Below are 72,089 nucleotides of genomic sequence, written 5' to 3'. Positions count from 1 at the left end.
ACAGAACCGTTGAAGGTCAAAGTCTTAATGTTTTCTTGCAAAATGTGCATTGTACATCTTCTGACTAGTTTTTTAAAATAGTGAGCCTTGAAATATTGTGAGCCTTTTTCAGTGGTCTTCATTCCAGATTCTTTCCTCTGGGGTGGCATTGGATTGGGGACCCACACAACATCATCATTGTTGCTGCTATAACTGTCAGACATGTTTGAATGACTGACAGTGGAGGAAAACTGAAAACAACACAAATGGCAAGACTAAAAAAACAATGCTACAAAAATAAAAAACTTTTTTAAAGAAAAAAGTCAAACAAAAAATAGACAAATTGAACAAATCAAACGACAAGGGAAAATAGGATTAAGTTAAAAGTGGGTAAACGGGTTGACGCATTGAGGGTTAAGTCACCAAAGTACTTCCAGTTGCTTGGATATCCGTTTACCAACAACCACTGATAGCAATTATCAATATAAAATACTTTTTTGTGGGTGTGGTGATTATTTGTGGCTACGTACTGCTGTGCCTCCTGATTGGCCACTTTCACATGTGTGGATCCCATCATAAGGTGTGGGCATAGCCAAGTAAAGAAATCAGACCTTGTGATTAGTCTGTTTGTTGACCTGTTTAGTGGTCATGTGTATGCATGTAACCGCAGCACGTCATCCGGTTGACTGCCCCCAACAGGCTTGAAGATGCTTAGCCATATCAATGAAGCACACTGGGCCTCATTACGGCTTTGGAGGTAGGCATGCCCTTAATAAGGGCATGGCTGCCTCCAAAACCATGTCCGGGTCCAGGTTCCCTGAATGGGGAATTACCGGGCCATTCCGAGTTTGGAGGGCCCGGTAATTCCTCCTTCAGGGAACCCGGGCCAGGACCTTCCCCATTCCAATTTGAGCCTCCATAGGGATCAATGGGAATGGGTGCGGGAGCTAACAACGGGCCAATTACGACTGGCCCGTTGTTAGCTCCCTGGTCCCCTCGCGGGACCCACTCTGGATGTCTGGTAAAACCAGACATCCACATCGGGTCCCGCAAGGGAACCTTTTAATACTGTGGCATGGGTTTAACGGCACCGCCACCATTAGCGGCGCCCGTTAACCCACTCCGCAAAACTTGTAATGAGGCCCACTGTCTGATTGGGTCGTTTTTCATGTGTGGATTTTATCATACAGTTTTGGCTTAGCCATGTTGCTACATTGAGGCATGTCATTGGTCCGTTTGTTGATGCGGTTAGGAGACATGGGTTTACCCCCCCTACCCACAGTGTGTGATCGGATTGACTGGTCCAACAGGAGCCAAGACGGGTAGCTGTGTCTATGAAGCATGCTGTCTTATTGGGCCATTTGACACTTGTGGATGTCATCATATGGCATAGGCATGGCCATGCTGATACGTCACAGCGTGTGATTGGTCCGTTTGTTGACATGGTTAGGTGTCATGTGTAGGTGCATAACCGCAGTGCCTGAGCCGATTGGTTGGTGCAACAGGAGCAAAGATGCATAGCAGCATCAATGAAGCATTTTACCCAATTGGGCCATTTTGCACACGTGGACCTCATCATAGGGTGTGGGCATAGCCGCGCTGATACATCACAGTGTGTCATTCGTCCGCTTTGTTGTTGTGGTTAGGAGTCATGTGTAGGTGCTTAACCACAGCGCATGATCTTATTGGCTGACCCAACAGGCACCAACATGTATAGCCACATCAACAAAGCACAATGTCCAATTAGGCCATTTTGAACGCACAGATTTCATCATATGGTGTGGGCATAGCTGCATTGATACATCACATCGTGTGATTTGTCTGTTTGTTGATGTGGCTAGGAGTCATGTGTAGATGCATAACCACAGTGCATGATCCGATTGAATGGCCCAACAGCAGTGAAGACGAATAGCCACATCAATGATGCACACTGTTAGATTGGACCATTTTGCATGCATGGATGTTGTCATACGGTATGGGCATAGCCACATTGAAACATCACAGCATGTCATTGGTTCATTTCTTGACGTGGTTAGGAGTCATGTGTAGGTTTGTAACTGCAGCATGTCATCTGTTTGGATGGCGCAACAAGTGCAAAGATATGTAACTAGTCAATGAAACACGCTGTCCTATTAGTCCATTTGCACACATGAATTTCATCATACTGCATGGGCAGAGCCGTGTTGGTACATCGCAACATGTTGACGCGGTTAGAGGTCATGTGTTGGCATGTAACTGCAGCACTTGATCAAGAGGCATGAAAACTCATCAATAAAACTCACAGTGAAATTGGGCCTTTCCTTGATGCGGCTACGGCCATGTGCAGGTATGTCATCTTATTGAGACATGCAATTGGTCAATAGTTTAGGAGCCAACACGTCATTGCACTTGGGCATACCCACATGTATGGGAAATGCTACCTGATGGGGTTTACCATGTAACCATGGTTATACCCACACCCAAGTACCTTTTTTTTCTATTTTTCTGTCATTGCATTTTGTCTCTTGGAGGGTGAACTTGTTGTGAGCCTTTAGGCACTTCAAAGGGCTGTACCTTCATTTGTCCATTCCTTTTTTACCTTTCTGGTTCCCATACATGTGTCCTTTGTCTTGTGGTTTGTAGTTCATCCTTTTTGTCTTGTGTTTTTTTTTACCCCCTCTATGGTCTTACATTTCAATATGTCTGGGACCAGAAGCGATGATGAGCTGGTGTGGGTGGCTTCTGCTTTGCCTCATTGAAAAAAAAACAATGTGTGCAGAAAACAATTGCTGACAATTGTCAATTTTTTTGGGTGAAGGACCAACACAGCAAGAAGGAGATTCAGGAAGTTATGTGAATTTTTGTGGAAAGATTTTGCAGAAGGGACATTCAAACAAGCCGTCACAAAGTTTGTGGACCTCAATATTGATTCTACATCTTGTCCAAGCACGTTGAAATTAAGTGAACGAATCGTGTAGGAAGGCTCAAGTGAAACATAAAGTCAAAGCGCATGGTGCAAAATAAGCACCCCTTTATCTGTCATCTGCACCACAGTCTTCCAATACTATCAATACTTATTTTCCACCAACCAACACCCAACCTCATACCATACTGCCTGCACCAGATCTACAGGACTGTTTGGTAATGTGCAAAAGATGTCACAGCTGGGTCGAGGTGGGAGATGCCACCCTAGAAGGATTTGGCCAGGCTGTTTCAGAACAAGAGGCCAATTGTCAACACTAGGAATATTTATATTTTTTTAAGTGCCATTTTGTTTTTTATCCCATTCTTTAAAAAACACACAGCTACATACACAAAATAAAACATGCAAAAAAGAAATTTGCCATTTTTTTTACCTTTTGTTATATGTGTGAATCTTAATCTTTTTCGCTTTTCTGTTCATACCTCTTTTTTCCCTATCCCCCAAAATGGTCCTTTTCAGGGCCAGCTTTTCAGTTATACAAACAGATAAGAAAAACACACACTGTATAAATGTATCAAAGACCTTTAATTGATCATTTCAATACAGAGGGTGTTAAAAAAAACTCCATGTGCTTATGTATTTTATTATGGTCATGGTTATGCTCCATGTTAGCTGTTGGTTAACCCGCTCCAGCCATTGCTACACTTAGCCACCTATACATTTATGCTAGCCGCGGCTATATAACCATTACAAAAAAATGCATGTGCATATGTATGTGGGCAGTAGATTTGTAAAGATTTATGTTAATATCTATTGTGTGTGGTCTTTGTACACAGTTTCTGTAACACTAAAATAACTTTAAATTCATCAATAGTACATTACACGGCCTGCGGTAGCAGCCATGCAGTTATGGTTAAGTTGCTAAACTCATAGGAAGAGCACTTTTTCTGCAGCTTATAACTTCACTCCCCCTGGAGGAATCCTCACCAAACTTTACAAAAAAAGGTATATGGCTGGCTCTGAAATTTTTCACCAAGTTGGGGGAGGTTTTGTGCAGGGGAGGAAACTTTATAGGTGGTGTCTCAACATTTTTTTTCTCCATAGACTGAATGGGGAAAAACTTTGCGCACGTCTAGAGCATGAACGGCTGGACAGATTTTCACCAAATCTGCAGCAGGAGCGAGGGCTTGGGACAGAAAGCATGCTTTTGTGTGTTTAGTGGAAATTGGACTGGTCATTTTGTTGCAAAGTACTGAAATGTATTTCCCAACAAATGTGAGATAGTTGGGTTCGCTCTGCGGACCCATTTCCCTGTTCGCTCCGCGGACCAAAGTCTCATTGGCCTGCGGTACGCGGTGCTGTCGGCAAACAGTGGGCGCAGCCGGTGGTTGGCTGGAGGGAAGCGTGCTGTGCGTCAAAGTTTTTGGGACACACAGCCATGGTGTATCTGAGGATAGTGGTGCGCCGAAACGGTTTGGAAAATATAGGTTAGAGGATGGGCTGGGTGAAAGAAGGCCAAGCGAAGACATTGGCAATGGTTTGTGATGTATGCTGCAGCTGCAGTGGTTATGATTACTCAGTGTGTTTGCATTGGTTTGCGGCTATGAGTTTGTGGTGAAATCTTCCCATGCTTGTCTGACTTGGCTTAGAAATGGCCCAGGGCTTGGGCTCCACTCCTGTTATGTAATGCCCCATGCTTGGGAGAGCAGTGAGGCACGTAGTGGGTAGGTATGTGGCCGAGTCTGGTCACACCATTGCTGCAAGGGAGGTGAAATGACATGGAGAAATGGAAGGATTGTTTGGCAGCAAATTGTAGCAATATGGACCATTCTTGCAGCAACTGACATTCACTGTGTTGCTGTGTAGCTGCACAGCAGACTATCATATTTTGGTCAGTGTAGGCAGACGGTATAGGGGGTGGGGAGTGCATTGGAGATAAAGTGAGGATATTTGCAGTCAGTGTATGATGTTCTGACCTGCCTGCAAAGGCCCTACTGCACTGTGTGCATGGTTATGGACCTTGGTCGTAACACTTTGGCCACTGATTGGAAGAAGGTGTGAAAATGTTGCCTTGTTTGAGTCCGTTATTGTAGCTATACATACTTTTAGGCTGGAAAGCTCTGTGGGAAATGTTACTATGCCTGCCTCTATTACCTTCCAGTGGGTGTGTAGTACGTCTAGGTAATACGGTGAATGGGTGGAGGGCAGTCAGATATCGGCACATGCAAGGAATTTGTACAGAGGTAAGGACATATATTTTATTGGTGGGCAGTTGTGGAGGCGACTATCATTTTTTTGGTGAGTGCAAAGTGTACATTGGGGATGGGGAGTGCATTGGAGACAATGGGCCTCATTACGAATCAGGTGTTAAGGGGTTAACGGCGCCGTAAACAGCGCCGACCCTTAACGCCTGATTATAAGGTCTGTTAGCGCCATGGTGATATTAACGGCTGCTTTTTGCAGGTATTAAAATCCATGGCGCTAAGGGACCATGGTGCTAATTACGCCACCGTAATTTACGGTGGCGTAATTAGCGCCTTCCCGACTCCCATTATGCCCTATGGGGAAAAAATGGGAATGGGGAAGGGTAAAATGGGAAACGGGGATTTACCGCCCCACTCACCTTGGAATGGGGCGGTAAATCCGCCATCCAACATGGTGTAAACGTAGTTGGTAAGGGTACGGCCCAGGCGGTAACTTACCGCCTGGGTCGTAATGAGGCCCAATATGAGGATATTTGCAGTCGGAGTTCTATGTTGTATTATGCCTGCAAAACCCATACTGGCTTGTGTGCATGGCTGGGTCTGGACATAACAGGGTGGGCACTGGTTGGAAGTAGGTAACAGAAAGTTGCCTTGATTGGGTTCATTACTGTACCAATATGGTCTTGTGGGCAGAAGAGGTAAGTAGTGACATGTTTCCATGCATGGGTCTATTGCTTTGCAGTGCATGTGGCAAAGGAGTAGGCTGTTGCTAAAAAACCTGCAACGCAATGCTGCTACGTATGGGAGTACTCTGATATTGGCATGTGGATTGCAGACATATTGCAGACATATGTACAAACAGTACTTTCACTTTGCCTTGGGTCATTTGCATAAGTTATTATAAGTATTCCTTGTGCCATACAATGCACTTGTATATATGTAAGTGTCATAATGTCCGCGCCTTCGCAAAATCACTGTAGAGTACATGGTCCAGTACGTAAAGGAGCATTGGTGAAATAAGACACAATTTGCATTAGGAGTGGTGTGGACGTGAACAGAGCTTCGCTTCAGGGAGTGCAGTAAGAAAGCCGGACATGCAAGGATTGTTTTATTGCGTAAAGTTTGCAACATGGCCCATGTATGCAGATACTGTTATATAAAGCGTGGTGGGGTAGGTGCGCAGGCAACACCCTTCAGAGTCTATTGGGGATGGGGAGTGTATTACAGATGATATAGGGATTTTTGGAATTGGTATACTATGTTGTGTTGGGAGTGGCAAGCACCTACTGCCGCGTATGGATGGCTACGGGCGCTTGACGTAACGATGTGGACATTGTTCGGAAGTAGGTTTCAGAATGTTGTCTTCTTTGCGTCAGTTCTTATATTGATATGTAGCTCCAGCATAAACGGTTGGAAATATGTATGTCTCCTGTGGGTGCTCACTGTCACAGCGTGGTTGTGGAGGAAAGTTTGCAGTTGGCACAGCAGTAGAGGTGGCGTGAAGTTATTGGTGTAGTTGGCATTCACATACTGAGAAGCCACAATTAACGTAAAGTATAGTACACCTCTTATAATACCCTGTACTTTGAAAGCGAAGGAAGGTAATTTGACATGACATGAGTTAATAAGCATTACACATGAAAAGTATGGATAATGTACAGTCCAACACACATACATTTGCAGGCGACAACATCATGAATGCCGTTAACTCCAACTATGTACAGGATGGCAGGCCAGGTGGCTGTTACCTTTGCTTGATGTACTTGGTGAGATGGCCACCAGAAGCGGGTGGAGCTTTTAGTGTGCTTCTGTTAGCTATGCCTGAGTGTCGCATACACCATTGCAGCAGTCACATACCTTGGTGCCTTCACTTGTGGACAGTTGTGCAGCGTGCACTCCAGGTATTTATTTTATGTGCATGCCAAGCGTAGCGCACTCGATCATGTGAGTAGCCTAGCTCTGGAAATGAACAACATAAACAAAAGCAAAAGTGGACATGCGCACACAGAGTATATGGTTCCAGAACATTCCATACTTTGCTAACAATGCAGTGGGCCTGATCACGACTTCGGCGGTTACCCAATGGAGTAACTTTGCTGAAAATGTTGGGGGGGACAGGAGTGGTGTTGAGGGAGGGCAGATGGTGGCTTTTAGGGATAGTTTCAGCCAAATTGCTTGAAAGAATTTGGTCAAATGGTAGATTTGACTGAATTCCGTCACCACCCACCATTAGATCGAAGCCGAAGATACCGAACATGAAGAGCTGGGGTTGCGGGTGTGTTCCCCGCTCCCCATGTTTGGTATTTTTGGCTTTGGCGGTTGCAGGGGTGTCCCCTGCTTCCTCAGCATTGGTGGCAGGGGACCCAACAAAAAAAAGAAGAAAAAGGGACCTTGCAGCGTCAGATCCGACCCGCGTTAGATGGATGGATCTGACGCTGCAGGGTACAGAAGAGGCGGCGGATGGAGAAAAGGTAAGTGGGGGGGTTATTGGTGTACTGGCGGTTTAGGGGGACATGGGTTTGGTTTTTTGTACCGAGGTAAAACGTATTTGCAGCTAAAATGACTACGTCAATTCTGCCGTGATTTTGTACCTCGGTCAAACAACCTAAATCCTTGAGGGATAACACTAAACTACTACAACACAAGAGTCCATTGCTGACGCTCTTTTATAACTTTCATAAGACTGGTGGTATATTTTTGAAATTCAATTGGGCCCCCACACATCTTCAGCCAGCCTGCCATGCACACAGTGACACAACATAACATTCACAAACTTAATTCCAATAGAAAGAAGAAAATCCCTCACAATTCTCACTTGGTAAATGCAGCTCTACAACATGTTTTACAAAAGATTATTCGGTTTTAGTAACACTTGAGTAAAAAGTCATATAGTCTTAAGTGGGCTTGTTAAGTCCAGTTTATTTTCTTGTGCAAAAGAACAGCCAACACGTGTTTCGACATGATGTCTTTTTCAAGGCTATTAAATTCTTGATGCATTACCAGATTTGATACTTGAAGCGTCCTGTAAGGAATCACCTCCAAAACTACCATCTACGTATGTCAGGTCCCTCACCCTGTCTGGCTGCTGAACTGGGTGTTGCAGGGCCTAGCGCCTGTGCTGCCACACTAGCAGCAGAACTTCCAGGGGCAGCAGTGCAGAGAATCGCTTTCCGGCTTTGTTTCGTGCGACACACAGACAGGAACTAGGAAGCTCATTCAGCTGGCAGGTTTCTGTCTGGAGGTGCAGGGGGCCACAATCATCACATTCAGGGCAGTGGGATGCCCTGCGTCTGGAGGTGCATGAGTGTGAGGTTAGGTCAGTGTAACATGAGACGTGGCCCGGGTGGCATTTGAAAGCAGAGCAGGCGTACTTTTTTTTTGTTTTTTATAATTTTTTATTGTGTTTGTGTATGTTTGTTGGGGGGCTGGGCTGCTGGCTGACCCTAGTGAGGGCGCATCTCACACTTGGACAATGTGAGCAGAGTTCACAGTACACATTAAGGCCCTACGTATGAAGACACACAAACAATAACAAATGGTGCATTCTATGTGGCAAGCCACAGCTCTACAATGCCTCTAAAATTAATCTAGCCAATTTTCAGATGCTACTAAAGCACCACCATCCTAATTTCAAAATGAAGTTGGCGAAAGGTGCGCCCTCCCCAAGTATAGTGGAAAGAGTCAAACTGAGAAACCCTGTGACCCAAAACTGTCGTACTCTGCAAATTCTGTGAAATGAAGCTGAGTGCTATATGCCTTCCAAATATGGTGAACATTTTTTAAGCAGTTTTTGCTCTCGGTGCGCAGAAGGAACCATATGGAATTTTGTGTTAAAAGCACACGTTTAAGAGCCCTTCCCCTGCCGCCATAAATAATCTTCACCAAACTGGCGAAAAGTATTTAGAGTTTTGCAGACACTTTTTAAGGACTGTTTGGTGCAAATGAGTAAATGAGTGTCATGGTTCGGGTTGCAGGCCACCAAAAACTGCTTCACTCACCAAACTAAGCAGTTGAGTATCCAGCATTGTAAGAGTGTGGGGGTGGAGTGGGATGAGCACCGAAATGCAGTGTGTGGAATTCCACATGGTCTCATTGGCACTCCGAAACCGCCCAACCCTGGCCCAATCTACTTTTTTGGTAACCATAGTGGAAGATGGCATTTTAACACACAACAAAAAAAAAATAAAACTGCAGGATTTTCAAGATGCACACAACTCATCTATTAGAGCTCTGTCCAAGCCCTCTGAGGCAAAATACATGCAGACTTCCTAATTAGTATATGGATTGCACCAACAGAAATGACTTCAGAGAAAAGGACATTGAAAGGCGCATCATCAGACTTTGATACTTGGAGGCACCATGGAAGTGACTTTAGAATAAGTTGCCATAAATAAGCCAAGTGACAAAAAACTTTGTGGTGCAAAATACCTAAATTGCACTATAGTTATATGTGGAGCAACTCTATAGTCATTAAGCTTTTCCATTATAATACCATGATACATTAATATAAGCTTTGAAGTGAATCAGAATCACTTGCAGAGATGCAGAAAAGGCATAATGTGATTAAATGATTTGCTCAGGATCACACACTTGGTTAAATGGTCAAACTGGGATGTGGACAATTTAAGCGACCGCGCACATCTTTCCAGGTTTAGTTCATATATATATTTATTAAGGTTTTGCTTTACATGTCATGTGCTTAAATAATTATTTATAGCAATGCTTTGGAAGCAAACCACATTACATAATAAACTAGCCTTTCATAGTAAACTAACCATACACTATATTCATTGTCATAGAAATATGTTGAGCAATGGGAGTATGGCTTAAATCATAATAGCATCATGTAGATTAATGTGAGCCTAACAAATCCCCCTTGGGTTTGAAAGGCATAGTCATTATTTCATAAAGCATGCAACATCATGCACCCTTCTCACTTCTGATAACTCCCTCCCATTCACATGTCTAAAGGGACAAACGTCACTGCTAATAGTAACCCCCTCCCTCCCATCAGTGCCTTATGGCCCACATTTTAATGCTCTGTTGATACAGAGCAACGTAAGGTCCCCCATGCCCTCCCTCCAAAAGATGGGGGGGACAAAAAGGCATTGTACAGAAGTTGGGGGGGACAAAACCCCCCTGTCCCACCCCTATAATTACGCCCAGGGCGGTAACCCTTAAATCCAGCGGTAGCGCTAATACTGCCGGATTTAATGGTCTGCCGAATCAGGGCTTCGGCGGATATCGCCCCAGCTCTGAGCTGGGGGGAAATCTGCCGAAAATGTGCGCTATTACTGCCGGCAGGAAATCCGCCGGCGGTAAGAGCACGAAAATTCCCCATTGAGCCCAATGGGGAATGGGGCATTCCCGAATGGGCTCAATGGGGAATTACTTTACCGCCAAACTCGTGCTCCGGCGCTAATAGCGCCGGGGAGTTCGGCGGTAGGGCTATTACCGCCGCCGGCCAAGTCCTGATCAGGCCCAGAGAGTGGTTGGAAGTGCTTTATTTTGCCACAGAATGTAAACAACAATGTGTTAGTTGGTGCATGCACAGCTCTTTTATTTCACAAACAAAATCCAGTTACCAATGCCTTCTATGCAATTCTGTACTTCTGTTCTCGTCTAGCAAAGCGGGAAAACGAGTATGTAGTGGTGATTGGTGGCCCATGTGGAAGAATACATTTTCTTTGAAAGGTAGAGAAGGTAGCATCTGGTGCATCTGGTGCCTCTGGGATGGCTTACAGACTAAAGGTTTGCAGGTTTGTTCATATAGCAGGAACCGCAAGTGGACATACAGTCCCACATTGGTTGGCCCAGATAATAACGATGGCAAAGACATTGCTTATGGTAATCTTCCAATGGTTGGTCCACCAGCTGTCTATTGGAATGTGGAAGGAGTGGCATGCAAAGTAGGGTGCAAGATATCTGAGGAGAAATCGGAATACAAGTAGCTGTAAATAGCAGGTATTAGTTGCATCATACAGGACAAAACTTTGTGGGAAGGGTAAGTAGTTGGATACCTGATGGGCCATGAAGTGTGTGTTAGTGTGTCGCATTATATGTTAACCCATTGCCTTTTTCTCTGGTTTGTAGGTAATACTGTGATTGTACGGCTGCACACAAGAAAATGTCTTGGAACAGTTGGGACTACATGCTGTTTTTATGTGTTTCTTTTTTACAAAAGCTGATAGTGGAAGCGAGTGCAGTTGGACCCATGGCACAATTTGTCTGTGTCTGTGTGTGTGTGAAGAAAGTAATACAATAAGAAACATAATTGAGGGTTATCTCGGATTGCTGGAGAATGAATGAGCTGCTTTGGTAAGAAGTGCGTCAATGAAATGTGACTTGTACATGTTTGTGTGTCGGTTGACCGCTACGTGCACCTGTGGCCGTTATAATGTACAGTACACTGAGGGTGGGTAGACATAGTAATTGTGTGAAAGGGCATACAAAGGGCAGAACAGGGAATGTAGCAGTGTACGAGTGCACAGAAGCTGTGGGGCTTTAGTGTACGACTTGTGTTCCATGCTCGTCTTGCCTTGTATGTCTGCATTTGGAGGGGTTGGGGAAGAATGGCAGCAAACAAAAGTACAATGACAGTTGCAATTTACTGGGAATGGCGGAGATATGGCAGTGTACAGCATTTTTTTTACTGCCGTCATAAAGGTACGTGTAAGAGAAAGTGAGCGGTAGAGGAAATTTTGAAATATGCATACTGAGGTGCACGTTCAGAAATTTTAATCGTAATGCACATGTGATGTAAAGGTGAACTTACATAAATTCGGCAAACTCCATTCTTCGATTGGGTGGCCGTGAAAATGCAGTGTACGGCGTATAGGATCGTTGCAGTCTACCTTTGCAGCAAATGGACAGAGGAACTGCAGTGTAAGTTATGTATAATTTTTTGCTAGCCTTCTATACAACATGTGACCTTGGGGCTAAACAGGCTTTCCCCTCAAGGCTTTTTTACAATTAGCATGTGTCCTGTTTAAGGAGAGGTATGTTACTTTTCGATTTCCGGAGATGATGCAGGAAAAAAAGAATGGAATCAGCAGGCAACGTGTTTCGACTGTCGCATGTATTTACCAATGTTGGTAGTGGAATTACGGTGAAGGTAGTGCAACATACAAGTTGATGTGATGGTGCCGTGCAAATGGTCATGTGAATGCACACATAGCAAAATACATAAAATGTGCTTTTGCAGTGGGTAAAGACCAGTTATATGTGCAGTCTGTTACGAGGGAACGGTGGGTAATGTCAGACTTTGTTTGCTGTTTCAGAAGACGTGGGTGGGTGGCGTGCTGCATTACCTTATTTGGGGTACTGGTCAGGAAAGGAAAGCAGTTAGTGTGAACTTTTGTCTAACATTGTAAGGCAGTTATGGGTGTTAAATGGTGTTTCCTTTACACAGGAAAAAAGGGAAACAAGTTTGAAAAGTTAAGCAGTAAGGCAGTGGTTGCAGTATGGCTGGAGAGCTATGATCCATGTGCTGCAGTGAAATATGGGTTGGGTATGTTTCTTGGAAATGCTGTACATAACAATGAAAATGACCTAATGGCCTACACAGTTCTAGTAGAAAGCAAGGAGCCAAATGTTGCAGCAGTTAGGACATTTACGTAAGATGTATTGATGCATGCATGAAGTTGTATTGTGATTGTGAAGATTGTATGGTAGGTTACTGTAGTGTTGTTAATTCAGTGTGTGTAATTATGATAGGGTTAGGTGACCAGTGTACGTAGGAAACAGCTTATATATTTTGTGGAAGAAAGAGCAGTCAATGTGAACTGTAGTGGGTAGGGGGTAGATGGCTGTGTTATGTTTGGGGTTAGTGGTACCTGGATAGATGTTTGTATGTATTGTTCTGAAGTGCAGCGACAATGGTGGGCAGGGTGTACAATGTTTAGTGTATGGCTGGAGACCCTACAATGTACAGGGTGTAGTGAAGTTTATAGGGCGTAGGCAGAAGCTGCATAGTGTAATATATGTGTGCATTGTTAATGGTGGTATTGGTATGTGTATAGTTGAAATCAGTGGACTTATTGCACTGTGGATATTGTTGAGAAGTATAATAGCAATTGTTGCAGACTTACTGTTTGGATTGAGGAAGACCTACACTGTGGTTTGTGTATGGAGTGCAAAATGTTGTACTGGTTGCTGCATTATCTGTGGGAAAAGAGAAAAGAATATGTTAGCACAGGAATTTTGTTAGTTTGCAGTCCACTATATAGCATACATTTCTTTATTTTTGGACCCTCGGAACTAGTACTTCGTAAGTACTATGCTTTGAACCAGTGTACTGTGCAATCAGTGCAGTTCCTCTGGTTCTTTGCATAATCATTGGGTTGGTGGGGAAAAGAAATCCACGCAGCAATAAAAAAAAAAAGTTCGAAATTTCATTGCCACAATGGTGCACAATGAATTATAGTGATATTTGAAGTGGTTACAGCACATTTTAAGGTGTTTTCTTGAAGTAGGAGGAAATGTAATGGTGTACGGTATCTGCACTATACATGTTGGTAGCATGGGTGGCGTTGTTTACCAGGTGGTGATTTGTAAATCCTTTCCTTCTTTTTTGTACCACTATTTGATTATGGGTTTGGTTGCTGCTGGTGGTTTGCAAGTATTATGACATTGTTCTGTGCTAATGCTGAATTCTAACAGTAGTTACGTACCTGTTGGCGTACTGTAACTGTGCATACTTTGGAAGTTTTTGACGCTATGTTTGTAGGACAGTAGTTGTTGAAGGTTGAGTTGGGTAGTTGTGATGCTGCAAATAACACTGTTGTATTCAGGTTGCAGTTTGATACCAGGTGGCATATTCTAACTGTTTACAGTGTCCCATTCGTAAAGGGTACGTAGAGAAGATTGTGCATTCTTGTGGTTAGTTGGACATCTGTGTAGATTTTGAAGTGGTACTGTCCATTTGTGGATTTACGTGGTGATACTTTCATATGTGTTGGAGTTGTATGAATATTCTCAGAGAGTTGGTGACTGATTTACTTAAGTGGTGATTTTAGAGGTTACTGAGGATAGTTCTGAAACCTCATACTTAGCACTTTCCCTTCCACATATTCAGTGGAAAATACTGGTACTGTGCTTTGTGTACACGTACTGATTTTGTGACTGTACTCCTTAGGTTCATTGGGGATAAAATTGTCCAACAAATACTGTAGTGCATTTAGTCAATGATTCCAGTATGGTATGTTGCTTTAGGTCGATAGTGTGGAAGGGAAATCATTTTTTGTCCACTTATGAAGGTACTGGTTGGTGCTAGGGAGTAAGGTATAGTAGGTTTGTACATCAATGAGTACATTTTCACTTCAAGAATATTAAGTAGGCATTTTCAAGATTTGCAGGTAGTCTGTGCTTTGGACTCATGGAAGTATTGAATTGCCACCATGGCGATTTCTTTCTAATGTATACAGTATAGTGGCCTCCATTGGTGGAGTCCTTGCTAGTGCAGAATTCTGATGGTAGTTACATATCTGTTGGCGTACTGTAGCTACTCATGCTTTGGAAGTGTTTGACGCTATGTGTGTAGCACAGTAGTTGTTGAAGGTTGAGTTGACTAGTTGTGATGCTGCAAATAACATTGTTGTATTTGTGTTGCAGTTAGATACCAGGTGGTGTATTCTAACTGTTTACAGTGTCCCGTTTGTAAAGGGTACTTAGAGAAGCTTGTGCACTGCTGTGGTTACTTGGACATCTGCGTACATTTTGAAGTGGTACTGTCCATTTGTGGATTTATGTGGTGATACATCCATATGTGTTGGCGTTGTATGACTATTCTCGGAGAGCTGCTGACTGATTTGCGTAAGTGGTGATTTTCGAGGTTACTGAGGATAGTTTTGAACCCTAATACTGAGCATGTTCCCTTTCACGTATCCAGTGGAAAATACAGGTACTGTGCTTTGTGTAAACATACTGTATGTGTGACTGTACTCATTGGGTTCATTGGGGATAAAATTGTCTAACACACATTGTAGTGCATTTTGTCAATGCTTCCAGTATGGTACATTGCTTTACGTCAATAGTGTGGAAAGAAAAACATTTTTTGTCCACTTACAAAGGTACTGGTTGCTGCTGGGGAGTAAGGTATAGTATGTTTGTACATCAATGAGTACATTTTGGTATCAGTTAATAATATCGCCATATATATGGTCGCCGTAAATAATATCGCCGGGAAAATGTTGTGGCGATATTATTTGGGTGATCATATATATGGGGACAGGGGAAAAAAAAAAGTTAAAAAAAAAAGCTTGGGGGTTGCGGGGGTGTCCCCCGCTTGTTCCATGCAATAATGTTGCTACAAAAAACTGCCATTTTCGGCAATATTTTTGCATGGCGAGATTTTTGTGGCAACATTATTACATGGAACCTACATGTTGGCTTCAAGAATATTAAGTAGGCATTTGCAAGATTGGCAGGTGGTCTCTGCTTTGGACTGATGGACGCATCGTTGCATTTGAAACATGACGATTGCTTACCAACGTATGCCATATAGTGGCCTCCATTGGTGGAGTCCCCTGTGTGGTAGATTATGGCTAGAGTTTTGAAGGTTTTTTTGCCAAGTGATACCTGTCTGTGTGTGAAGGCAGTACGTTTGCAGTTGTTTTTGGTACTGTCAGATTTGTATCTTAAGAGCATTAATATTACATATTGACTATGTGAGTGTATTTGTAGCGTCGAACGAATATCAGAATTGCACGACCTATAGCACATGCTATGGTTTGCATTTTGCACACGTTGCTGAAATGGAATGGAGTCGCAGTTAGGTATTGATACATACACAAAGCATTTGATAGGGGCTTGTTCCTGAATGACATGGTTCCACATGTAGGAAATGAGAAAGATTTAATTTATGATTTTTTTTTTCCTTTCCAGTATGTGTAGTAAGTACATTAGAAATTCCTGTGGCTCTTCTTGTTGGTTTAAAGTGAATTTCAACATTCCAGAACTGTAGTCCGATTCTTGCCTTATTGCTGAGACACTGTGAATGGTGTCAGGATTACTTACTGCATTTCTGTGAAGGACGAGCATTTGCAAACACAACTGGTCTGTGCCATTTAGGTACATGTTTTCAACAACTTCTGGTATTTGTAAAAGGACATTGATTGTTACATTTGCAATGCAATTAACACCTGTTGTATTGGAAAATTTGAATGGTCCAGGTACTTCTGTTTCTGAGCCCTTTGATGGAAGGGTACGTGGTTTCTTTGCAGAGGCATTTTTGTTATTGTTGGTGGAGTTGGGTATGGTTTGTCCATTTTACGCCTTTTGTATTTGCTTTTGGTAGTTGCTGTAGTATGAGTTTCTATCAATTCGGGAGGATAGCTCAGCGGCAACATGTTCGCCTTGGAAGCAAGACGACATGAAGCAACACAGGTTCAATCCCTGGGTCTGTGCTTGGAAACCTCTGGGTATTTAAGCGCGTTATGAATACGCAACTAAGAATAAAACTGATTACGCAACTAAAAACTATTCCTGTAATAGCGCCTTGATGCCCGCGGGCTGTGTGATCACTTTAAAAATAAAAAAATATAAATTAAATATCTTTAATGGTAGTGTGTCAAAATCATTTAGTACTTCTTTTCAAACCTTTTGGTTTTTAAGGAATAGGGTCCATTTTTAGATGGGTTGTGTGCAGTGCACATAATCTATTATATTCTATGATGCAAGGAATGTCTGCACTCACTGCAGTTGCATCAAAATTAACTAGGTACAGTCCTTCCAGTGTGCATAGCTCTGACAGTGCTACGTAACTCATGCCTTCTTGAAGACTGTGTTGCCAATATTAATCAATGATTGATCTAAGGTTAGACCTTGCGATTTATGAATAGTTACTGCATAAGCTAGCGAAAGAGAAAACTGTTCTCTGCGTACATACATGTATTTGAAAAGAAGGAATCTCACAGTTGTGCATCCTATATTTTTGATTTCTGAAAGATTTTCAAACTTGATGTTTACAAACTAACAGGCCGATTCATGGAATAATTAGCGCGGTGCAAGTGGCCAAAAACGTGCGAATCGCAGTGGAATAGCGAAAATCGCAGTGCAAGTGCGAAAATCACACGAAAAGCAGCGCACATCGATTCATGGAAGGCCGTGCGCGAGAAAACCATCGGATGTGCGATAAAAAAGTGCGCGGCGCACGTTGGCGCACAGGCCATCTAACTGCGTGCGCCAGGTCACAGCGAAAATCGCACAGGCCACAGTAAAAATCGCACATAGCGCGGCGCACGCAACAAAAGTAGGCTGAACACGGGGCGTAACACTCGGAATGGGGAACAACTTGCCAAAATGTGGGCGTCACGGTGGAAGTACAGGGCACAAGTGCGCGGAACGCCCACAGGCTCGCCTACAACACGTATTCATGGAATAGAATAGGGCAAAAAAGCGCACGCTCAAACCAGCGCACAGGCACAAACACGACCGCCACAAGAAAGCAGGCGGTAGCGTCTCTGCGCCTGTAAGAAATGTGCGCCAAAAGGTGCGCCAACAAATAGCACCTATATACTGCCATGATGAGTGTCCTATACTGTGGACCTCCAGGACAAATGACGTGCAAAGGGGTACCCACAAACACGGACACCCGCTGACAAAAAATATGTGTGCGTGTATACCGGGGTGCGCGGGAAGTCTCACACGCGATTTGGCCGTGTACATGGATTTCAGTGGTGCGCGGGAATTTCCACACGCGATTTGGCCGGGTAAGTGGATTTCAGGGGTGCGCGGGAAGTTCCACACGCGATTTGGCTGGGTACGTGGATTTCAGGGGTGCGCGGGAAGTTCCACACACGATTTGGCCGGGTATGTGGATTTCAGGGTTGCGCGGGAAGTTCCACGCGCGATTTGGCCGTGTACGTGGATTACAGGGGTGCGCGGGAAGTTCCACACGCGATTTGGCCGGGTACGTGGATTTCAGGGGTGCGCGGGAAGTTCCACATGCAATTTGGCTGGGCACGTTTATGACAGGGGTACGAGGGAAAATCTACACGCGATTTGGCTGTGTGCTCCCAGGTATTCCCTGTACACCCTCCACGGCCCCTGCAGGCAGCACACACCACAGGGGACTACCCTGCACACCTGCTCATGTCACCCAGCACCCCCACCCCCCAGCCACCAGGGGCAGCCTCCACCAGGCCCCCACTCATGTCTCCCACCACCCCCACCCCCCAGCCACCAGGGGCAGCCTCCACCAGGCCCCCACTCTTGTCTCCCACCCCCCCCACCCCCCAGCAATGCAGGGGCACCCTCCACCAGGCCACCACCCATGTCTCCCACCACCCCCACCCCCCAGCAGTGCAGGGGCACCCTCCACCAGGCCCCCACCCATGTCTCCCACCACCCCCACCCCCCAGCAGTGCAGGGGCAGCCTCCACCAGGCCCCCACTCATGTATCCCACCAGCCCCACCCCCCAGCAGTGCAGGGGCACCCTCCACCAGGCCCCCACTCATGTCTCCCACCACCCCCACCCCCCAGCAGTGCAGGGGCAGCCTCCACCAGGCCCCCACCCATGTCCCCTATCACCACCACCCCCCAGCAGTGCAGGGGCACCCTCCACCAGGCCCCCACTCATGTCTCCCACCACCCCCACCCCCCAGCCAGCAGGGGCACCCTCCACCAGGCCCCCACTCATGTCTCCCACCACCCCCACCCCACAGCAGTGCAGGGGCAGCCTCCACGAGGCCCCCACCCATGTCCCCTATCACCACCACCCCCCAGCAGTGCAGGGGCACCCTCCACCAGGCCCCCACTCATGTCTCCCACCACCCTCACCCCCCAGCCAGCAGGGGCAGCCTCCACCAGGCCACCACTCATGTCTCCCACCACCCCCACCCCCGAGCCACCAGGGGCAGCCTCCACCAGGCCACCACCCATGTCCTCTATCACCACCACCCTCCAGCAGTACAGGGGCACTCTCCACCAGGCCCCCACTCATGTCTCCCACCACCTCCACCCCTCAGCCACCAGGGGCAGCCTCCACCAGGCCCCCACTCATGTCTCCCACCACCCCCACCCCCCAGCAGTGCAGGGGCACCCTCCACCAGGCCCCTACTCATGTCTCCCACCACCCCCACCCCCAGCAGTGCAGGGGCACCCTCCACCAGGCCCCCACTCATGTCTCCCACCACCCCCACCCCCCAGCCACCAGGGGCACCCTCCACCAGGCCCCCACTCATGTCTCCCACCACCCCCACCCCCCAGCAGTGCAGGGGCACCCTCCACCAGGCCCCCACTCATGTCTCCCACCACCCCCACCCCCATCAGTGCAGGGGCACCCTCCACAAGGCCCCCACTCATGTCTCCCACCACCCCCACCCCCCAGCCACCAGGGGCACCCTCCACCAGGCCCCCACTCATGTCTCCCACCACCCCCACCCCCCAGCCACCAGGGGCAGCCTCCGCCAGGCCCCCACCCATGTCCCCTATCACCACCACCACCCCCCAGCAGTGCAGGGGCACCCTCCAACAGGCCCCCACCCATGTCTCCCACCCCCCCACCCCCCAGCAATGCAGGGGCACCCTCCACCAGGCCACCACTCATGTCTCCCACCACCCCCATCCCCCAGCCACCAGGGGCACCCACCACCAGGCCCCCACCCATGTCTCCCACCCCCCCCACCCCCCAGCAGTGCAGGGGCACCCTCCACCAGGCCCCCACCCATGTCTCCCACCACCCCCACCCCCCAGCAGTTCAGGGGCAGCCTCCACCAGGCCCCCACTCATGTATCCCACCACCCCCACCCCCCAGCAGTGCAGGGGCACCCTCCACCAGGCCCCCACTCATGTCTCCCACCCCCCCCCACCCCCCAGCAGTGCAGGGGCAGCCTCCACCAGGCCACCACCCATGTCCCCTATCACCACCACCCCCCAGCAGTGCAGGGGCACCCTCCACCAGGCCCCCACTCATGTCTCCCACCACCCCCACCCCTCAGCCAGCAGGACCACCCTCCACCAGGCCCCCACTCATGTCTCCCACCACCCCCACCCCCCGGCAGTGCAGGGGCAGCCTCCACGAGGCACCCACCCATGTCCCCTATCACCACCACCCCCCAGCAGTGCAGGGGCACCCTCCACCAGGCCCCCACTCATGTCTCCCACCACCCTCACCCCCCAGCCAGCAGGGGCAGCCTCCACCAGGCCACGACTCATGTCTCCCACCACCCCCACCCCGAGCCACCAGGGGTAGCCTTCACCAGGCCACCACCCATGTCCCCTATCACCACCACCCTCCAGCAGTGCAGGGGCACTCTCCACCAGGCCCCCACTCATGTCTCCCACCACCTCCACCCCTCAGCCACCAGGGGCAGCCTCCACCAGGCCCCCACTTATGTCTCCCACCACCCCCACCCCCCAGGAGTGCAGGGGCACCCTCCACCAGGCCCCCACTCATGTCTCCCACCACCCCCACCCCCAGCAGTGCAGGGGCACCCTCCACCAGGCCCCCACTCATGTCTCCCACCACCCCCACCCCCCAGCCACCAGGGGCACCCTCCACCAGGCCCCCACTCATGTCTCCCACCACCCCCACCCCCAGCAGTGCAGGGGCACCCTCCACCAGGCCCCGACTCATGTCTCCCACCACCCCCACCCCCAGCAGTGCAGGGGCACCCTCCACCAGGCCCCCACTCATGTCTCCCACCACCCCCACCCCCCAGCCACCAGGGGCACCCTCCACCAGGCCCCCACTCATGTCTCACACCACCCCCACCCCCCAGCCACAAGGGGCACCCTCCACCAGGCCCCCACTCATGTCTCCCACCACCCCCACCCCCCAGCCACCAGGGGCAGCCTCCGCCAGGCCCCCACCCATGTCCCCTATCACCACCACCACCCCCCAGCAGTGCAGGGGCACCCTCCACCAGGCCCCCACCCATGTCTCCCACCCCCCCACCCCCCAGCAGTGCAGGGGCACCCTCCATCAGGCCACCACCCATATCTCCGACCACCCCCACCCCCCAGCAGTGCAGGGGCACCCTCCACCAGGCCCCCACCCATGTCCCCTATCACCACCCCCCCAGCAGTGCAGGGCCACCCTCCACCAGGCCCCCACTCATGTCTCCCACCACCCCCACCCCCCAGCCAGCAGGGGCACCCTCCACCAGGCTCCCACTCATGTCTCCCACCACCCCCACCCCCCAGCCAGCAGGGGCAGCCTCCACCAGGCCACCACTCATGTCTCCAACCACTCCCACCCCCCAGCCACCAGGGGCAGCCTCCATCAGGCCCCCACCCATGTCCCCTATCACCACCACCCCCCAGCAGTGCAGGGGCACCCTCCACCAGGCCCCCACCCATGTCACCTATCACCACCCCCCCCCAGCAGTGCAGGGGCACCCTCCACCAGGCCCCCACTCATGTCTCCCACCACACCCACCCCCCAGCCAGCAGGGGCACCCTCCACCAGGCCCCCACTCATGTCTCCCACCACCCCCACCCACCAGCCAGCAGGGGCAGCCTCCACCAGGCCACCACTCATGTCTCCCACCACCCCCACCCCCCAGCCACCAGGGGCAGCCTCCACCAGGCCCCCACCCATGTCCCCTATCACCACCACCCCCCAGCAGTGCAGGGGCACCCTCCACCAGGCCCCCACCCATGTCCCCTATCACCACCCCCCCCCAGCAGTGCAGGGGCAGCCTCCACCAGGCACCCACTCATGTCTCCCACCACCCCCACCCCCCAGCAGTGCAGGAGCACCCTCCACCAGGCCCCCACTCATGTCTCCCACCACCCCCACCCCCCAGCAGTGCAGGGGCACCCTCCACCAGGCCCCCACTCATGTCTCCCACCACCCCCACCCCCCAGCAGTGCAGGGGCACCCTCCACCAGGCCCCCACCCATGTCCCCTATCACCCCCCCAGCAGTGTAGGGGCACCCTCCACCAGGCCCCCACCCATGTCCCCTATCACCACTCCCCCCCAGCAATGCAGGGGCAGCCTCCACCAGGCCCCCACTCATGTCTCCCACCACCCCCACCCCCCAGCAGTGCAGGGGCACCCTCCACCAGGCCCCCACTCATGTCTCCCACCACCCCCACCCCCCAGCAGTGCAGGGGCACCCTCCACCGGGCCCCCACTCATGTCTCCCACCACCCCACCCCCCAGCAGTGCAGGGGCACCCTCCACCAGGCCACCACTCATGTCTCCCACCACCCCCACCCCCCAGCCACCAGGGGCACCCACCACCAGGCCCCCACCCATGTCTCCCATCCCTCCACCCCCCAGCAGTGCAGGGGCACCCTCCACCAGGCCACCACCCATGTCTCCAACCACCCCCACCCCCCAGCAGTGCAGGGGCACCCTCCACCAGGCCCCCACCCATGTCTCCCACCACCCCCACCGCCCAGCAGTGCAGGGGCAGCCTACACCAGGCCCCCACTCATGTCTCCCACCACCCCCACCCCCCAGCCACCAGGGGCAGCCTCCACCAGGCCCCCACCCATGTCCCCTATCACCACCACCACCCCCAGCAGTGCAGGGGCACCCTCCACCAGGCCCCCACCCATGTCTATCACCCCCCCCACCCCCCAGCAGTGCAGGGGCACCCTCCACCAGGCCACCACCCATGTCTCCCACCACCCCCACCCCCCAGCAGTGCAGGGGCACCCTCCACCAGGCCCCCACCCATGTCCCCTATCACCACCCCCCCCAGCAGTGCAGGGCCACCCTCCACCAGGCCCCCACTCATGTCTCCCACCACCCCCACCCCCCAGCCAGCAGGGGCACCCTCCACCAGGCTCCCACGCATGTCTCCCACCACCCCCACCCCCCAGCCACCATGGGCAGCCTCCACCAGGTCCTCACAATCCCCAATCATGTGCGTCATGGTCAGCCTCCACAGCCAAAAAGCCCAACCAAGTAACCCATTCACCCACATGGAAAAGGAAATTACATGTTACACCCCCAATGTTCATAAAGCTAATGAACCCATGTCTGTCACACACAATGGTTGCAATTGAATGGGAAAACACCCAACATGACATGCATGAAACCAATGAGATGATACCACACAGTGAAGTATGAAAACAAAATTGTATTTTAAAAAAAAGAATGCAAAAGAAATGAAACAAACTACAATGGGAATGAAAAAAAGATAAGCTGCATGTCCGTTTAAAAAAATAAAACCACCAAATCCTAATCCAAAAAAATGTTGTCCAAAGTCAAATGAAAAATAAAATCAATCCAATGAAGAACTATGTACAAAACATCCAAGGGTCCATGAGCCCAACTGAACAAAGGAAACCTACAAAAAACCCTAACTAAAATGCAACTATATACAAAAAGTGGAGCAGTGTCCGTCGACTCCAAATCATAAGAACAAACAAAGGAAACCTAAAACTAAAGAACTATATACAAAGGCGGCGGGCAAGTCCAGCGGCTCACTCCGTGGTGTTCCGGGCCAGGGCATCATCGAACTCCTGTTCGATGTCCCGGAGGCGGTCCTGTTCCATGGCCCGGAGGGTCCGCAGGGACGACGCCGTGTCCTCCCCCAACCCCCTGCGGATTGCCTCGAGGCACTCGGCCCACCTCAGGGCCCTCCGCATGGAGTTCTCCGCCCTTACCATTGTGAGCCGCGCCTCTTCCGCCCGCCGCCGCTCCGCACCTATGACGTGGCCCAACCGCTGCCACAGGGAAGACACTCTCTGTCCTGGGTCCTCCTGCCCTCCGGCCGATGCCTGCCCCTCCGATGTCGAAGGCCCCGAGCCTTCATGGCTCCAACCACATTGCTGCTGCTGCTGTGCCTCTGCCCGTGCACTGCCTCCTGCTGCCTGCACATCCTCCGCCGGCTGGGGTGCAGTTGTTGATGTGGCCACCCCTGCTGGACGTCCCACTCCCGACTGTGGCAGGGATGCCTCCTCCACCAGCCTGGCCGCACCGTCAGAGGCAGCTCCACAGGGCACCCAGGTGACTGATGGGTGGGAAGATAGCACAGAGGATGACTGGCGCGTAGGGGGCCCAGTTGAGGAGGGGGTCGGAGCAAGCCCCATCAGATGGAGGAATCCGGCCTGGGTGACCTGTCCCAGCAGGCTGACGTGGTCAACGAACCATTCGAGATGACGTGCAGTTTCTCCATGAAAAGACTGCAGGTCACCTCGCATGGCCCGTTGACGCAACACCACACCAGCCAGGACAGGCTCAACCCGGACCTGGATGGCCACGACCGCAGGCAGAGGAAGGCCAGTTGACGTCAGCTCATCCCCTGCCTGAAAACGGGTCTGGACGTAGGCATCCCTGCTGGTACAAGATGATGCAGGGACAGGATCGGGGACAGGATTGCACACAGGCACCTCCGCGGCGGCCTGTGCTGCCTCCTGTCCCTGGTCCTGCACTGCACCACTAGCACCAGTGGGATCCCCACCTCCAGACCCCGTCTCTGGTGCTTGCACGGCCTCCTCCTCCACCAAACCCCCCACCAACCTGGATGACTCCGTGCCATCTTCCCCTGTTGGGCCCTGTGCGGTCCCAGCTGCCCCTTCTGCTGCCGAGGAGTCCAACTCCAACCTCCGCCTCGTGGACCTCCCCCCGGCAGCTGCGGCCTGGGACGCGGCACCGGACTCCTCACTCCCCGACGAGATGACAACACGGGAGTTGAGCCGGGCCTTGCGTCTCCAGCTGGCGGTGGGATCCCCGCTGCTGTGCTCCACAGCACCTTCTCCGCCCTCTTCATCAGTTGACGCTGCAGACAGGGAGAAACAAAACACAGGCATCAGGGCACTGTACAATGGACACATACACACATGACAGTTGCACATGAGTGGCATTGGCAAACCTCAGACATGTCATCACAATCCCCAACACACATGTCATTACAACTCGCACACATGAGCCATACCACAGCCATATCGCAACTGCCACCACCATCCCTACACATACAACTGCATGAGTAGCCAAAGGGGAGCCAGACATCACATGCAACACAGGAAGTGCACCACACATGTACACACACCACCACACTTGCATGCATGTGTACACCTCTGCCAAGTGTCGCAATGTTCAGACGGGCATCCATGTCACATCTGCCAATCAGGCTTCCACATACCGCTGTCACATGCATCCATGTTGCATCACTGTTGCACCCTTGTCAAATACACACACATGCACATGTACACAGTGCTCATACATGCAGCCGAAAACAACATACATGCGTGACATCACGGACATGTCTACTTACATACACATTCATCCAAACATGTGTGCACACACAACTGCATTTGGCATGCAAGCCTACACACACAAGCACCATCCATGTCTCACACATTACAGCCCTCACATGTGTCAGCCCCACGGCCCTGTACACCCCAACCCATACTCGACCCCATACAAACAGATGTGCAACCTGCACACTACCGAATAATCACCACACGTACTGCTCACAATAAGGATGCATGTACACTCACCGCTCGACTCCAGACGGGTCTGCTTCTCTAGGACCTGGACGTGGAGCGCTGGGGATATGCGTTCCAGGACCCTCATCTGTTCTTCCGACAAGTGGCCCCGGCGCCCCTTGGCATCCGCTGCCTTCAAGAGGCGCCGGGCCTTGTTCAGGGTCCTGGACCTGAAGTCCTCCCAGCGCTTCCTGACATGTTGTAAGTCCCGGACTGCCACCCCCTCCGCGTTGATGGCAGTCACAATGTCAGTCCAGATCAGAGTCCGTCCTTCCTTGTCGGCGCGGGAACTTCCAAAGAGGGCATCATACTGCCCCAGGACTTGCTCCACCAGGACACCAACTTCGGTGGCACTGAAGCTGGTGCCCCTCTGCCTCTCTGGCCGGGGGTTGTCAGTGGTCACAGATGGTGTTTGCCCCGACATGACAACCCCAGAGGCAGGAGTGGGTGGGCAACTGGGTCCTGGGGCTGGGCTGTGGAGCGATGGAATCCCAGTCGGGAGTCTTCCGTTCCAGCAGGGGTGGTCACAGCAACAGCTCCCCTGGCTGATGTGCAGGCAGCAAATGGCAGTGCACGTGGGCAGCAGGCAGTCAGGCAGCAGCAGATGGCAGGTGGGAGCGTGCTCGGGGCTCTGGGGGGCAGTAGTTCGGCCTTCTGGGCAGGAGCGTGGTCTTCCGTGTGCTTACGCATGGCCAGCTTGATACGGAGTGATTTGGCACGTGAAAATCCTGCACGTCAGCGTGAAAATCGAGGAAAGGCCCTTAGCGCGTAAGCGCGTCAGCACGCATATTCTATTGGACCAAAGGCATCAGCGCGTAAACGCGTCGGCAGCGTATGCGCGTCTATGAAGTCACGTGCACGTTGAATTGGGCACACGTTTGAAAATGTTGCGTGTGAAAAAAATGAAAGACACGTCCGAGTGTCAAAGCGTGTTTACTTCACGGCGTTTCAAGTTCGTATTCCCTGTTACCTCTGACAGCTTTTTCTCTTTTTTCTCTTTTACTGGTTTACCTGGGCCTGTTCCCTCAAACAGTGTTCCCTTCTACTGTTGTCCTGTCTCCTCAGACAGCGTACAAATCTTCTTTTGGTGGGGGTGTTGCCAACCAAATGCGCTCCTTTTTCACGCTCTTTTACCTGGCAGACGGTGAGTCACGCACGTATCTAACATCTGTGCTTGCCCCGTGTGTAGCCTACCCCTTCAGAGGTCATTCTAGGCTGCGTGTGACACGCATACGTTCATTCTTGTGTTACTGGGTGCCACAGCATAGTGCAGGTTTTTCTTTCTGGACACGTGGTCTAGGAGGGGTTGTGTGCACGTCATCTCCCTTTTTTGGGGCTCCTGTGCGTAGCGTGACCCGTCATCTTTCCCCAGGGGTTACATTCAGCCTTGCTAGAGCACTAGGGTACAATTACCATCTGGTACCCAACCCCTTTGACCCCCAATTGCCCAGGACAATAGTTTACAGCCACTCCCATACGCACATTAACATCAGTGCCATGGCTGGGAGGCGAGGATTCCGTAAGGGTGGCAAAGGTGGAAGAGCCACAAGTGGTGGCCGTGGTGGATCCGGTAGGGGATGTGGTCGTTACTTGCAGGGTGAGCCTGTCCCCCCATGTGTGGAGGACCAGTCAAGGGCACCCATAATCCCCCCCCCTTCCGTTGAGGCTGATGTGGCTGACACCATCCATGCTCAGCCCTTGTTGGACCAGCCCATTGTGGCACCAGACCTGGCTGACTCCATGGCTGACTTCCAGGTCAGCAGGCCTATGACACGTGCGCTGGTGCACGTTGATGTCATCATGCCACTTGCATCTGGGGCAGCAAGGTCATCTGCTGCCCCAAGTAGGCAGGGCGGAGAGGCTGCAGGGGCAGCTGCGGCTCCATCCACCCCAGCTCTCACACACCCAGCCAGGACAGTGTCGGTCCTAGTCCATCCTGCTTACATTCCCCCTGACACCATTACACTAGAGCCAATGCCTGCACCAACTCCCATGCTGAGTGTGCAATCCCACACTCCTGATACAGAGTCCACCAGGGCTCCTGCCCCTAGTGTCCAGAGCGGCGCAGGACACTCAGGATCACCACCACCTTCCAAGCGGAAGAGGAAGAGTGCTCGTCCGGCACAGGCTGATGCCCCAGACACGGCTACACAGTCCGGCCCATCCAGGAAGCCCAGCTTCACGGATGACGAACTGAATGCACTTGTCGAGTATGTGTCCGCACATGATAACGAGATGGTCATTGTTGCAGGATCCAAGACCACACCTGCACAACGCCAGGCACACTGGCAGACCATTGCGGACATCGTAAGTGCCCTTGGAATCGTGAGGCGCACAGCCAATGATTGCTATAAGCGCTGGAATGACCTAAAGCGCAGGGCAAAGCGTAAGCTGGCCTCAAGTCATGCCGCAACTCTAGTGACTGGAGGTGGGTCTCCAGTAGTAGACATGGAACTCACTCCACATGAGTCAGTCGCTGGGACCTACGTCACGGAGGAACAGATCCAAGGCGTGGGAGATCTGCCTGATTACGAGGCATTGTCCGGTGAGTGCACATGCATGTGTGTGTCATCCATGTGCATGGTGTGTGTGTGAGGGCTTCTGTTTGTGTGCCAGGTGAGAGTGTGTGCGCCTGAGTCATATGGGCAGCCATGTGCTTCATGCAATACATCCTGCGCAGCTGCATTAGGCCATAGCAGTATCCCTTCTGCCAACAGTAGACATCTAGCCCAACTGCACGGCAGTTGCCCTTGAAGTGTCACCTTGCCACAACATTGTTGCTTATTTTTCACTGTTCATTCAGGCAGATTGTTTGCATCCACCACTTTTACTAGGCATTTCGCAGTCCTCTAGTCACATGTCTGACATGGCTATGGTAAAGTGGAGTGACTTTGTTACCTGGATATCATTTGTTCCCACATGTCCCTGTGCAATTGGACCATTTTGGAATGGCAGCTCCAGGTGAAACATCTGACCTGTTTGAATTAGAAAAGCTATTACATGCGGGAACTGGACTGAATGAATAGGTGCTGCCCTCCTCTCCATCTTCACTCAATGGCAATGGTACATGCCATCTGTGTGATGGCATGTGTGTTTCACCTGGCAATCACAGGCCAATGTGTGATGCCACTGCCAGGCAGCATGCAGAAAATGTGTTCATCTTCCATCTTGGTGTCATCAGTGTGTGCCATTTGCCTGCCCTTCATATGCAGTGAGGGTGCATGCATGGGAGGGTTTTAGTCATGTTGGACATGTGTCAATCAAGTACTGGTTCTCTTGCTTCTCAGCCCTCATTGTGTGCCATGGTGCTAATGCCTGTTTCCATTTCTTTGTTTTTATGTCTTTGCAGGGGAAGACGCACCTGATACTGCTGGGGTTGTGGAGATGGTGCAGACCCAGGAGGGGTCCGAGGGCCGACCAACCACCAGTGAGGGACGTGGTGTGGTGGTGGGTGATAACCCACAAGTGCTGCAGGTCGTGCTCTCAAGGGGTGTCTCTGGCTGCACCTCCCCCGAGCTGTACTCAGGTGTTGATTCGGATGATGAGACCTACGTGCCGTCGCAGGTGAGTGTTCCAGGGAGGGATTCTGTTCTGTCCCACCCACCTGCACCAGGGTCAGAACCCTCAATGGGGATGTCAGTGTTGGCAGCTACGCCTTTGGTGGTTACGGATGCAGGGTCACACTCCGCGACATCTGATCCTGTTCCTGGGCCAGCAGATCAGAGGGGGAAGGCAGTCCTGCAGCCTCAGGCAGTGCCGGCACAGCAAGGCGCACTTCGCCTTGCCCCAGACAGGTGTGGTGCCCGCCGACGTGGTGGCCGTACGCCACCTGGCAATACCGCATGGGAGCAATCCATTTACGGTATGGCAACCCAACAGGCAGCATCATCCGAGATGATGGCTCTGGCCTTGGATAGGGTGGCCACTTCCATTGTCCCCCCTGAAAGGCTGATGGAGCGACTACAGCAGGCAACCGACTCTATCTGCCAGTCACACAGGGAGGACATGTTGGCGTCCAACAGGGACAGGCGGGCGGCACTGGCGACTCTGCAGAAGGCCATCTCCATAGAGTCCCAGGGCCACAGGGAAGCCCTGAGGCAGGAGCTCCTTCACCTCAGGACGACTCTTTTTGAGCTTGAGGCTTCAACACACCAAAGGACAGAACAGCAGCTGGAGCGTCTCACCCGTACGCTCTCAGCTGAGATGCAGGCAACGAGGGCGGAGGTCCGGGCATCCCGTGAGTTGTTGCATGGGGACCTCCGCACACTCATCCTCCAGAACCAGACCTACCACACCCGCATGCTTGCAGCCATGGAGGAGCAGACTAGGGCCTTGCGTGGGCTCCCTCCCATAGTGCAACCACCTCCGGATGCAGCTGCACAGGGTGATAATAGCGACAGCAGTGATACTCCCACAATAGGGTAGCCGTGTGGGCCATGAGCCCATGGAGGTGTTTTTTTTCCCAGGATCCACACAGGTGGGTTTTGGTGTGCACCCTGTCCTCGGATCTCCTGGGTTGCCTCCCAAACCCCCCCGGGCCCATCAATGGCCATTTTTGATTTTTATTTTGATTTGTATTTTTGATTTTTATTTTTATTTTTATTTTTATTTTTATTTTTATTTTTAAATTTATTTTTCCCAATTTTTTTGGGACAATTTGTTGCCTTCCGTGGTTCCTGTGGGCATACGCTGCATTGTGGCTGGGCACATGCAGGCTTGTCATGTATTTGGTTCAGATGCTTGGGTTTGAGTCACACGCACCCCTCCTGCTTCCCGTTTCCATGGGCTTGCAAAGGGTGTGCCCAAGTGACATTGACGTACATGGTGACATTGGACTCCCACTACATGTGTGGGTAGTCTAGTTAATTTATTACATTTGTGATGTCATGTTAATGGTAGTACCTGCTCAAGTTTGTTGTTGGTCCTGCATTACTGTGAGCATTTCAGGTGTTGCAAGTTTAAATTAGGGACACTGTACATTGTGACACTAGTGTCATGTTGTGGGGATTACTTTGTTTACCTGCAAATGGCATGACATGGCACGGTGTGTCGTGTGGCGGTACTGGGGATGGGTTGGCTGACATGGCACTGTCCTCTTGTTGCATTTTGCAAGTGGGTATTCATTTTAGCTGCTTGGATGTGTTTCTTCACAAAACTGCATTGGTGGTGTCTGTGTGGGTAGGGATGCACACATTGTAACACTTCCAGGTGAATAATCTCAGGCTGATATGGTTTTCACGGTTGATTCTCCAGACATTCAGGATCAGTGTCAGGTTGAGTCATCATTGATTGTCAGATGGAATGTGCCAGGGCAGTGTGCACTCCACAGGGGTGTGATTACTATGTGAAGTATTAGCCACTAGCTGTGTACGGGCTGTCTCCCCCCGTGCCCTTTCCCCTCCCATGCGCAGCGGCTGTGCATGTGGTTGGGGATGTGGGGTCACCACCATGTCCACGGCCAGGCCCCGGCGTGTTGCAACGTTGTGCAGGACACATGCTGCCACTATGATCCTGCACACTACTGGGGGAGCGTACAACAGCTGCCCGCCAGAACGGTCAAGGGAGCGAAAGCGTGACTTTAGCACTCCGAATGTGTGCTCCACTATGCCCCGGGTTGTAATGTGGGCTGTGTTATATCTTACCTGGGGTGGCGTGGTGGGGTTCCGAATTGGCGTCATCATGTGGGGGCTGAGAGGGTAGGCACTGTCCCCTGTGGAGGTGGTGATTGGTATCATTGGTGGGGTTGTGACCTTGCTCAGTATCTGACATGCATGCATGTGCAGTGGCATTCATACTCACCAAGCAGCCATGTATCGCCATGCCGCCCAGCTTCTCGGTCCCGGCTTAGGGTGGACATTCGGTAAATGAAGCTGTCGTGGGTGGACCCGGGATAGTTGGCATATACTGAGGTGATGATTCCCTTGGCATTACATACTACCTGCACGTTGATGGAATGCCAGTGCTTGCGGTTCCTATAGATGTGCTCTGATGCCTTGGGGGGACATAGAGCCACATGGGTGCAGTCGATGGCACCTAGCACTTTGGGGAATCGTGCCACACCATAAAAATCCAGGGTGGCAGCATGCCTTTCTGCAGGTGTTCTGGGCAGGTATATGTGCCTGCGGACTGATGGGCGTGCAGTGATGATGTTCAAGACCTGGTGTAGGCAGCGTGACTGGGTGGCCTGTGATACCCCACCCACTATGGCACTTGTCCGCTGAAATGATCCAGTGGCTAAGAAGTGCAGTACATTGAGGACCTTCTCCAGGGGGCTGAGTGCTTGGGAGCACATGGTGGGTGATGTGAGGTCATCCTCCCACTCACTCACCAGGTCCAGTATTATGTGTGGTGGAAACCTGTACCTCCCATACACCTGGTCATCAGGCATCCCGAAAAGGCTGGTTCTGGGTGTGAATATTCTGGCCCTGACTATCCTCCTCCTCCTCCTTTGGTAGCCCACGCCCACTGCTGCTAGGAACGGTATGTTCATCCTGGGTCTGAGCTTTTTATTTTGTTAGTGCGCAAATTTGTGCGTTGCGCGTGTTGTAGGCGAGCGTGTGACCCGCGCACCCCTGAAATCCAGTACCCAGTCCAATAGCGTGTGGAAATTCCCGCGCACCCCGGGATACAGGTGCGCTGACGTACTTGCGTGTGTAAGTGCCCGCGCACCCCTGATATACACGTACATAGGCCAATCGCGTGTACGCGCACTTTTGTCCAATTACACGCGATGACACTCTGACGTGCTGTCCAATTACACGCGATGACACTCTGACGTGCAGTCTTTCCACGTGTGCTCTGTCATCACGTGCTGTGTGGGAAACACCCGTGCGGGTTACGTCACAGATGCGCTTACGTGCTGAGGGTCTTTGGTCCAATAGAATCGCGTATGTGTGCTGACGCGCTTACGCGCTGAGGGCCTTTGGTCCAATAGAATCGCGTATGCGTGCTGACGCGCTTACGCGCCTAGGGCCTTTCCTTGATTTTCACGCTGACGTGCAGGATTTTCACGTGCCAAATCACTCTGTATCAAGCTGGCCACGCGTAAGCACACGGAAGACCACACTCCTGCCCAGAAGGCCGAACTACTGCCCCCCAGAGCCCCAAGCACGCTCCCACTTGCCATCTGCTGCTGCCTGACTGCCTGCTGCCCACGTGCACTGCCATTTGCTGCCTGCACATCAGCCAGGGGTGCTGTTGCTGTGACCACCCCTGCTGGAACTGAAGACTCCCGACTGGGATTCCATCGCTCCACAGCCCAGCCCCAGGACCCAGTTGCCCACCCACTCCTGCCTCTGGGGTTGTCATGTCGGGGCAAACACCATCTGTGACCACTGACAACCCCCGGCCAGAGAGGCAGAGGGGCACCAGCTTCAGTGCCACCGAAGTTTGTGTCCTGGTGGAGCAAGTCCTGGGGCAGTATGATGCCCTCTTTGGAAGTTCCCGCGCCGACAAGGAAGGACTGACTCGGATCTGGACTGACATCGTGACTGCCATCAACGCGGAGGGGGTGGCAGTCCGGGACTTACAACATGTCAGGAAGCGCTGGGAGGACTTCAGGTCCAGGACCCTGAACAAGGCCCGGCGCCTCTTGAAGGCAGCGGATGCCAAGGGGCGCCGGGGCCACTTGTCGGAAGAACAGATGAGGGTCCTGGAACGCATATCCCCAGCGCTCCAGGTCCAGGTCCTAGAGAAGCAGACCCGTCTGGAGTCGAGCGGTGAGTGTACATGCATCCTGATTGTGAGCAGTGCGTGTGGTGATTATTCGGTAGTGTGCAGGTTGCACATCTGTTTCTATGGGGTCGAGTATGGGTGGGGGTGTAGAGGCCCGTGGGGCTGACACATGCGAGGGCTGTAATGTGTGAGACATGGATGGTGCTTGTGTGTGTAGGCTTGCATGCCAAATGCAGTTGTGTGTGCACACATGTTTGGATGAATGTGTATGTAAGTAGACATGTCCGTGATGCCACGCATGTATGTTGTTTTCGGCTGCATGTATGAGCACTGTGTACATGTGCATGTGTATGCATTTGACAAGGGTGCAACAGTGATGCAACATGGATGCATGTGACAGCGGTATGTGGAAGCCTGATTGGCAGATGTGACATGGATGCCCGTCTGAACAGTGCGACACTTGGCAGAGGTGTACACATGCATGTAAGTGTGGTGGTGTGTGTACATGTGTGGTGCACTTCCTGTGTTGCATGTGATGTCTGGCTCCCCTTTGGCTGCTCATGCAGTTGTATGTGTAGGGATGGTGGTGGCAGTTGCGATATGGCTGTGGTATGGCTCATGTGTGCGAGTTGTAATGACATGTGTGTTGGGGATTGTGATGACATGTCTGAGGTTTGCCAATGCCACTCATGTGCAACTGTCATGTGTGTATGTGTCCATTGTACAGTGCCATGATGCCTGTGTTTTGCTTCTCCCTGTCTGCAGTGTCAACTGATGAAGAGGGCGGAGAAGGTGCTGTGGAGCACAGCGGCGGGGATCCCACCGCCAGCCGGAGACGCAAGGCCCGGCTCCCCTCCCGTATTGTCATCTCGTCGGGGAGTGAGGAGTCCGGTGCCGCGTCCCAGGCCGCAGCTTCCGGGGGGAGGTCCAAGAGGCGGAGGTTGGAGTTGGACTCCTCGGCAGCAGAAGGGGCAGCTGGGACCCCACAGGGCCCAACAGGGGAAGATGGCACGGAGTCATCCAGGTTGGTGGGGGGTTTGGTGGAGGAGGAGGCCGTGCAAGCACCAGAGACGGGGTCTGGAGGTGGGGATCCCACTGGTGCTAGTGGTGCAGTGCAGGACCAGGGACAGGAGGCAGCACAGGCCGCCGCGGAGGTGCCTGTGTGCAATCCTGTCCCCGATGTTGTCCCTGCATCATCTTGCACCAGCACGGATGCCTACGTCCAGACCTGTTTTCAGGCAGGGGATGAGCTGACGTCAACTGGCCTTCCTCTGCCTGCGGACGTGGCCATCCAGGTCCGGGTTGAGCCTGTCCTGGCTGGTGTGGCGTTGCGTCAACGGGCCATGCGAGGTGACCTGCAGTCTTTTCATGGAGAGACTGCACGTCATCTCGAATGGCTCGTTGACCACGTCAGCCTGCTGGGACAGGTCACCCAGGCCGGATTCCTCCGTCTGATGGGGCTTGCTCCGACCCCCTCCTCAACTGGACCCCCTACGCGCCAGTCATCCTCTGTGCCATCTTCCCACCCATCAGTCACCTGGGTGCCCTGTGGTGCTGCCTCTGACGGTGCGGCCAGGCTGGTGGAGGAGGCATCCCTGCCACAGTCGGGAGTCGGACATCCAGAAGGGGTGGCCACATCTACGACTGCACCCCAGCCGGCGGAGGATGTGCAGGCAGCAGGAGGCAGTGCACGGGCAGAGGCAGAGCAGCAGCAGCAACATGGTGGGAGCCATGAAGGCTCAGGGCCTTCGACATCGGAGGGGCAGGCATCGGCCGGAGGGCAGGAGGACCCAGGACAGAGAGTGTCTTCCGTTTGGCAGTGGTTGGGCCACGTCATAGGTGCGGAGCGGCGGCGGGCGGAAGAGGCGCGGCTCACAATGGTAAGGGCGGAGAACTCCATGCGGAGGGCCCTGAGGCGGGCCGAGTGCCTCGAGGCAATCCGCAGGGGGTTGGAGGAGGACACGGCGTAGTCCCTGCGGACCCTCGGGTCCATGGAACAGGACCGCCTCCGGGACATCGAACAGGAGTTCGATGATGCCCTGGCCCGGAACACCACGGAGTGAGCCGCTGGACTTGCCCGCCGCCTTTGTATATAGTTCTTAAGTTTTAGGTTTCCTTTGTTTGTTCTTATGATTTGGAGTCGACGGACACTGCTCCACTTTTTGTATATAGTTGCATTTTAGTTAGGGTTTTTTGTAGGTTTCCTTTGTTCAGTTGGGCTCATGGCCCCTTGGATGTTTTGTACATAGTTCTTCATTGGATTGATTTTATTTTTCATTTGACTTTGGACAACATTTTTTTGGATTAGGATTTGGTGATTTTATTTTTTTAAACGGACATGCAGCTTATCTTTTTTTCATTCCCATTGTAGTTTGTTTCATTTCTTTTGCATTCTTTTTTTTAAAATACAATTTTGTTTTCATACTTCACTGTGTGGTATCATCTCATTGGTTTCATGCATGTCATGTTGGGTGTTTTCCTATTCAATTGCAACCATTGTGTGTGACGGACATGGGTTCATTAGCTTTATGAACATTGGGGGTGTAACATGTAATTTCCATTTCCATGAAGGTGAATGGGTTACTTGGTAGGGCTTTTTGGCTGTGGAGGCTGACCATAACGCACATGATTGGGGATTGTGAGGACCTGGTGGGGGCTGCCCATGGTGGCTGGGGGGTGGGAGACATGAGTGGTGGCCTGGTGGAGGGTGCCCCTGCTGGCTGGGGGGTGGGGGTGGTGGGAGACATGAGTGGGGGCCTGGTGGAGGGTGCCCCTGCACTGCTGGGGGGTGGGGGTGGTGGGAGACATGAGTGGGGGCCTGGTGGAGGGTGCCCCTGCACTGCTGGGGGTGGGGGTGGTGGGAGACATGAGTGGGGGCCTGGTGGAGGGAGCCCCTGCACTGCTGGGGGGTGGGGGTGGTGGGAGACATGAGTGGGGGCCTGATGGAGGGTGCCCATGGTGGCTGGGGGGTGGGGGTGGGTGGGAGACATGAGTGGGGGCCTGGTGGAGGCTGCCCCTGGATGCTGGGGGGTGGCAGGGGTGGGAGACATGAGTGGGGGCCTGGTGGGGGCTGCCCATGGTGGCTGGGGGGTGGGGGTGGGTGGGAGACATGAGTGGGGGCCTGGTGGAGGCTGCCCCTGGATGCTGGGGGGTGGGGGGGTGGGAGACATGAGTGGGGGCCTGGTGGGGGCTGTTCATGGTGGCTGGGGGGTGGGGGTGGGTGGGAGACATGAGTGGAGGCCTGGTGGAGGGTGCCCATGGTGGCTGGGGGGTGGGGGTGGGTGGGAGACATGAGTGGAGGTCTGGTGGAGGGTGCCCATGGTGCCTGGGGGGTGGGGGTGGGTGTGAGACATGAGTGGGGGCCTGGTGGAGGCTGCCCCTGGATGCTGGGGGGTGGGGGTGCAGGGGGACATGAGTGGGGGCCTGGTGGTGCTGCCCCTGCACTGCTGGGGGGTGGGTGGGGGGTGGGAGACATGAGTGGGGGCCTGGTGGAGGCTGCCCCTGGATGCTGGGGGGTGGGGGGGTGGGAGACATGAGTGGGGGCCTGGTGGAGGGTGCCCATGGTGGCTGGGGGTTGGGGGTGGGTGGGAGACATGAGTGGGGGCCTGGTGGAGGCTGCCCCTGGATGCTGGGGGATGGGGGGGTGGGAGACATGGTTGGGGGCCTGGTGGGGGCTGCCCATGGTGGTTGGGGGGTGGGGGTGGGTGGGAGACATGAGTGGGGGCCTGGTGGAGGGTGCCCATGGTGGCTGGGGGGTGGGGGTGCAGGGGGACATGAGTGGGGGCCTGGTGGTGCTGCCCCTGCACTGCTCGGGGGTGGGGGTGCAGGGGGACATGAGTGGGGGCTGGTGGGGGCTGCCCATGGTGGCTGGGGGGTGGGGGTGGGTGGGAGACATGAGTGGGGGCCTGGTGGAGGCTGCCCCTGGATGCTGGGGTGTGGGGGGGTGGGAGACATGAGTGGGGGCCTGGTGGGGGCTGCCCATGGTGGCTGGGGGGTGGGGGTGGGTGGGAGACATGAGTGGAGGCCTGGTGGAGGCTGCCCATGGTGGCTGGGGGTGGGGGTGGTGGGAGACATGAGTGGGGGCCTGGTGGGGGCTGCCCATGGTGGCTGGGGGGTGGGGGTGGGTGGGAGACATGAGTGGGAGCCTGGTGGAGGCTGCCCCTGGATGCTGGGGGGTGGGGGGGTGGGAGACATGAGTTGGGGCCTGGTGGAGGGTGCCCATGGTGGCTGGGGGGTGGGGGTGGGCGGGAGACATGAGTGGGGGCCTGGTGGAGGCTGCCCCTGGATGCTGGGGGGTGGGGGGGGTGGGAGACATGAGTGGGGGCCTGGTGGAGGGTGCACATGGTGGCTGGCGGGTGGGGGTGCAGGGGGACATGAGTGGGGGCCTGGTGGTGCTGCCCCTGTACTGCTGGGGGTTGGGGGGTGGGAGACATGAGTGGGGGCCTGGTGGAGGCTGCCCCTGGATGCTGGGGGGTGGGGGGGTGGGAGACATGAGTGGGGGCCTGGTGGAGGGTGCCCATGGTGGCTGGGGGGTGGGGGTGGGTGGGAGACATGAGAGGGGGCCTGGTGGAGGCTGCCCCTGGATGCTGGGGGGTGGGGGTGCAGGGGGACATGAGTGGGGGCCTGTTGGTGCTGCCCCTGCACTGCTGGGGGGTGGGGGGGGTGGGAGACATGAGTGGGGGCCTGGTGGAGGCTGCCCCTGGATGCTGGGGGGTGGGGGGGTGGGAGACATGAGTGGGGGCCTGGTGGAGGGTGCCCATGGTGGCTGGGGGTTGGGGGTGGGGGGAGACATGAGTGGGGGCCTGGTGGAGGCTGCCCCTGGATGCTGGGGGATGGGGGGGTGGGAGACATGGTTGGGGGCCTGGTGGGGGCTGCCCATGGTGGTTGGGGGGTGGGGGTGGGTGGGAGACATGAGTGGAGGCCTGGTGGAGGCTGCCCCTGGATGCTGGGGGGTGGGGGTGGTGGGAGACATGAGTGGGGGCCTGGTGGAGGGTGCCCATGGTGGCTGAGGGGTGGGGGTGCAGGGGGACATGAGTGGGGGCCTGGTGGTGCTGCCCCTGCACTGCTCGGGGGTGGGGGTGCAGGGGGACATGAGTGGGGGCCTGGTGGGGGCTGCCCATGGTGGCTGGGGGGTGGGGGTGGGTGGGAGACATGAGTGGGGGCCTGGTGGAGGCTGCCCCTGGATGCTGGGGGGTGGGGGGGTGGGAGACATGAGTGGGGGCCTGGTGGGGGCTGCCCATGGTGGCTGGGGGGTGGGGGTGGGTGGGAGACATGAGTGGAGGCCTGGTGGAGGCTGCCCATGGTGGCTGGGGGGTGGGGGTGGTGGGAGACATGAGTGGGGGCCTGGTGGGGGCTGCCCATGGTGGCTGGGGGGTGGGGGGGGTGGGAGACATGAGTGGGGGCCTGGTGGAGGCTGCCCCTGGATGCTGGGGGGTGGGGGGGTGGGAGACATGAGTGGGGGCCTGGTGGAGGGTGCCCATGGTGGCTGGGGGGTGGGGGTGGGCGGGAGACATGAGTGGGGGCCTGGTGGAGGCTGCCCCTGGATGCTGGGGGGTGGGGGGGGTGGGAGACATGAGTGGGGGCCTGGTGGGGGCTGCCCATGGTGGCTGGGGGATGGGGGTGGGTGGGAGTCATGAGTGGAGGCCTGGTGGAGGCTGCCCATGGTGGCTGGGGGGTGGGGGTGGTGGGAGACATGAGTGGGGGCCTGGTGGGGGCTGCCCATGGTGGCTGGGGGGTGAGGGTGGGTGGGAGACATGGGTGGGGGCCTGGTGGAGGGTGCCCCTGCACTGCTGGGGGGTGTGGGCGGTGGGTGGGAGACATGCATTGTTGATCAGTAGTGCAAGGTGACATGTGGGTTGGCTGGGGGGCATGCCCATGGTGGATGGGCTGCCTGCGGGACATGAGCAGGGGTGCAGGGTAGTCCCCCGTGGTGTGGGCTGCCTGCAGGGGCCATGGAGGTTGTGGAGCGTACACCTGGGAGGACCCACACGGCCAATTCACGTGTAGTATTCCCCAAAACCCCTGAAATACACCTACCCTGCTGAAATCGCGTGTGGAACTTCCCGCGCACCCCTGAAATACACGTACCCTGCTGAAATCACGTGTGGAACTTCCCACGCACCCCTGAAATACACGTACCCTGCTGAAATCGCGTGTGGAACTTCCCGCGCACCCCTGGAATACACGTACCCTGCTGAAATCGCGTGTGGAACTTCCCGCGCACCCCTGGAATACACGTACCCTGCTGAAATCGCGTGTGGAACTTCCCACGCACCCCTGAAATACACGTACCCTGCTTGCACGGGGCCAATCGCGTGTGGAACTTCCCGCGCACCCCTGAAATACACGTACCCTGCTTGCACGGGGCCAATCGCATGTGGAACTTCCCGCGCACCCCTGAAATACACATACCCTGCTCGCACTGGGACAATCGCGTGTGGAACTTCCCACGCACCCCTGAAATACACGTACCCTGATGAAATCGCGTGTGGAACTTCCCGCGAACCCATGGAATACACGTACCCTGCTCGCATGGCCCATTCGCGTGTGGAACTTCCCGCGCACCCCTGAAATACACGTACCCTGCTGAAATCGCGTGTGGAACTTCCCGCACACCCATGGAATACACGTACCCTGCTCGCACTGGGACAATCGCGTGTGGAACTTCCCGCGCACCCATGAAATACACGTTCCCCGCTTGGCGTTTGCTGTTTGCCAGCCCGGTGAACTGGTCCAGGGTTAGCGCAGCCCTTTGCGATGATTTAGCGATTTTGATGGCTTTTCCTTGCGCGAAGGCGTTCTTGGGGGCGTTACTGGCGCTGCTGCAGGGTCGCTGCGATTCTCTGCACCACGGCTGGTTTGGGAGCCTAAAATCCATGAATACACTGTGCACGGAAATCGGTTTTAGCACACGTGCCTGGCGCAGACAATCGCACGCGGACACTCTGCGCCAGCCGCTTGCAACACTTTTCTGCGAAATTCTATGAATTACCCTGTGAATGTTGTTGTCCCGTGGGTATGCCTGGAAGCCAACAACTGTACCAAGTGCTCCATTAACTAAACCTTGTTCTACGTCAATGTTATGCTTTAGCACAACTCTACAGTTGACACATAAAGTTAAAATGTTCTCCAAACCAGCTGTGTTGGTGATGGAGTTCTCCAAGGCTTGTGTCGTGCTTTGCCTTGTTGACACATATGTATTGTTAGACCGTGTAAGTCCAGTTTGTCTGTGGCATGAATTTGAACTAGTAGTTGCTTTTCTTTTTGCAGCATTGTTGCATTAAATTGTGCACAGCTTGCTAGAGCTGGCATTAAGGCTGTAAAGCTGACATTTTTTGGAGTTTTTTGTTCCATGACAGTAGCACATGTGATAGTACACCAGTTTGTATGTTTTTTAAAATGTTGGCATAGGTGAGGTCTGCGGACTGGCACATGTTTTGGGTTAGTTCTCTGCATTGGAAATGTTGCCAAAGATTTACATTCCCAATGCTTCCAAGACTTTTAAGGCACTGTTTGTATCCTAAGGTTTTGAAGATAGGTTCACCTCTGGTGTCAATTGAAGGAGATCTCCGAAAACAGTGACATGTTTTCCTCTTATTTGTAGCCTGTTTTGAGTACCTCTTGCATTCTGAGGTGAATCCAAGCCAACATTAGGTTGGAGACCATGCTCACTTCATCTATTAGGAGCATTTTCATGTGTTTCAAAGCTTTGCTTAGCTCCATAGAAGATTCTGATGCTGAAAGTATATAGTACTGTCATTTGTTTTGGTGTTCTACTGGAAGGACTAGCAATCAATGTAGAGTGACAGTTATAACCGCAGAAAGGTTATTGTTTGTTAATTGTTGGAGGTATTTACTGATAATTTGTATTAAGAATGTTATACCTGACCCAGCTTCGCCACTTACACACAGCAGAACAGGTTTGTAGTTGTCACAGGTGCAAGTTTGACTTTTGTGCTGTATACCTTGTTCAATGGTGTAACATACGTCCAGTGGAGAAGAGTAGAGGAAAAGCTTGTGCTTCCACACTTTTTTCTCATATACTGATTGGAGCTCCTTTGGCTTGACACATTTGATATGTTTCTAGTGCATCGTCTATGGTGCCTTTGGAGTGCAGTGGGTGAATTGTATAGTGCTCTAAAATACTGTAGGCTGAACTAGGATCTAGACGTTCAAATTGGCCACTTGTTATGGAGTCCTGAAAAATGTTGGTTGTTTTGCTCAGGTTGGCTTTAACGTTTATTTCCTTGTAGTATTAATTGTTTTCTTTAAGGTACTGCAACGCCTCTCTAACTTTGGTTAAGTCCTCTAGTTGTTTTTTTTTTTTTTTGTCTTTTGTAGGTACACCATTTACCAGGATAATCAAAGATTTGTATATTGGCCTGTGCACTCATAGAGTGTCTACATTTTCTTTGAGATCTAATGGTAAATAGACTACTTTACCATGAATGCCTTTCAGTAATTCGTTGGGAGGTCATTTTGCAGTTTTTGGTTGAAGACGTATTATTGCTTGAAATGGGTTCACGGTTTGTATTATAATTCTTTCATACAAATTAAGCTACTGCAGTGCTTTTGGCAGTTCAAATAGTTCCAAATTAGTTATAATTGCCCTTAAAGGCCTTTGGTTACTGTCCAGTTTTGCAATGCAGTAAGTGCACAGTATGGAGGTTTTGGTAAGGTCGTACTTGTTTTCTGCTAGAAGGTACAAAGCTAATTGAAACCATTGGGATTCCTCATTGCCTTCTATTTTCTGGATCATATCCACAGTTTTGGTGTTCTTTTTATAGAAAGTTCTACAAAAACACACAAATACTTGTTTTGGCATTTCAGCAGAAGTGCGTTTGAACTTTTGTATTTATTTTCTGTATGTGTGGTATACAAAGTTGATAGCTGCACTGTTGTCAGTACTGTTGTCTGAAAATGTTGGAGTGGGTAAGTGCTCTTTAGGTCCACCGTATTTCCTTTGGATGTGCTCCATTTCATCGAGCACTTGTTTGGCTGTACCGTGTAGGAGAATATCAATTAAATGTTGAAGTGCCAAAGCTGTAGTTATTGTACAGTTTGTACACTAGATTTCTGAGTGATGAATGTTGGGTTGGTAACATTTTAAGACGGTGGAAGATGCTTTTGCAAGCTGGTCCAGAAGTACAGGCTAAGGAATGCCCTTGTATTCCAGTGTAGTTGCTCACTGGACAGGAGTCCATAGTTTGGAGTATTTTCATGTTTCTTTTGCCGTTGCCTTTTACATACTGATTGAGGAATTGCTGTACATTTTTGATTAGGTATTGGCGATCGTTGCACATAGATGTGTAAGCCCATTTGTAGGTGAGGTGTGTTGGTTTGGTGGATTGGAGAGTGACATCTAAGTTTGATGGGGATTTTTCTGAAAGCAGTGTTTCCTTTTCCATTATGGTATTGTGCATCTTTTCATACATCCGTCCACTCGGATGTAAGGCAATTTGGTTAGTTTGTTGTTGTTTGTATGGTTCGTCATTGAAGTATGGCTCTGTGTTGGTGGTGTGACACAACTCACCTGTACAGATGTGGCCAAAGTTATCTATGGTCGTATTGTGTTTGTTCCAAAGTACTCCTTGCAATTTACTAATTAATCTTGTCAGTGGTTTCATTCTCTTCAAAATTACTATAAACAATTTCCGCTTCACGTTTATAGCACTATCTACAAGCTACGAGCGTCTAGGATGACTTTTCTGCAGTAGGTTTTCAGGGTTGAGCGTGATTTCTGCCCTCTGCTTGTAAGGTTCTGAAGGACTCTGTGGTGGAACATTTTTTGTAAAATAACTTTTTTAGAATTCTTGCTTGTGATGACATTATCATTTGTATGTGCTATCTTAGCAGTAGTGTGCGTTGCACTGTATTTTGTGGTTTTCTTTACATTCTCACATTTTGCCAGATCACCTACACTGTCTTCAATGGTAGATGCATTTGTTTTCCTTAATGACTGAATTACCTCTGCTCCTTCAACTTTCTGTTCACGTTGAGATTGCAGTGGATGGCTACTTTCTATGTTTGTCGGTACTGTGGCTCTCTTTCTGGGTTGCTTTCTATGGAATTGCCATTTGGTAGGCATTGTGTAGTAGCTGTTGGCGAAGAAAGGGAAGTGTGGGTGTGCAAATTTGCACATGTATATTGTCGGGGGGAAATTCTGCCGGGGTCGGCCGGACCGTCCGCAGACCTCCGGGCAGGGAGGCCCCAACTCCTCCCGTATATCCCAAAAGAGATAGAGTATGAGACACACGCAAGAAGCAAGGCGACTCTTCTGTTTATTAGACAAAACGGCAGGGATGGGTCAAGGAGCGTACGCGTCCGTCCTAACACACACACAATCGTGGGGCTCGCAGGCCCTTTTTACTTTAGTATGACGCGCTACTTGCGTCATCTTACAAAGTTTAGTAAAAAACCTATTTCCACTCTGGATTGGTTACTCGAGTGGTAGGGTTAGTATAGCATACATATAGAGAACGGTGTAAGTGGCTGAGGGTTAGTCAGGTGGTATACCTGGGCTGTCCCTTCAATTTGATACATGAAAATTGTTACATGAAGACCTCTGAGGATTGGTCAATGTTAATGGCGTCAGTGATAAGAGCCCCATGTTCTGATTGGTCCACTCACAAGCCTCCCAGTCTGGGACTATCGCTGTTCCCAGCTCGCGGTGCACCTGTCATTTGCAACAATGTTTTAATATGGGTAGGTGTAAACAATGTGAGGATTTATTCATATGTTGGGAGGTCGACTACTCCCACTGCTGCAGATGTCCAATGAGTCTTCTAATTGTATCTGCCTGTGTCTTGAAACGTGGGATTCAGGCGTCTCCTTCCTCCTGGGCTTGGCATCTTGTCAGGTTTGGCTTTGTCACGTGAGGTGAGACCGTGTTTGAGGCAAAATTCAACATAATTAATATTGTTTTTCCTACTGTGTGCCTGGTTTATCTTGCAGGTGCGACCTTGGCGTTGGCTTGCGAGCGTGCGAGATTGCAACATCGTGCCCTTGGCGTTGTGCTTTCGCCGGGCTCATTTTGCAGGGTCAGCAACCCAGTTCTTGCTCATTCAATGTTCATGGAAGCTTTTGCTTGCAGCCTACTTGGGCCTGGTGCATAGGTGGAACCGTTTGATGCAGAGCGCTTTAGGTTACGGTATCATATTGCTTTAACCTCAGTATCGTGTCCCCGTTATATTCTTCATTATGGTACATGGCTCTTAGAAGAAGCATGAACAAGCCTTTTTAGATAAGTTCATAATGCGTCTTGCGTTTCTGCATTTTGAGAGCCTATGTGGAAAATAATAAAGATGCACGTCCGTGAGTATGTCTGTCGCCTACTTCATAGCACTGAGTATATTCTTCGTGTGGATTGGTGTGGGAGTGTCCAGTGTGTATATTTGCACAGGAGTGCTGACCGTTGGCTAGGTCGTCATGGCATCTCTAACGACGTGTAGGTTTAGTCGAGTTGATCTGTACCGCAGGTGTCGGCATGGACAGGGCGGGCTGCTGGGCAGGTAGATGGGCACATCCCTATGTTCCTGTACCAGGGTATTTGGTCGTCTGGTAGATAGGCAAACTCCTCTCGTGGCGGGTGTCTAGGCCGTGATCCTCTAGGCCAAGCGCGAGGGGGGAAGGGCGGGAGCCTGGTCTTCCATTCTCCCACTTCAGTATGTGTGAAATGTGCGTTAGTGGGTGAATGGGAGGGTAGGGAGCTATTTACGTGCAAGTGTGTAACTGTGCTGTGGTGTGTAAGGGTAGGTTGAGGACAATTTGTTAGTATATGGCCATTTTTGTAATGGTGGCAACATAACAAACACTTAGCACCTGTAGAGGTGTGATCAGTAACAGTGAAGTACATACTGCTAGATGGGCACACATGTATATGATACAGTACAACAATAGTGCACTTGTTTAGTAAGACATGCAATAGTATGCTGCTATTGTACTTACTTTGTTGATTGCAGAGAGTAGGTTTATTGTAGAATGTATTTTGAAGTGTACACTACTGTTGTGTCCCGATACTTGCTGGAGTAACACCCCTACTATTGTTCGCAGGGCTTCTGTTCTTATTTGCAAAGGGTACTCTTTACATATCTCATTTATTTCCCCCACAGAAGTCCTAGGGCTTGACATCCTTCTCATTGTTTCCCGCATACACACTCGCAGTCTTTGCCTATCACCTATCTGCCCCGGTGGTGGCAAAGATTTCTGCATATAAGATCCCACCGCTTTCTTCCTACCTCTCTCAATATCCTTCCTTCTATACCCTGGTGTAGCAAATACTTTGGAATATTCCTCATCAAGTTCATTCTTAAGTTCAAACAATCTGCTCACATGTTCTTTTATTTCTTCAGCTCTCCCTCTACAGTGGGCTAATGCATTCAAATCCAACAATCGTTGCGGTGGTAACTTCCCAAACAACTTTTTCCATTGTGCCGACAAATATTCCCCCATGCATTCCAACAATACCTGTCTTTCATTGTTCCTTCCGAAGTCATACCGTGATGCTAGCTTGGATGCCCCATCATTCTCGTCTATATACATTTCCGCTTGTTCTTGCAGCTCACGCTTTCTCTCCTTGCTGATCGCGCTGCGGGTCACTCTCATACATTGACTTTGTTCAAATCCGCTCATGGGGGGGGGCAGTCAGGACAGAGGCACCCTCTTGTGTGCGAGGTACGGAGGGGGCAGTGAGAGTGGAAGATGTCTGTTGGGGCTGTGGTAATTGTGAAACACTTGGGGCTGGTTGACTAGTGGGCAGTACAGTTACTGATGCCGCCCGTGGCTGTGCTGGGGTTGGGAGGGGCTGAGCAACGGGAGGGGGTTGAGTGGCAGCTACTGACGTAGTCATTTTAGTCTCTTCCCTCGGGCCTTGTTTTGTTTCAGTTAATATTTTGTTTATTAATTCATCTGATGAGTGTAGCTCTCTTTGTGGATATATTTTTTCAATATTCAATTGGTTGCGTCTATTTGCCTTCCTCAAACTATTACTCCACTCCTCCTCCTCCTTTTGCTCAGCTTTCTCTGCTTTTGACTTATGCCTGCATGCATGTTTCTCTCTACTTCTTAATGAGAGCATTGCTTCCCTCCTCCAGTCCCTAAGGATATCAAGTGCCACAGGGCATGCTTTCTTACTTATCAAAACCTTTTCCAGGTTATCTATCCGATCCATCTCAAAACTACCATTACTCGCCCACTGAAGATCTTCCTGCTTTCTGGTTTGCTTATGCCAAATTTCACAAAACATTACTGCTCCCACACCATACTTCACATACATATCATAAGCCGGCGTTCCCCCGGGAGGCGCGACCTGGCCAGTTTCCAAAGATTGTTCGCCGAAGCTGAAAAATCCCGCTAAGGTGGACAACACACCAGGCATGTTTTAACCTTACCCTTGGCTAATCAAACTTACTCTGGGTGTTTGATTTTGCAAAATCAACTCTCAACCAATATCAGCATCACTTACGAATCGGGGCACGACTCACCTGATTAGTCAATTTGTCTTTTCATGACACAATTTGTCTGTATACTGACACAACCAACGCCGTTGTGTCTGCGTATCTTGTCTCGGCCTTGTTTCAGGACCCTCGCCTCCTTGTTCGCTGGCAGGGGACGTCGATCAGGGATCAGATGTGTGCAGATCTGCAGCAAGGAATCTCATCACTTATGCAGGGTGCCCCGAACACCTCTTGATCCCGGCTCGATTGCTCCCTTCCTCGCCGTTCTTACCGCCTTCCTTCTTTTGCAACGTACATGATGGAACAAGTGGGGGAGGGTCCCTATTCGGGCGCCATCTTGAAGGGGCCCCAGAGGGACCCTCGGATGTGGAAACAAGGCACAATCACCACACACAAACTGATACACCAGACACGAGGTTGTATTCCCAAAATCTAGGGTGTATTGCAAAACAAATAGTCCCAGTTGGCCAAATGGTCCCACGCCTCGCAACGTGTGTCTAACAGAACTCGGGGGACGCAAGAGAGCGAAAATTGTACATCAGTTACATATATATAAAATGAGCATCTTATAATCAGTAATGGCACCTTCAATGCCGCCCCTAATCCATTCCCTTTGAATTGGAGGCGATGATTGACCATGGTGACGAATATGACATCTCAAACCACCATATTTAGTAACAGTTTGCAATCTCGAATTTACGGACACCATTCTTTATTTGAGAGAACACAGCGCTTCTGTTTTCATGGGCAAGCTGCGCGTAGGGGACTTGGACATTCCAGGCCTCACTATCTCCTGGTTTCGATTCACGCTCTAGAGGTCAGCTTGCTCTCTGGGGCCTCACAATGCTCAGAAAGGGGGGCCGTAAGAAGAGCATAATTCAACCCTTTTAATATTAGTTTTGTACATTGCTATTCTTTTAACGAGACTCGCTGGCATCCGTGTACTGATTAAAATGCCTTGCTCCTTGCCTTCAAGGATATGTGAGGGAGGGAACCGGGCATTTCTGTCTGGCTCTCCAGCGTAATGTTTCAACATGTATTTAGTAACCTTGGACCATTGAAACAAAATAATATCTACAGCAAAACAGTTTTACATGAGGCAATTTGGCAACGTTAGAGAGAGCAGAGAGAGAAAAGAAAATGGCGATTCTGGTCATCTTAAAATGGCCGCACTCTAGTTGAGCTAATAGCTACATAATGACTAATGAGCATATATTCTTAACACTTTAAATGAGGCGGTTGGTCTTCGGCCAACCAATTATCATGCATTACCTTCCGTTCGAGGGGTTTCTAGTTTTTCTAGACTGACACTTTTGTGCACAGTTTAAAGCACAAATGTGGTAAAAATGGGGGTTGAACTCACCTGTTCCCAGATGGAAATGGGGGCAGGTGGCTGCTATCGGGTCACTAGACCCAGGCAGTGGAAGCAGACTAGCCAATGGGGAGGCAATGGGGGGTCGGGAGGCGGGAGAGAGAGGAAGAGCATGAAGGGAACACAGGGGATTGAGGGCAAGGCCAATGGGCCTGCAAGCACTTTTGTGCACAGTTTAAAGCACAAATGTGGCGTAAATGGGGGAGTCACTCACCTGTTCCCAGATGGAAATGGGGGCAGGTGACTGCTATCGGGTCGCTAGACCAAGGCAGTGGAAGCAGACTAGCCAATGGGGAGGCGATGGGGGTTTGGGAGGCAGGAGGGAGAGCACAAATGGGACACAGGGGATCAGGTGGGGGGATGGGGCAAGGCCCACTGGCCTGCAAGCTCTTCTGGGCACAGTTTGAAGCACTAATGTGGTGAAAATGATGGGGGCAGCACTCACTTGTTCCCAGATAGAAATGGGGCAGGTGGCTGCTATCATGGCACTAGACCCAGGCAGCTGAAGCAGACTAGCCAATGGGGGGTTCAGGAGGTGGCAGGGAGAGCATGAAGGGAACACAGTGGATCCGAGGGAGGGTGCAAAGGCCCACAGGCCTTCAAACACTTTGGGCACAGTTTGAAGCACAAATGTGCGAAAATGGGGGCAGCACTCACCTGTTCCCAGATGGAAATGTGGCCAGGTGGCTGCTATCAGGTCTCTAGACCTAGGCAGTGGAAGCAGACTAGCCAATGGGGAGGCGATGGGAGGGTCGGGAGGCGTGAGGGAGAGCACAAAGGGAACACAGGGGATCAGGCATAAGCAGAATAGCTTGGTATCTCACACAATCTTTAAAAAAATGAAAGGGGTATGGTATGGAGTCTGTAGAAACTTTCAAAAGTCTGATGATTTATTTCATACATACAATGTTTCATTTTTCACTAATTACACAGAGACAAGTGTGAAAAAGATCTAAGCTATTTTGTCCACCAATACAAAAAGCACGGCTGAATGGGAATAAAGCTGTATGTGCATGTGCAATGGTGATATAGGACATGATGGAATGAACATGTTCAGATAAAATGGAGTACATCTAGCATGTGTTGGAAAGTAACATTTGCTTTGCATTATTCGTGAATACAGTTAAACAGTTTTTGTGAAAGAAATGAAATTGGAAGAAGGAGAGTATGTAAATATGTTTAGTGAAAATTGGATGTATACATATTAAGATCAGTCTTACAAGAACAAAAAAGCCTCTTTAAGCACCAACATTAAAGAGCACCAAAAAAGGAGTCAAGTTCATACAAGGTCCATTTTCCATTTCTTGATTTTATAGTCCACGGACATCAAGGGTGATAAAACACAGAAAGGGAACACATCTTCTTTGGTGGTGCAATGTAAATGGAAAGTGTAGAAGCCTTGAGTCTGGTTTTAACACCTTCTCTTCATATCATGCTGCATTTTTAATGCAGCCTGTTTGTAAGGCAGAGAAGAAGGGTGGAAGAGAATGTATTTTATGTCACCTTGTTTACTCTGTGCTATTTAAATGCTCCAGTATTTGCTCCTTATTCGCTGCACATTGGACAAGATTCAATATACACCAACTTGAATTATTGCAATAAAACTGTCTTTTTTTAAATGTATATGTCCTGATGAGGCGCACCAGATGGAAATTGCACAAATCTGTCTAGCTGCCCGAAACTCGAGTAGACACTACCATAGAGCCCACTCCACTTGGAGTTGGTTATATCTTGGGTTTGTACAGAAAATTGTGGTAATTGACATATTTTAAAAGTAATTATTGTTAACATTTACCATTTCTAATAATTGCCAATTATGTACTTTAGCAGACAATGAATAAGTCCAAGTAGATAGTAGTTCTGATTACAGAACAGATTCATTAACATTGCAGATTTTGCACAAGTATGAATGGTTGTTTGTTTGAATGGGGGTGAAAGCAGATGTGAGAAATGATGTGTGATATGTGATCAATGGTTGGTGTGATATGTGTTCTTTTAAAATTGGCTTTTAATATATGATTAGTCAATGTGTTTCATGTGATATTGTGTAAATGTTTTTTTCATAATGATACTTAGCTGATGGCTAAAATAAATTAATTCTAACAAATACAATTCCCTTTGTCTAGTATGTATATCCTTTAAATAGGGTTGTTATTTGGAAGGGATTGTGTGGCGTTTTTACACATGAATTGAATTATTAATGGTTGGAGGGTTTGCACTTATCCACAGATATTTGCAGTTTTGTATGGTCTTTGATAACCTGAGACCCTCCATACCCTTTGAAATTAATATTAGGCTTGACCACTTTGTTTGTGGGTTATATTACCCTTAATACAGCCCTTGGCTGTTGTGGTCGCTGTGTTTCTAATTATACCCCTTGGGGTTTGTAAACAATAAACTAGGCTGACTTTGTCAGCACTTCCACCTAGACACACACACAATTCCCCTTCTCTTCTCACACTGTTTAGAATCATGGCTGAAAGGGAAACTTTTAGCTACACGGAGGCACAGATTCAGGAGGCTATTAGTGGCTCCACCATTTTTGACGATATACAACAACCCGAATTTTCAGATTACTTGGCCACATCAGAGACTTTACTAAGAGCAGAGAAAAAGAGATTCCACATCGAGTAACATGGGCATCTACTGAAATAATATTTGAAGGCCAGCACCATCTCTTTGGGGTTGCAAATAGATGTCCTCCCAGCAGCCTTCCTCGAAGATGAAGAGTACAAAGTTTGTTTCAGTCACATCTCGACTAAGTGTAGTCAGGACCTTATGTTGTTAACAATTAACACATCCAAACAATTAGCAGCTAAACAAAAACAAGAATTAGAGGTACGGGAAGCGACCTTTTTTGGCAAGTGGCACCCTGCCAGAAGCAAAAAACCAATTGAGTGCTATAAATTTATAATGGGATGAGTTTAAGAAATGAAACTAATTGAAAACAGACATTGCTGCTTTATCAAAAGAAAAGGTATATCTCTATCTAGCTAAAGATTACAAAGCACTCAGTTGGAACTGTATGATACAAAGTATGCCAAACTATAATAAACGGTGGCTAACTTTTTCTGATACAAGTTCCTCTGGGAGTGACCCAAGTAACCAGACATATGGGCACAATACCAACACCAGAGGCCAGAATTTTTTAGGCCGTGGCGGCCAAGAGTGAGACGCCTGCCCAGAGACAACGGCCCACCAGTGCGACAACAGCAAACATTACACACGAAACAACAAGGGTATTCCTGATAATACATAACATAACAGCAGTATTCAATCTATCCACACATCAACATCATTTAACCCCCATAGAAGAATGTGTCTTAAAGAAAGAAAGGGTTTGCTTTGTGCCATCAGCTGACAACTCTATTAATAACTTAGAGATTGAACTCAGGAGGATTTTCAGGACCATCAGGCTTAGAGCGTATTTCTTGGAAAAATAAGATAGACCTGATCAATCTTTAACAGGTCTTAGACCTAAGTCTTCTTTTACACCAAACATCAACACAATACTGACAGAAATTGCCACCTTTGAAAGGATGGTGTTGAAGGCCTTACCTGAAATTATGAACCAATCTCACAGTTCTCAAAACAAACACAACCTGTCATTGGAGGAAAATCAGGCATTAAAATCTTTGGCCAGAAATAAAAATATAGTTATCAAATCCACCGATAAAGGGGGAGAAATAGTTGTGATGGATAGACAAGGATACGAAAGGATGTATATTCTTTAATCAGCAACACATTTCATTACGAAAAGGTACGTGTTGATCCCACTGACAAACTCATAGGAACCCTGCAAGATCTGTGCACTCAAGGTATAGAGGCTGGTTTCTTTACATCAGAAGAGGCATGCTTTCTAACCCCAGAGAGTGTTGTATACCTACCATATATGCACTGCCCAAAGTGCATAAAGAGAGTGTAGACCATCCGGGGAGACCGATTATTTCATTGTGTGGCTCTCCTTTGGAACCTGTGGGAAAATACATTGAAAAGGTCATCCATACATTAGCTGAAGACTCTCCATCTTTTTTAAAAGACAACATGGCTACTATTAATCACTATGAGGGACTAATTATTTATGGAAATCACAATTTGTTCGTAACATTAGACATTAGACATTACCGCCCTTTATACAAATATTGCCCAGAATGAGGCACTGGCAAGCAAGCATCGAGCATAGGTTGAATGAATGACCTAGACCGAAGAAGGATACCAACACAATTTGTACTAAATCTAATAGAGATCGCTCTATGTAATAACTTTTTTCAATTTTTAGATGACATCTATATTCAGAAATATGGCACTGCCATGGGGGCAGCATTTGCCCCGAGCCTTGCCAATATATATGGCACTATTCGAAGATCAGTTTGTGCACAATAAAAACACACTTGGTGAGTACATTTCTCATTGGAAACAATACATCGAGGATATATTATTCATTTGGACAGACGCTGAAGAACAACTGAAGGCTTTTCTATCTTGGCTAAACGAGTGCAAATCCAATCTCATCTTTACAGGTCACTTGGATCCCGTACAGTTACCACCCTTGGATTTGATCATTGCACAAAAACAAGGCTGTATATTTACATTGTTATACAGAAAGGAGACCAGCCACAACATTTTACTTGAATACTCTAGTCAGCATCCGCACTCCCAAAAGAACAATTTACCTTACGGGCAATTCCTTCAGCTTTAACGGAAATTGCACCAACTTGGCTGACTATGAACAACATGCAGACCTTTTGGGGACCAGACTTTTGGAGAGGGGTTATCCACGCAATCTGATTAATAGATCAGCAAAACAGGCAAGTCCAAGGGAGAAAAAAACTGACACTGACAGTTTGGTATGTGTAACAAGTTTTTCACCACAAACGGTGCAGATCAAAAAGCTAATCAAGAAACATTGGAACTTAGTTACGAGCACTGGATGCACCAGTGGGTTACCTCTATTTGCATTAAAATGATCTAAAAATGTGCTTTACCATTTGGTTCAATCTAGGCTGCAAACCATTGGGACTCATTTCTCACAGAACAGCTTGAGAGCCGCCGGAGCCACGGTAAAGAATGCATCATGGGCCACTTCCCATGTGGCAAGTGTAGTGTCTGTCATCTGACTTCAAAAACCACCAGGTTTAAACATGGCACATTTAATTGGCATCTTTGACAATTTACAAACTGTTCATCTAGCAATGTCATCTATGCCATATGGTGCCCCTGTAACCTACTATATGTAGTCATGGCAACAAGGAAGGCTTCAATCCAGATTAGTGAGCAGAGGTCACATATCCATACAAAATGTAGGGCCACGCCCTTCATCCAACACTACATAGCAGAAAACCATACAGAGAAGGATATACAATGGGTAATAATAGATCAATTGGTCCCTGATAGTAGTCAATATTCAATGCAATATAGAATAACTAAATTAGAGCAAAAATTGATCTATAGACTCAGGACCCATGAAAGTGAGGTCAATGATGATATTCAATGGTCATTTCTATTGCAGTGGTAATGGAACCTGCTCTGGGATTGTTCCACTGGTGTGTACTTGCCATCTCGATAAAACACACCAGAGATGCCATTAACCACAAGATTAAGCCTGATGGACTTGTTTATGGTCCACTTATGTGGTCATTACAAAAACATATTATGCACTGGTGGAGGCCGTACTCCTTTGGGAGATGCCCAACTCTAGGAGTGCTCTCGATTAGACACATCAGAAACGCTATGAACCATGAACATAAGGTCAACAGGTTACTCCATGATCCCTTTGAATAGGCATCATAAAATGCATGCACCTTGTTGAATAGTTGGTTAGTGCCATCAGTGGGTTATTTAATCTTTTCAGGAGCGTTCGCTTATACTGTTTATGGCACAGACACAGGTTTGTTGCTCGACTCAGTAGAGGAGCCCTTTTTTACGAGCATAGTTGCCCTTGAATTAATCTCCATGGGACACATAATACAAGACGTCACCCTGAAGGAGGCGCTGGCTCCTCCTTGGCAATTCTGAGCGTGACTGACGTAGGTAGGTGTGGTGGGCAAATGGGGTGAAAATGGTGTTTATTTGCGTTCTGCTGCAACCATAGCACAGCGGCATCTGTGCAGAACACACAACGCTTGGAGGACAGACAGCTAAAGAAACTCTGTGAGGTAAATTATCTGGGGTGTGTCTTTGGGTTAGCACAGTTGCCGCAGACTTGTGTGGGCTAACGCGTGCCTCTTACATTGTTGGGAGACTCTTTGGTCTCTGCGCCGGCCGGTTCCTCCGAGCCCCGACTGTGTGCAGTGGCAGCCACGTGGGCAGGCCCCCCTGGGTGATAGCCACCGGTTTGCTGGCCCCCTGGGAGACTTGCTCTCGCGGCGGACCACGGCCAGCGGGTTCCTGGGTCTCTCCGGCAAGAAAAATGCAGTGGGACATGTTGTGTTGCTTTGAGACTGGGAATCAATCAACTATTAAAGGCTGCCCTTTGTCTCTCTCCTCTCTTTCCGACTCTCCTCTGTTTTTTCCCCCCCTTAATATCCATAGTTTCCGTGGACACAGAAAGAATGGGGCAGTGAACCGGTCAAGGGTCTACTCGGAAAAACACACTGGGACTGTGAACCGACTACACCATCTCCCCGAGTCGTCTGGTCCCAACCTAAGACCGGGTAAAGCGATTTTACCTTGGAGGAAATAGGATGTCTTTCTAAGGTAATAAACAGGCAAATATATTAAGGTTGGTGCACTGCTGCACACGTTACACAATAGAATAGCCACTGCAGCAAAGCATTCGATAACAACATTGCCTTTACATTGTGTCTATATTCTTATGTTATAGATGCAAATAGAATTCCAAACCAAGGAAGCATTTATTGCTGCTGTGTCCTGGATAGACAACTGCATGGGGACTTTCCATCTCAAACAAGTACAACATAAGCTGGTATACAACTGTTAAGAGTACATCCACAAAACAATGGGTGACACATCTTCTATTACTTACCTGTGACAAATTGAGAATGCATATGCAATCAGGGTTAATTCTTGGAGTCAGAATTTTAGAAATATACATTGAACTGATCTATTAGTGTATTGAAGGAGAGAAGGGTTGTTCCATCTGCGAGGTAAACCTTTTCTACCTTGTGTGTACCGCCTTTTATCTGGGGAGGTTGATGCTTAGCAAAAGTCAGTGACACCACCCTTCCATAAATCTTAAGGAGAGGACAGAGTCTCCCTTTTTAAAGTATCGGTTTAATGACCCAGATTGGACAATGCCCAAAGTTATTGAGAGGCATTGTTAAAACAACGTACAGTGTTATGTTTTGGAAGTCAAGATACATGTTTAGAATATGGAGGATGTTGTAGAGAATGACTGTAAAAATCTTGTTTCTCTCTTCTCTCTTCCTCCCTTTTTTGATACATTTGGCTTGTGAATGTTAGCATGTGCCACACGTAGATATCACCCTTAATTTTAGCTTCCGTCACATCTAGACAGGATTGTGAATGATAGCATGTGCCACACTTAGATGTGATCCTTAATTTTAGCTTCTGTCACATCTAGATAGAAATATGAATGTTAGCATGTGCCACACTTAGATGCCATCCTTAATTTTAGCTTCCGTCACTTCAAGACAGGGTTATGAATGTTAGCATGTGCTACACTTGAATGAAACTGTGAGTGATGACAAGTGCCACACTTGGATGAAATAGTGAACGATTGCAGGCATCACACCTAGAAACAATTGCAAGGACAGCAATGCCAACTAATCAATTCACTAAAAATTCAGCCCTCGGCATACACCTCTCAAACTCTAACCAAACACAACCACAAGCCTAAACACAGCAATCCGCACAAACTTCACTACATTGCAACAACATAACAAACCACACATAGACCTGCACAACAGCACACAACGACTACCAACCGTAAAACACTGCAAGCCCAGCCAACAGACCCACCAGGCTGAGGCTGCCAACAGCACATCACTGCTATCTTGCACTTGTCCAGCTTATTCCCACTAACTAACCCTCTTTCTCCCTTTTTCAGAGCCACCAGAGCGCCAGCGGACTACTCCGGTGGTGACAGTGCATGGTACAAATGTCCTTTAAAATTAACATTAACATTAACATTCTTCAGTAACACATTTGACTCACAGAAGTATTGGAATCTGTAAACCGGAAGAATTTATACGCTGAACATTGGACAAGGTTCAATATACACCAACTTGAATTATTGCAACAAAACTGTCTTTTTTTAAATGTATATGTCCTGATGAGGCGCACCAGATGGAAATTGCACAAATCTGTCTAGCTGCCTGAAACTCGAGTAGTCACTACCATAGAGCCCACTCCACTTGGAGTTGGTTATAACTTGGGTTTGTACAGAAAAATGTGGTAATTGACATATGTTTAAAGTAATTATTGTTAACATTTACCATTTCTAAAAATTGCCAATTATGCACTTTAGCAGACAATGAATAAGTCCAAGTAGATAGGAGTTCTGATTACAGAACAGATTCATTAACATTACGGTTTTTGCACAAGTATGAATGGTTGTTTGTATGAATGGGGGGAAAGCAGATGTGAGAAACAATGTGTGAAATGTGATCACTAGTTGGTGTGATATGTGTTCTTTTACAATTGGCTTTTCATATATGATTAGTCAAATGTGTTTCATGTGATCTTTTGTAAATGTTTTTTCATAATGATACTTAGCTGATGCATAAAATAAATGAAATCTAACCAATACACTGTCCTTTGTCTAGAATGTATATCCTTTAAATAGAGTTGTTATTTGGAAGGGATTGTGTGGCGCTTTTAGACATGAATTGAATTATTAATGGTTGGAGGGTTTGCACTTATCCACGGATAATTGCAGTTTTGTAGGGCCAGTATTTGCACCAGCATGGATTTAAATGCTAATGAAAATGCTGGAGATTCTTATGGAGTCCACAAGCTTTATGCATGAATATAAAGTAGATGGAATCCACATTCTTTTATGCTCTATTGTTACACTTTGAAATGTGCTTCCTGTTGGAACCATTTCTTGAGTGGTTTTTACAGATTGTTTTACATCTTCTACCACATCCTCATCCTCCTCATCCTCCTCTTCCTCCAGCAGCTAATCTGATGCAGTGCCTCTGTTCCCTTGTTAAGGTCCTCCAGGTGGTTGTGGTGGCCCCTGAAGTGGCAGGATGGCTGTCACTGATGCCATTTTAGTTCCCAGATTGCAGCTCACAAAGGTGGTCCTTTCAAAAGGTCTGCCAGATCGAGATTGACTATAAGAAATGATTGTGTTCCCTTGGAGGAACCGTACACAATCGTTACTCCTGTCTGCAGACTTTGGAGGCCAAAGAAAGCTGTACAAAGTTGTAAAAACGTTCAGATAACAACAAAGAATGCTAGTAGCAGTTGTGGAAGAGTAACGTTTCAACTTGAGAGTTGGTCGTGTGGTCAGAAATTCGATTTCAAGATGTCCAAGAAGCACTGACATTGACCATGGACATAACATCGCACCGCATTGGTGTGGTCACGTCATGCCATTCACGGCAGGCCATGGCCATGTCACAGTATTTGCAAATGGTAGCGCACCTGGGTGACATCAGGTGGTTGTGAAGCAATGACCGCGGCTGGGTCCTGACATTAATCATGTCATTGCGGCCACATTTGTTGTTTCTGAAAGTCCACACAGCTGGGTGACATTGTTCAGGCATGCTATGGAGACCACAACCATGCTCTAGCATTGAAAAACTAATAGAAAATGCATCACTATTGGCAGAAACGGGGCAGTCTGTTTGTGAACATTGGCACGCCCCATAACATCAATGAATGTGATGGTGTGGACACAAACATGTACATAGTCACTTCAAATTGTTGTTTCTAAACAAAAACACAAATTTACATCACATTTACATGATAATACCTTATGAAAGGGATTGGGAAACACTATGGGAAACAAAAATAAGGGTATTTGGGGGTGGTATATTTTCATGACTGTGAGAATTAGGGATAGAAATCTCATCAACATGTTAATCACTAATATTTTCATTGGGGTGATAGATGGGGGAAAGGGTCACAGGTACATGTGGGAAAATGTCAATCAATATTTCCAATGACATGATTTTTGTTTGTATGCAGTTGGTTCTGCAATTTGCTTCTTAACTTGATTGGTCTGTACACATAATTTCTTCATCTGACTTTCAATGTTATCAAATCCATTTCCAAAGTTTTCCTCTTTCATGTCCTCATAATTAGTTATTTTTCTTGTCCTACATTGTCAAGTATAATATATAAGCAATATGTAATAGATATAGTTTAATAGTTTATGCATACATCAAATAATTGTATTGATTGTAAAACATATGAAATAATTTACCATTAGTGTGTTGTTCCTCAGGTATGTGTTATTTTGGGAAATATACTTCTAGCCATTCAAGAGTGCTTCTCATTTCTATTATGATATATACAGTTTATATTTCATTATATAACATTTCTATACACTTATTGCAATTACATAGTGCATGTTTATATATCAAATGTAAAGTTACTGTTTACTTATTAAACTTTTGAAATTATGTTTGTAACTGTAACAAATGTTTTGCTTCAGTGCCTGTCAGATGCTGAAGTGAATTTTTTACAATGGTGTACAATTTTCTTCAATACTTGGTACAATCTATAATATTGTGTTATCATTTTAAAAATAGTATTTAATTTCCCAACGTTATAAGGTTATACGCATGTTAAAAAAAAAGCTGTAATGATTGTTTGCATTGTTGCTCTATGTATAATTTTCCTAATTAAACAAAAAAAGAATATTGGGTTCCCCATTGACTTTGGGCTATATTGACACCACCTGCACCCAGGTAAGTCCCTGGACTAGAGATAGTAACCATGGATATCATAGCTATTATGTGGCAGGAGAAAATTATTTTTAGATATAATCTTTCTGAAGAGAAATTATGAAGTTGCCAGTAAATTAGGTTGCAATGGTAAAAACCTATGGAAGTCAGTGAAAAACGCTGTTAATAGTATGATATGGTTAGGTTGCACTAATAAAAACCTATGACATTTAGTGAAACATCTTTACTTAAAGGGACATTTTGGTTGCAGGTTAAAAGCGATAAAAAACAAAGACATTTGTGAGTTATGTGTTAGCTGTGCAACCATAACTAGCATCACCACAATGCACGGCTATGAATAACACCCAGGACAACAAATATGACACCATAAATGAGATCATCAATTACATCATTGATGAAATCACATCAGCAGTTGTTATTGTTCAGTGACAGTAACAACTTTAAGCAGAGGACTTGATCTTTTGATACTGCATTGACACATTATACTCATACTCTGAAGATGCTGTATATTTAGACCTTCACATTGTGCTATGTCCTTAAGGTACTTTCCTTAGGGTTTTGCCTGAGCTCACAGTTCAAATACATGGAACAGTAAGCAGGCCGCAGACAGGAAATGTAATTTTTATACATGATGATGAACTTTAATCTTAGTCTCATTTGCTGGTCATGGTATGCGTTCCCTCCTTACTAGAGTTTCCCTGTATTTGCCTCAGATGTGTATGCATTGATGCTCTCCATTGGCCATGGTCACAACAGTATGCTTACTTTGGGTTTAATGCCCACAGAAATCTGGACTTTGGAGGCCAAAGAAAGCTGTACAAAGTTGTAAAAACGTTCAGAGAACAACAAAGAATGCTAGTAGCAGTTGTGGAAGAGTAAAGTTTCAACTTGAGAGTTGGTCGTGTTGGCAGAAATTCGATTTCAAGATGTCCAAGAAGCACTGACATTGACCATGGACATGAGATCACACCACATTGGTGTGGTCACGTCATGCCATTCACGGCAGGCCATGGCCATGTCACAGCATTTGCAAATGGTAGCGCACCTGGGTGACATCAGGTGGGTGTGAAGCAATGACTGCGGCTGGGCCCAGACGTTAATCATGTCATTGCGGCCACGTTTGTTGTTTCTGAATGTCCACACAGCTGGGTGACGTTGTTCAGGCATGCTATGGAGACTGCAACAACGCTCTGGCATTGAAACACTAATAAAAAATGCATCACTGTTGGCAGATGCAATTTGCGGTACCGTTATTGCTGCCTTCCCCCTTCACATTGAGCCCTATGGGGGATCAAATGGGAATGGGGAATGGCAATGGTGAATGGGGAATTACCGGTCCCTCCTAAATCGGAATGGACCGGTAATTGCTCAATTCACAAGGCCAGAGTTGGAACGAGTTTGGAGGCAGCCATGCTGCAAATAGCGGCATGACTACCTCCTACCTCGTAATGAGGCCCTATGACTCCTGGCCATTGCCTCGGCCACAATGATACTTTTTAAATGTGGTTATATTAGTAGTGAACTGAGAGTATGTTTTGTTGTGGCCATGGCCAATGTCCAGATTGTTCAAGGCATGGGCAAAGGCTATGCTACAGACAATGTAGCCACTGGCCATAGCCACAGTACACTTACATTTGGTTTAATACTTTAGTAGTTTGAACAATGTGATCCCTGTCTATGGCCCCAGTCACAATGGGACTTTTGCAGTTTTAGCATAATAGTAGTTGTCACAGTAAGTGTGGTTGTGGTAAATTGTGCATTCTTTGGTGTTGGGAAGTAGTGGAAATGGTAATAAGGGAACATCTGTGTTTCTTTGTCTGGAAAGAAAAGAACATATAATTAGTTGTAGAAAATTGTATGAAATATGTACATATTTTATGTTTTGTAGATACATTCATTATTTTTTTACCCTCATAATTAGTACATTTTATCTACTATGTTGTCTATTTATTATAACAGACAAAAGGCTTTATCGAATATCTGACCTACCAGGAGTCCGATTATAGTATTTATTCAAATTATAATTCAAATACAATTACACAAATTTAAAAAAACAGATGTGTGAATAAATATTCATACAACAACATATACATTTCACAAAACATACATTTGATGACCAGAAAAGTGTGCAAAGGGGCTATTCATAAAAAACACACAAGATGATATGCAAAGTTATTAGCTCAACTCTAATGCTAATGTATACAAAATGTATACATAGAGACCCAACAGGTTTCTCTGAACATTGCTAATTTGCTCGACATTCTTCACGGGTAAACCAATGTCAATTTATATCCATAGGATAGAAACATTCCGCTGTGAATCCTCATCAAATAGACGTAAGTAACCATCTTCATCTAGTGTGTGGACACACCAAACAATTTTCTCTGTTCTCCCAACTACAACAAAAAACAAAAAATACCAAATCACTAAAATATGAACCCTGGAAAGTATGTCACAATTCACAAAAAACTCTGAGTGAATAGACCTTCTCCCAGGTGCCTACCTGTATCTATTGTCCATCAGGAAGCACAAAAATCATGATGAATCATGAATAATACCATGATTGTGTATTATTTCAAACTGATCCCAGATATCCCCTAGTTTGTGCAACCAATATCTGCAAAACAACAAGATCAACCAGTCCTACATATCAGGACTTCTCTTCTTGGACTGATCAATGGTACGCAATGATACTCTTAACGTGTTGCACCGTACAACCACTCCTCTGAACCAACCATCAAATATGTGTGATAACCATTAACACTGTGCAATGCATTCACAGATGACAGGCATAACACAGTCACCAAACACATGCACCAATTTGTATTAGTATCAAGACACCAGTGACTACACACTTCAATCACGCCATGATCACCAAACACTAGAGGCTTACCATAGTCAGTGGTGAAGAATTACTGAATGAAACGAAATAAGCCCTAGCCTCCTGCGGAGATTGAATCACCTAAATTTTACAAGCATAAAGTCACAATACCAACTTTAGACGACTCCATAAATAACACAATGTATGTAAAATGAACGAATCACCAAGGATACACAGCTCACCTGTATTTGGGAGCTCAAAGTGCTGATACGGAACCATTCAGAGAGATGCACTTGTAACTAAAGCGATAGAAAAAGTCATATGATCGCACCTGGAAACCTGCGCGCCAATCTGTGGTGGAAACTGAAAGATAATATTATACCCGAACTCCATCCTGAAATGAAAACATCCATCATGTTAAAAGGGATGAAATCACTAACAACTGAACTTTAGTTTTCACATCTAAATGTACCCATAATGATGAATTTCAGGGTGAGCAAAATGATACAACCAACTAAATGTGGACCACTATGTAGACCATGAATAATAACATATCAAGATGTAAAAAGCCCACACTCTTGTCAACCCTCCAACACAAGGTGGTGCCTCACACTTGAGTATAATTCAACATACTAGCACACAACAATTAACCAGAAGACAATAATTGCAACAAATGAGATAAATGCATGGTAGATCTAGCTCTACAGATATACATGTTTACTGTGTGGAATTCTAATCAATGCGTTCATTCAGTCCCCTTATGAGACTCTGTGTCAGGAAAATACATTTGTCTTCTATTTGTAGTAGTTTCTATTTAATAGAACTTTGACAAGGGCCACAGATCTTGATTAATACCATCCATTTCAATTGTGTCTGGGAACGTCCTTTGGCCATGAAATGTCTCACCACAGGGGATGTTTCAATCTGGTTATGTAAACAGCTCCTATGCTCAATCATATGTGTTTTACATTTTTCGATTGCTCTTACCAGTATACATTAAATCACTGGGGCATTTGATCATATAAACAACGTTGGAAGAATTACAATTCTTTCAGTTGCCACAATTTCATCATTCATCATCAACTTCATCATTCCCAAATCAATATTTGATGTATCATAAGTCAATTCACATACAGGGCATGACCCACATCTCATGTGTCCAATGTCTCGCAGAATACCTCACAATCTAGTTATAGATTTTGGTTTGTTAATGCCATATTGAATGTCGTTATGAATAATTACATTGCTGATGTTAGTGTTTTTCTCATATGTGACCAAAGGTGTTTGTAAGGACTTATGAAAGCATTTTCACCAATCTTTAGTGACCACCAATTTGGTTTTATATGACATATTTGTGAAGGTATTAACAAATACAGATCTATTAGAAGTGGAATTTCTTTGTGTGCTTTCCTCCAAGAAGGCATTCCGGTTATTATCTGCTGCCAGTTTGGCAGATTACCACAATAAGGAACCTATTGTGCTACTATTTCTGCATAGCCACAGGAATTGGCCATATGGAAATTTGTTCTTAATTTGCTTTGTGGGATGACTCTGAAAATGTAGTAAATCATTCTTGACTGTAGGTTTTTTGGAATGGTCTGACAAATAACACATCATTTGCTGAATAAATAGTAATTGGCATAGAATCGACTTCCACTTGACTAATGATGTGGTTGAATTTCAAATATCTGTTTTGTTTGTTAAGCCATGTGATGCACTCTAAAGCCTCAATATGAGAGCCAGACAACATGATCAAGATATCGTCTATTTAATGGGACCACTCACATATATTATCACTATACAGATTGTGATAAATAATGTTCTTTTCAAATGTTTCTACATATAAATTAGCCAAATTTGGGGCCATGGCTGCACTCATGGCAGTACCTTTAACTTGTTGGTAGAACTGCACTTGGAATTTGAAAAGAATCATGGTTAAAGCCATCTGCATGCACCACATTATAAAAGTGTTTGGATCTGGATGGTCATCCACTCGACCCAACAATACTTCACTAATCACTTCCAAAGTGGCTTGATGAGGAATTCTGGTATACAGGGATTCAATATCCATACAAATGAGGAGCTGTTGTGTTGGATCAAAACTCTTGCCTTCAATTCTGTTGATGACACTCCATGTGTCTTGAACAAAAGAAGACATTTTAGACATAAATGGTCATAAATATATGTCCGCAAATTTGGACAAAGGTTCCAGAATAGATGAAACGCCTGACATAATTGGTCGGCCCGGAGGACGTTGCACAATTTTCTACAACATTTGTGTATAATATGCTGTTGTATTAAAATGTTTGATTCATTGGGCATTGGAGAAAAAAAAACAAGGTGGATTGAAACATTTCTTTTTTACTTTTACTGTTAACCAACTCTACATTTTTCAATTTATTTCATAGTGTGATTTGTACGAAAAGGAGACACATTTTGTATGTGTAGAAAGTAATATAGTGGTAGTATGAATGTATTGAGTAATTAGTTAGGGGATTGCATGTTTTAAGTGTAATGTAGGCATATTTGTTTTGTGTGTTTATTTATGTTTAAAGTAGTTAGACATCCATTGGACTATTCTAGCTCTATATTATTGTACTTATGAATTCACAGTCTAATTTAATGACTACATTTGGGTTTAAGGAATATTAAGCAGACATGTGTTAAATGTGATGGTAAACCTTGATTTTTGAGTAAGAGAAATGTTGTAAAATTCAAACAAACCACTTCTTTTTTTCACGCATGCAGTATAGTGGCCTGAAGTGATTATGGCATCAGTGTGGTATAATATGCCTACTGTTGTGAGATTTATTTTACCAAGAAATCCTTGGTGTGTGAAGTTAGTGAGTTTGCAGTTGTTGTTAGTGCCATCTGCATTGTATCTTAACAGCATTAATATTACATGTTGGGCTTTTGGATCTATTTGTATTTGAAAGATGGTCTGAATTGCATGTTTTCTAGTGTACACAATCTGTAGGATTTCCTTAATATGGATGTGTTCTCTCTCTGGTATTTTTAGTAAAGGCATTATGCTTTCTGTATGTTTATGGTGAGTTTAACAATTCTGCAAAGTGTTCCAATTCCTGTCTATGCCTAATACAATGTATTAAGTGTCAGGATTTTTAGAGGCATTTCTATGCAGGATGAGGAGCTGTAAACATAGCTGTTCTGAGCCATGTAAGTATATATTGCCCACAATTGGTGGCATTGGAACAGAAGATTGATTGCTACATTTGCATAGCAATTTGCTCGAGCTGCGTTGCTGAATTTAAAAGGATGAGATAGGTGGTCTCTGTTTGGTTTGAAAGTCCTGAATTTGTTTTTTCATTTTTACAAGGGATTATGGGGAGATCTGCTATATTGTATTTTTAAAGGTTTTCTTTTTTGATGCACAGGGTACTTATCCAGATGTGGAGTGTGCAGTGAACAAAGTCTGTTGTATTCTAGGATGCAAGGAATGTCAGCGTTCACTTTGTTTGCATCAAAGTTTTTTAAGAGTAAATCTGCGAGGGCATGAAGATGTGAAAGTGCTATTTAACTCATTCCTTCTTTGAAGACTGTGCTACCAATGTATTCAAGTGCATGAGCGAGTGGGGGCATTGTCGAGCACTGGGCTCATGCAGACTTGAATCATGTGAACTCTTCCGGGCTGCTAATATTCTTGTGATAAAATCCTGTTCTGCCAATTCTATCCTGTCCACTTTAGCAGCAATTACTGGTGGACTGCCTTGGCTGCATTCTGTCTGCTTCCCGGGTGAATCTGGAGTCGGGGAGACCCGGTCCAACATTCTGAAAGCTACACCGGTGTTTAGGTGCCATCTTGTATCAGCCACAATTGGCATTCTAGAGGACATCGGTCTATTGCAGCTCATGTTCTAGGGATGCCCTCTAGCACTACTATTGGGCTATCAGAGTGCATACACCGACCGTGTCTCTGTCCTGGGAGTGCATTGTAGGGGCAGTGTGCCCTGTTGGTAGCCTGCTGTGTGCTTGTGGGAGCAGGGCTGTGTCCCAACAAGAAGCTGAGCTGTGAGGTGCCTGTAATTCCATCATGAGGGGGGGCTGGGCTCACACCTGTGGTGGTGACAAGGAGTACAAGGCTCAGTGCTGAAGAGGCTACTCCAAGCATCCTGCAAGAGTGGCTGTAGAAGCACTGAAGGAGCATCAGAGGCACCAAGGTGACCCTGGGAAGAGAGGTCCCTGGTGCAGGAGGGGGTGCTGGCCCTGCTGTGGCTGCTGGGACCCATTGGAGCTTATTGATGCCACCTGTGGGGCTCAAGGACACCCTGCATGACTTCATGGACTAAATCAAATTTGGTGCCACTTGAAGTGTTTTACCCCACTTGGGAGTGGGTACTGGTGGTTGTTTACATAGCATGAAGCATGGTCTGCCTGAGGTGCCATGCGCACACCCCTTCCAGACTGTTTGGTGCGCATATTGCACATAGGCCCTCAGGTGTTAGCTGTTGGGCCCTTTAACACCGGTGTGCGCAGTGTGTGAGGTCCCAGAGATGAAAGGATGCTGTGCCAGGAGCACTGAGCGGTGGGGTTTGGGGGGGGGGGCAGAACTGAGCCTAGGCTGCGACCTTGCACTGAAGAGGTGCATTGAACAGACCTAGATATGTCCCCCTGCTGCTGGTCCTGCTGGTAATTTGGGGACAATGCCTGCAGGATTGGATGTCACTGTGCCATGGATCAATAGCCACAGGGGCCCTGCGGGGGTTGAGTGCTAGGTGAGTGCTTGGTGGGGAGATAATTCGTGGAATTGATTGGCTGCAGTGCAATTCTGCCCACTTGACTGTATTTGGGAGCAATGTTGGACTACTTTGGGGGTCCAGCATTGACCAAAGGGTGGACTGCCTGCGGTAATGTGGCTTCAGGACCTGACTTCCCACATGGAGCTGAGCAGACCTTAGGAGTGGCATACACATTGAATGGCAAAAGGCAAGCTGTGGAAGGAATCAACCGAGAACAAAATGGATCACTATACAGTAAGTGACACCCCTCCTTGTGACACATGAAGCACTAGCGACTAGCCCCAAGGCTGAAGGGGGCGAGCTTGATATCTCCCTTATGGATGTACTGAGTGCCATTAGGGACTCCAGATCCTATGTGGAGCGTAAAATAGATAGCCTGGCATCAAAGGTGTCCTTCCTGCGGCAAGATCCGCACCAGTTCTCTTCACAAGTTGTGGAGACGCAGCAGCACAACTCAAACTCGGCGGACATACTCAAGAGGATGGAGAAGCAGCTGGTGACAGTTTCACAAAAACTCAATGGCATGGAGAGCATAGCAGAGGACAGTGAAGGCCGATCGTGACACAACCTCTGCATCCTTTGGCTGCTAGTTAAGGAGGAAGGGCCCAGGTTGGATACATTTTATGTTTGCTCACGGACCTGATGGCACCGAAGAAACTGTTGAACTTCTCTATTTAGCGTGCTCACTGGGTCCCGACAGGTCATTCAGGGCCTACAGCACCCATGCGCACTGTTATCACACAGCTTCTGAACTAAAGGGATTGCAACACTCTCCTGCATATGGCTAGGACTGCGGTCCTGAGTACATACAATGGGAACTGGATTGGTTTCTTTCCGGACTATACAAAGAAGTTTATATGGCCTGCCAGTCCATTGACAACAGAAATTGCAAAAAAACAATTGCAAAGAAATTGTTATCCTGTGGCATCCAATATACCCCTTTTTTTCAGTCACAGCATAAGGTGTACTACAAGCGAACGGTCCATCACTTTTTTGTAATCCCAATGGGGCATGGGACTGGATGGAATCATATATTCTGTGGGCACCGCTACCCTGATGGCCTAAAGACCACTCCAGGCCACATCCTGACCAAGAGTCTTTCCCTCCCTTGTTTAATAAGCAGGGTTCTGATCCACCTGATGACATTGGCAACATTCCGGAAGTGGCAGTCACTGGGTGAAAAGGAAGGGGTGATCTCCTTTCCCTGTTGACATGTCAGACAGCATTCTGCTGATTGCCTGGAAGTTGACATCTGCGCACATGCATAATCTCTCCCTCACTTAAGGGCAAATGGCCTGCTCCCCAGGATCTTAGTTAGGAAGGCTAGAATTGTTGTCATCATGAAGGTGGGAAAGCAACCAGAGTCCTGTGCATCTTATAGGTCAATATCCCTGATAAATGGGGAGGTCAAGATCCTGTCACGGCTGCTGGCAGAGAGTTTGAGCAGATTGCAACATCACTAACCTTATCACCTCTCCTTGCCCATGGTCTGACCACCACACCATTACCTTCGACATCCTCCCTTATGAATGCCCCAGTCTGGTTCACCCCTCAAAATCGTAAGGCCTGGCCTGTGGCACAAAAAAATCTCAACAACATCAACATCGCCCGCTACTTGTTAACCTTGCTCACCTCACAACCTCAGTGTCATAGCCAGCATCACTGGTCAATATCTACCATTGCTCAGGCAGTCAACAGGATTGCCCCATTCAAACATCTTTTGCCAAACCTTTGCAAAAACAAAAAAAAAACACTTGGTTCACACCTAGGCTTCTCAGAGCTTGTGCCAACAAGCGTGCCTATGAGCTAGCATGGAGGAAAACCCCCTCCACCACCTCCAAAGCCCTTTTCAACTCCCTTGCCAAAGACATTAGAAGGGAAATCCACACTGTGAAAGCTAGCAGCAACAACTACATGATCAATAACGTCAAATCCAACACCCGGGATCCCGGGAACTATTAACCACCTCCAGGAGTTTGAGATGCCATCCCCTCCCAGATCTGACAGTGGAAAGCACCTGGTGCAACAAAATCCAAGACGCCACCACTTAGAAAATCAACTCCCTCAAAGAAAGAATCCTCTCTAAACAACAAGCCATGCTATCTAATCTACCACCACCCACAGCCCCCAAGGCTTTACCGACCTACACTTGCACTCCTTTCAACTTCCACCTTGTCTCAGTCCCTGAAGTCATCAAGACAATCAGTAGTCTCAAACCTTCTTGCTGCAAAGTTGACACCTGCCCAGCCCCAATTATCAAAGACTGGGCTGAGACACTTACTCCAATCATCTTTGCCATCATTAGTGCTTCCTTTGCCTCCAATTCAGTGCCAGCCTCCGTAAAGGAAGTGTAGGTCTTGCCGCTGCTCAAGAAGCCCTCCCTCAACTCCTCCATACCTACAAACTATCGCCCCACTGCAACAATATCCTACCTCCTGAAGATCCTGAATCGCATAGCCTACATCCAGGTTCAACATTACCTTGAGGAGAATAATATCTTTGGATTCAACTAATCAGGCTTCCGCCCCAAGTACAGAACAGAAACTGCCCTACTTGACTTGAAAATTCAACTGCCACCAACTGAATTAAATCATTTCAAGCCAACAGATCCTTACAAGTTTTCATCAACGACTTTACTGCTGCACCCACTCCGGTCACTTGCAGAGTTCCCCAAGGTTCCCGCCTCTCACCCACTCTTTACAACATTTACAAAAAAAACCTCTTCGACCATCTTGACCTCCTCAGCATATCACATACAAACAACTCTGATGACACGTAGCTCCTTATCCCCGGTTCTTGTTCATATGCTCAGGACTCAGCTATCATCAATTCTTTGTATGAAGTCGTACACAACTGGATGGCATCTCATCTACTATGCCTCAATGACGATAAAACTGAAATTCTCATCGGGGTCTCCCACTCCACGCTACACAACATAGAGCCAGCCTACAAGGAGTTTACTATTGACAGAAACCAAATCCCCACCTTTTATGCAGCCAAAACCCTAGGCGTATACCTGGATTCAACCCGTGACCGCTAGCATCAGGTGAACTCTATCGCCTCTTCAGCAGCCTACACAGTCAAACTCCTCCACGCCAGTAATCCCTTCCTCATCACACCCAACCACCTAGCGATTGCAAGAGCCATCACAGGAGCTAAGCTTGGCTATTGCAACACCTTATTCACCGGTACGTCTGAATGCAACTTGAAAAAAAAACAATCAATTCAGAACAATGCCCTGCGAGCGGCCATAGGTCTCTCCAAATTTGACCACATCTCCGAAGCCAGGAGAGATGCACACTGGCTACCTATGATATGATATGATAGTTTATTTATATAGAGCCTACACACAATGGCCCTCATTACGACCCTGGCGGAAAGGGTTTTACGCCAGCGTAATGCATGGCGTACCTTTCCGCCTTACTACGAGTTCCCGTAGCGCCATGGTGGTTTTTTCGCCTGGTTTTTCCAGGCGGAAAAATCCATGGCGCTACGGGACCTGTTGTTAATTACGCCACCGTAATTTACGGTGGCGTAATTAACGCCTTCCCCACTCCCATTATACCCTATGGGGCAAAAATGGGAATGGGGAAGGGTAAATGGGGATTGGGGACTTACCGCCCCGCCAAGGTCGGAATGAGGCGGTAAGTCCGCCAACCCCCATGGCGGAGTTGGCAGCTCTGCGCCATGGACCATGGTGCAAATTGCACCATGGTCCTCCGCCAGGGTCGTAATGAGGGCCAATGTGTTTCAAAGTGCTTCAAGGCAAGGGAGGAAACAAGGGAAAAAACGTACAAAAACGTACAGGCCATGAACCGTAATGATGTGAAATTAACTATCGTACTTGGCCTGACAACATTTCAGATAGAGCAAGTGCTAAAACATATATAAGGAAGGGAGGGGGAGAGTGGGAAGGAAATGGAAACAGACAGGCAACTACCGCACTAGGCCTGCCGACATTTCTGGTAAAGCTGGAGAAGACAAGAGGTGTGGGAGAGGGGTGCAGAAGGGAGGGAAGGAAAAAAACAAGCGACTATCATACTAGGCATGATGACATTTCAGATAGTGCTGGAGAGGGGTTCGGGGGAAACAAGTAAGGGAGGGGGGAGCAGACATATGAGGTTGCTATCATACTAGTTTCAGGGACATTTCTGATAGAGTAAGCGCACAGAAGAAAGTAAGGGGAGGAGGGGAGGAGATAGGAAAAGGGAGAAAGGGAGAGATGGAGAGAACAGAGAGTAAGCTGTCAAAAAGAGTGGAGAAGCAAGAGGTGAGAGTGAATACAATTGCAGAAGTCAGTAGTAACACATACTGTTGTAAGCCTTGATACAAGATGAAGATGGTAACAGCATGATTCAGGGCCACCATGAGAAGAGATGCACTGTGAATCAATGAAGTCCATAAATGTCAAATCCAGTATTGGCCACAAGACGGTGATGGTGGAACCAGAATGTATCAGGACAGACTCCTGCAGATGTAGGCTGGTGGGGGTGCAGGGGGGGGCAGGGTAGAAGAATCAAGCAAAACAGGCAACACCTGTGTGCGAGAATGGGGGGGCACAAGGGAACATCATGGGGGGACCAGAGGGGTGGGGATGGCCTTTTCGGACAGCATGAGTAAACACATGTTGGTGCATGCTTACCTGCTGTCAAAGTGGGGAAACAGAGTGGCAACTAGGGAGGCACCAGGTGAGCGGGACTTAGGTCAGGTGACCAAGTTCCACTTGCACCTGCTGCCCATCTGGAAAGGAAAAGAGGCTGGAGGGCTCTTTAAGTAGGGAAAAAGAGCGGCAAACAGGAAGGCACCAGGTGGATGGGGCTTGCTAAGAAGGAAAAAGAGCGGCAACCTTGAAGGCACCAGGTAGGCGGGGCTTGCTAAGTGGGGAAAAAGAGCGGCAACCAGGAAGGCTCCAGGTGGGTGGGGGTTAGGCCAGGTGACCAAGATCCACTTGCACCTGCTTCCCATCTGCAAAGGAAAAGAGGCTGGAGGGCTCCTTAAATAGGGAAAAAGAGCGGCAACCAGGAAGGCACCAGGTGGGTGGGGGTTAGGCCAGGTGACCAAAATCCACTTGCACCTGCTTCCCATCTGCAAAGGAAAAGAGGGTGGAGGGCTCCTTAAGTAGGGGAGGGGATCAAATTGAAAACACTATCCAAAGTCCACAGATGCCTTTCCAACACAGCCCCAACCTACCTCTAATGCTGCATGGAGAAATACTCCCCCGCCCGAACTCTCATGTCCATGAACTGTCACCTCCTCATGATCACCAACTTCAGTCGCCGCTTGGTGGGGAGCAAGGGCTTCCCGGTCGTGGGCACCAAACCTTGTAACAATCTCTCAACAGTGTGCAGAAAAGAACCCGCCTACTGGTCCTTCCGCAAAAATCTAAAGACCTCGTTCTTCAACTAACACAGCATTTTCTAAGACTCGTCACTCATCCTGATGGATCCACCCCCCTCTCTTTTCTCGCCCTCCCCCTTTCTTTTTTCCTCAATCTAATTAGCACCTAGATACCATAGGGTTGTATGCGGTGCAATAATGCAAAACATAAATAAACAAATAAATGCATTTGTGATGTCATCTCTGATGTTCTGAGAGTTAGTCCACAGCTATTATTGGACGTTCACCTCCATTTCACAGCCACATCAGCAAGGCGTTGCAGATATGCAAACTAATTTGAATGCAAGTCATTTCC

The sequence above is a fragment of the Ambystoma mexicanum genome, chromosome 6q, assembly GCF_040938575.1.
Source record: "Ambystoma mexicanum isolate Mex_15411 chromosome 6q, UKY_AmexF1_1, whole genome shotgun sequence".
Classification (NCBI taxonomy): Eukaryota; Metazoa; Chordata; class Amphibia; order Caudata; family Ambystomatidae; genus Ambystoma; species Ambystoma mexicanum.
The sequence above is the reverse complement of the archived record's forward strand: the minus strand, read 5'-3'. Positions refer to the sequence as shown.